We start from the raw sequence: 72089 nt of genomic DNA, 5'->3' as shown, positions 1-72089 counted from the left end.
ATAATGTTGTAAAAAAATTACACAGGCATAGGTTCTGTCAATAAAAAGTTATAATTAAAAAAAAATCTGGCCTCAGACACTTAACATTTCTTATCTGTGTGACCCTGGCAAGTCACTTAACCCCAATTGCCTCATAAAAAAGAATTAATAAAAAAAAAATAAGGTGCTTAATACAGTGCCTAGTACATGGTAAGTCTTACATAAATATTCCTTATTGTTATTATTAAGAAGACACTAATCTTGTTTATAATGATCTTATAATCTAGTCGTGGAAACAAGACATGTATACATAGAAATGATAACTAATGACAGAATTTTGTTGTTGTTGTAATATTTCAGTCATGTTTGACTCCTTATGACCACATTTGGGGTTTTCTTGGCAAGGATACTGGAGTTGTTTGCTTTTTCTTTCTCCAGCCCATTTTATAGATGAGGAACAGGATTAAGTGACTTGCACAGGGTCACACAGCTAGTAAATATTCAGGCCAATCCTGAACTCAGATCAGCTCTATATCTACTATATCACCCAGATGCCCTAATAACATAAAGCCATATAAACTTTTGACTATCTGCTAAATGACTGGTTAGGAAATGCTACTTTTATTTGGAAAAGAGATTGCTCTGGGCTGGAATGGTCAAGAAAGACTTCTCAGAAAATGAAGAACTTGAACATGGTTCTGAGAGATGGTTAGGATTCAGATTCAGAAAGGATAAAGGCATTGTAAAAGAGAAAAGCAACAGAGATGATAGAAAATACAAGACTGGACAAGATATTGACCCTTCCTCGGCCTCAGTTTCCTATCTCTAAAATGATCTTTTTGAACCAGATGAGAACCCTTTTATCCTGAAATTTATACAATGCTATGGTTAAAGGAAGTGAATAAATCATTTTGGTTAGAGAAGCAAGTTTATGTACAGTGATAGAAGAATAACAGTTTGGAAATTGGACATGGATTATGGAGGGCTTTGGATGTCAGGGAGCTTAATAAAAATGTAATCTCTGACATTACCATGTTCTGAAATTTATATAAATTATCAAACTTTAACTAATCATAATCACATCATCACTGAAGATCAAAATTGGAAGAGGTCTCAGAAGTCATGTAGCTCAACCTATCCATGAGCATGAATTCCCTTCACAACATAAAATCATGGGATTATAGATTAAAAGCTAGAAAAGATCTCAGAGGTTATCCATTACTTTTTAGATGAGGAAACTAAAGGAAGCCAGAGAAATTGTGTCTTGACAAGATCACAGTGGTAGCAGAAGCAAAATTTGAATGCAGGTCTGCTGCTTCCTAATCCAGCTCTATTTGTAGAGCTCTCTAAGAGTGACGAAGTTGCACCTTATATTGAGTCTGAATTTGTCTATATGTGGCTTTATCTCATTCTCCAGGTTATGTCCTCTAGGCAAAATAGAAGGAACCTAATCTCTCTTCCATGAGATGACTCTTTACACTCCCTCTAAATAGACTTTTTTTTTCCTGGCTAAACATATTATTTCTTTGATCCTTATATGACATGAACCTGATGATCTTCATGATCCTGATTACTCCACACTAGGCCTTTTTTAGCTTACCTATATCTTCCCTAAAATATGATGCTCCAGAGACAGGCTGTCAAAGTAAATGGATTATCCATCACTTCTTTAGTTTTGGACATCATGCCTCTCTTTTTTCAGTGTAACATCCTATTAACTTTCTCTACCGCCCTGTTACACTAATGATTCATATTAGATGTGTAGTCCACTGAAGTGTCCAGATTTGTTTGTAAAATTGAATTTATAAATCTGTGTTAAGTAAGATTTAATTTTGTAATTTTGTCTCATTCGATTTGGACTCAGGTTCTAATCTGTATCAAAAAGAATCAAAGGTTCTTTTGAATACCAACTCATAATCTAGCAAGTTTACTATACAGTTTTGTGTAGTGGAGAAGAAATAAGAGAAATAAGGTATTTCAATCCATTTTTTCAAGTCACTGATGTTTCAGACCTCACCCAGTAGCAGAGGGTACCCTGGAATAATTCACTAGCATCCCTATGTCCTTTTCAAGCTCTCAGACCATTGGGTTGTCACCCAATTCTTTGGTTTTTCCCTTTTGTTTTCATATTCAATTCAATTATAAAATATCTATCAAGCATATTCAGTATGTGCAAAACATGATGCTAGGTGTTAGGGATGAAAGACAAAAATACAATAAAACAAAAAGTCTCTGTTCTCAAGAAACTTATATTCTACTGAAAGAATAAACAAAAATACATATAAGTAAATACAAAATCTTTTAAAAATATATGCAATATAATGGAGGAAGGTACTAATAACTGAGGGAATCAGGAAAGGGCTTTTTTTAGGAATTGAGATTGAAGATGAGGTTTAAGGGGAATCCTAGAAGGCCCATAAAGTGACTTTCCCCACATAACACTGTCAAGTTAATCCATATCTTTTGACTCTGAGATCCAGTGTATTTTTTCCACTACAGTATTTTTTTCTGACAGTCTAAATCAGGGGTCCTCAAACTACGTACGGCCCATGGGCCAGATGCGGCAGCTGAGGATGTTTATCCCCCTCACCCAGGGCTATGAAGTTTCTTTATTTAAAAACCCACAAAACAAAATTTTTGTTTTTACTATAGTCTTGCCTTCCAACAATCTGAGGGACAGTGAACTGGACCCCTATTTTAAAAAGTTTGAGGACCTCTGGAAATAATGGTTCACTGACATCATTCTAACATGAGCATTAAGTTTTGGTAGTTACTTGACCATCAATATTCCCTTTCTTTAGAGTACAGGTCCATCACCTCTCTTATTGAAAGTGGGTAGTGTGTTTCATCATTGATTTGCTGGAATTGTGGTTTGTCATTGTATTGATCTAACCTGGTGGCATTCTGCAAAAGGAAATTATGTTGTGAGTTCTTGAAAATTAAGCAATGACTCATCATTTCAGAGATATCAAAGAGGGAATTTCTGCATCAACAGAGCCTAGGGTTCTATAAAATATTTTCCATTCAATGGAAAAATTGTTGTAGTAAAAAACATGGCTTTAAAATAACTATATGGACATGTATACATATATTATATTTAACTTATACTTTACATATTTAACATGTATTGGTCAACCTGCCATTTGGGAGAGGGGGTGGGGGAAAGGAGGGAAAAAGTTGGAACAAAAGGTTTTGCAACTGTCAATGCTGAAAAATTACCTATACATATATCTTGTAAATAAAAAGCTATTTTAAAAAAAGTATGGCTTTAATAGTCTTAAAGGGTCAGAAGATGTGGCCAAGAAACTTTAATTATAGAAAAATGCCCATCATTAAAAAAAAAACAACAACAACAATGCTGGTAGAGATATTTTGAAAGAAATCTGTAGACTTCTTCCAAACTCATCAACATACTTAAACTCAGTATTTAGTACCAAGATGACAGCTATTTTCAAGATGGAATTGTAAAAATCTTGCTGCTATAGATGTGCCCTCCCAAACTCTGAAATTTTCAGGCAAAAGTAAGTTGTTTCAGAAGTCATTTTGAAAAACTTTGCATTGATTGGACTTTTAACTACAAAAGCGTTATACAATGCCTTGCTTAAGTTAACCTCCATTTTGTAATATCCTCTGTGATCTTCTGTTTATACATGAGGCTATTTTACTTTGAAAGCTTGTAAAATACTGTATTTTCCTTTGTTTGGGCCAATGCAGGTTGTACCACTTGTGAGTCCGAAGAACGCTTGTTTCATAAGCTGTTTTCTCATTACAACCAGTTTATCAGACCCGTAGAAAATGTGTCAGATCCTGTCACAGTGTATTTTGAAGTGGCAATTACCCAGCTGGCTAATGTGGTAAGTGACATTGAAGGAAATAAGCTTTTACTTAGAGCTTGGATCTGTTCTAGCACTTTATCACTAAAGAGCTTAAAGTATTACCCAGATGTTATCACAATTTATTTAAGAGGTGTAAGTATCAAAACTTGCTTCCATTTCTTTATTACTTGAAAGCTTTATGAAAGCACCTTCCATAACCTTCCTTGAGGTAGAAACTGCAAATATTATTATTTCCATTTTACAGATGAAGAAATGGAATTTCAGAGAGATGGAATGACTTACAGTCACACAGCTTATAAATAGTGGAATTAGGATTTGAATTCAGGTTCTAAAACCCATGCTCATTGCATTATGCTGAACTATAATATGAGACTAATTTTCTATTAGATTATATATATATAAGTTATTGTCCTTCAAAGTTATCTTAGGATTCTGTGTGATGATAATAATAATATAATAAGGCAGCAAGGTGACCTTATACACCTCCCTCACTTAAATCCAATTCACTTGTATATCATGACATCACCTCCCTGATGTCATGGTCCTCTTCCAGAACCAAAGACCACCAACAGCAATTGTACAGTGGAGAGAACACAGGATTTGGAGTCAGGGAGTCTGGGTTCAAATCCAGCCTCAGATATTTGCTAGTGTGTGAACCTGGGTAAGTCACTCAACCTTGTTTGCCTCAGTTTTGCCTCATCTGTAAAATAAGCTAAAAAAGGAAATGGCAAGCCACTCCAGTACCTTTGCCAAGAAAATCCCAAATGGGAATTGGACACGACTGAAATGAATGAACAACAGCAACAAGAAACATGAGTTTGAGTTCCACTTAGGACACTTGTGAGACTGAGTATCTCTCAAGACCTCAGGTCCCTCATCTGTAAGGTAAGAGAGATGGATTGGATCAATGAATAGAAACAGGGCCACTAAATTATACATAAAGCTCCCTAAGTCATGTGGACCTAGAAAACCACATATTAACATCACCTGTGTTCTATTATTTTTACTTATTTTGTTAATTATTTCTCAATTACATTTGAATTTAGTTTATAATATTCAGGAATATTGTGGACTCTGCGTTTGACACCTGAGGACTAGATAAGTTCTGTTGTATCACCCTTCATAAGATTGTGGTAAGACTCAGATACAAGTTTTTTGGAAACTCTATTTTGGCATATCCCCAAAATGTTAGTCAGTTGCAGTAAGTATGGCAAGCCACACTAAGCCTATTGGCTTAGTTTTTGTTATTGTGTTAATTATTGATATAATGGGTAGTAAAGAAAAGATCAGTTAGCTTCAGAGAGATCTCATCCAGTCTAAGAAAGCATACCAGATTCATCCATTCAAAGAAATTCAAACTTTTAAGTATGTAAAGCAGGATAAGTGAGTCATGGGTTTTTATTATTGTTTTTGTTGTTGTGTTTTTTGTTTTCCCTTCTAAAAGCTAATACTTTAGTGAGGAAGACCTTGACACAAATAACTATGACACAAGGCAGGAAGGGATCAGTGTCTTATGAGTGAGCAAGAAATTAAAAAATGAAATCCCTCAATGTCTATAAATTACCTTTATCCCTGGAGACAAGGCATAGTTTCTTTGTTGTTTGATTTTTACTTAGTGGTAGGTAGGATAGTATAAAGGAAAGAGTACAGGATTTAGAGAAACAAAAGAGCATACAAACCCAGGCTCAGCTATACTATAGGTAAGTTACTTTTCTTGAGGTCTTGGTCTCCATCTCTCTAATGAGTAAACTGGACTAAGGAAATTAGGGATATCTACCCCAAGCATGTGAAGATGGGTAGTTGAGAACAATTTATTCCAATGGTCATGAAAGTGATTTAAGCAAATTCTGTGCAGTGCTCAGAGCTTGGTCAAACATTGAAGACTCCAAGATCATCCACTACATCTTGGGTCATTGCCAACTGTTTTGACTTTTGTCATACCACTGGACTTTGATAATTCTGGAAGAGAGAGAGAGGCTTATGACTTTATGCAATCTGCCTCACTTAAATCTAGTTCATGAATGAGTCAAGACATCACCCCTATATTAGGATCTTCTTCTAAAACAAAGGACAAACAAGTTGGAGTAGAGATGCATTAAAGTTCTTTCCAGCCCTAAATCTATGATCTGTGATATCAGTACCAAATGCTTATATCAAATGGTTTTATATATTTCTTGGAGGAATTTAAAATTTTATACTACGTGATACAGGAGAAAGAGACCTGTGTTCAAATCCAGCCTCTGACATTTACTAGATATATGACCCTGGCTATTTGACTATTATCTGTTTTGTCCTTATCTGAAAATGGGAATAATAATATTTCCCAGAATTGTTGTGATGATAAAATGAAAATCTTAAAGCACTATATAAATGCCAGTTATTATTGTTGTTGTTCAGTAGTTTCAATCATGTTTGACTCTTTGTGACCTCATTTGGACTTTTTGGGGGGCAAAGATACTGGCAAGTTTTGCCATTTCCTTCCTCAGATCCTTTTACAGATGAGGAAACTGAGACAAACAGGATTAAGTGACTTGCTCAGGGTCAATTTGAACTCAGGAGGAGTCTTTCTGACTTTAAGTTCAGCACTCTATCTCTTGCACTAGCTAGCTGTCCCCACTTATTATCATTATTATTAGTAGTAGTATTTTGAGTATGGAATTTCTAGTTTTTGTCAGTAAAGTTAGTTGCTTATTTTTAGAAAATTAAAAAAGTTTAGACCCCATTAGGAACAACTTGCTCCTTTTTTTGTTAGGGTAGGGGAGGATGATTACTTTTTCTACTCTGAGTCCAATGCACCAATGGAAAAAAAGAACCTTTTTTACTTTAACTGTTTGGGAGAAATACTCAATAAACTTTTATTATATATTGACTCTGTGCAACCCATTGTACTAAGTACAATTACTTAGGGGACACCAAGAAACATGTGGCAAGGTCTTTATCTTCAAGAAACTTCCTGTCTACTTGGAACTGAGACATAGAATATAAGAAGCAACTATTAATATAAGGCAGTATGTGACAAATAATAATAACAACAGATTTTAAAATACTACTTAAAATTTTTCAAAGAACTTTGAGCACATTATCTCATTTGATCCTCACAACAACTTTGTGAGGTAGGCAGGGCAAGTATTATTATCACCATTTGACAGATGATGAAACTGATATTTAGAAAGGTTAATAATAGTTTCAGATTAAATGTCTTGCCTTGAGATCACATGATTACCAAATGACAGAAATGGAATTAAGACCCATTTTCATCCTAGTCCAACACACTCTCCAGAACACTAATAAGTAGATAGATAGGTGAAACACTTATTAAGTGCTTATTCTGTGTCAGTTACTGTGCAATATAGACACAGTAAATATTAGAGAAATTTGTAGAAGGGAGAAAGCCCTATGGCTGGATTAGGCTGGTCAGGAAAAGCAACATTGAAGATCTGGGTTTAAACCTGCTGTATCATCATATTTCCTCTCAGAACCAGTGGAGCTAGGGTTACTCTTAGAGGGAGGCTAATGGGAAGGAGTCCAAGAAAATTGGACTGTATATGTGTCTTTTTTCTGACTATATGTCTACCAAAATAAAATATAAGTAGGTTTTGTACGATTTTTAATTTTATTCATGACTCTTCATTTTATTTACTATGGATAATCCAATGTTGATTGTTTTGGGGTCCTAATTCTTATGCTTATATGCATCTGTGTTCAATAGCATTTGTGATAACATGAAGGTTATTATCATTTTTCTTGTAGGATGAAGTTAATCAGATCATGGAAACCAATCTGTGGCTGCGCCATGTAGGTATCTAGGTTATTCATCTATCTGTTTCTCTCTGGATTAGTAATGTCTGCTCTCTGAAATCCATTGACCCTCTCTATTCCTGACTTTCTACACCAACAAAATATTTTGCTATCCATAATTTCATCTTAAAAAACCCTAAATGTCATATATATGGTGACATCTGGTTTAATATGAATTTTACACAAGAGGATATATATCAGCTCTAGTTCTAGCGCTTCATCCTACATGAATCCTTTTGTGATTCCCCCCAGTTGTGAGCACTCTCCCTGACCCCTCTGCCCTCTCCAAATTACTTTCTATATATTTTATATTTGAGCAGCTAGGTGACATAGAGGAATGGGTTGATAGTCAAAAAGACTTGAGTTCAAATGTGGCCTCAGATACTTACTGTGTGAGACAAGTCATTTCACCCTGTTAGCCTCAGTTTTCTCATCTGTAAAATGAGCTGGAGAAGGAAATGACACACCATTTTAGTATCTTTGTCAAGAAAATCCCAAATATGGGTCATGAAAAATTAGAAGTGATTGAAATAACTGAATAACAACAAATATTTTGTATTCAGTTATCTATATATTTTTTTTCTATTTTCCTTTCAAAAGGAAAGGAATTTTTTTTTTTTTTTACTTTCCTATTCAAAAGAATGTAAACACTTTGAGGGGAGAAATATTTTTTGTCTTTATAATCCTAGAACCTTGTATGGTTGTCTGCCATGATGGGTGCTTCATAAATGCTGATTAAATTGAATTGAATTAAATAAATAATTTCTCTTATTTATTCCTGATCAGGAGACTTGAGCTTAAATTCCATCTCTGATACTGAATGATATTGGACAGGTAACTTAACCTCTCTGTCCTCACTGGTAAAACTAAAGGGGTTCACCTAGATGACCTCTAAAGTCCCACTCAACTCTAAATCCTTTGGGATTTTTTTTTAATGTGTTCTGATGTTCACCCTTAGCCCGAGTTCCTAAAACTGTCTTTGATCTTTTTGATTATTGAGCTTCTTCCCAGTTTTACCATGTTAGACTTAGTGACAGTCAGCCACTAAAGTTAAAAAGATGCTCTATAAGTGATTCCCTTCCCTTTGGTACTTAACATCCTTCTTGAATAGTTCAAGACAACAACAAGCACATATTACTGACCTTTTTCATTGGTCACTCTCAAATATAGATTGTACCTCGATTTCTTAGAAAGGAAAAATACACACACATATCAAGAATTACTAAAAATGCAATTATAAAATGAATTCAGATTTTTATAAGCTAGATTTGTAGAAAAGGCATAATCTATATTTGGTGCAACATTATTGACTCAACATCAGTAGAATCATATGAATCATAGAACCAAGGAAGGAACTTAAGAGATCACCTAATCTAGCCTCTTTATCTTAAAAATGAGTAAATTGAAACATGAAGGAGAAGAGAGATCAGAGAGATAATAAGTAGCAAAACTGGAACTGTTGCACTATTTTTCAAGTAATAGTGTATATTATATTTATTAGGCATACTTTTTTTTTTAAACCTGATTTTACTTGTAATCTGTAACATGTATTTGTGATGACTATCCAGTTTTCAGTGGTCATGGGGAAAAGGGTAAGAAAAAAGTATAATTCTTGGAAGAGTGATTGGACATAGTCTGTATAACTCCAAAGGTTAGAACAAGAACAAATAAATACATGAAAGAGTTTTCCAACAAGTACAACAGTCTCTGGAAATGGACTGACCTTTGTGGGGAATATTTTTCCAATCACTCCAGTTGTTGTTCAGTTGTATCCAATTCTTTGCGATACTATTTGGAGTTTTCTTGGTAAGGATACTAGAACAGCTTGCCATTTTCTTCTCCAGATCATTTTACAGATGAGGAAACTGAGTCAAACAGGGTTAAATGACTTGCCCAGGATCACACAGCTAGTAAGTGACTGAGGCTGGATTTGAACTCATGGAAATGAGTTCCCCCTGATTCCAGTCTTGGTATTCTATCCATTGTGCTGCCTAGTTCCCCAAAAGTTGAATGATCATCTGTCAGGAATGTCAGGGGAATTCCTACTTATCATATTCCCAGGTAATTCAGACCATGGCATTTTAATAGAGATAAATTTCCTTTACAAGAACTCACTTGAACTTATTAGCATCCAGACACAAATAAATACTATTTGTGTTAATACTTCTGGATCACAGTGGAAATAAAAGTGATTTTGATCCTAGAAGAAAATTTCTGAACACCTAATATGAAAAGTACCACATTCTCTTTTAGATCTGGAATGATTACAAATTACGTTGGGATCCAGCAGAATATGATGGAATTGAATTGCTTCGTGTCCCTGCTGATAAAATTTGGAAGCCTGATATTGTTCTCTATAACAAGTAAGACATGATTCTCTTTTCCTTTCAAAAAAAATAACTCTATATTATTTTCAATTTAGTCCCACATCACCAAAGACCTCATTGTTGATGTTGCCTGGTTTCATTTTCAGTGCTGTTGGAGATTTTCAAGTTGAAGGCAAGACAAAAGCCCTTCTTAAATATGATGGCATGATAAGCTGGACCCCACCAGCTATTTTCAAGAGTTCTTGTCCTATGGATATCACCTTTTTCCCTTTTGATCATCAGAACTGTTCCTTGAAATTTGGCTCCTGGACATACGACAAAGCGAAAATTGACCTTTTAATCATTGGCTCGAAAGTGGATATGAATGATTTTTGGGAAAATAGTGAATGGGAGATAGTTGATGCTTCTGGCTATAAGCATGACATAAAATACAACTGTTGTGAAGAGATCTACACAGATATTACCTATTCCTTTTACATTAGGAGACTACCAATGTTTTATACAATTAACTTGATAATCCCTTGTCTCTTCATTTCATTTCTGACAGTTTTAGTCTTTTACCTGCCCTCTGATTGTGGAGAAAAGGTGACACTTTGTATCTCAGTTCTGCTCTCTCTGACTGTATTTCTGCTTGTAATCACAGAAACTATTCCTTCTACTTCCCTTGTAATTCCTCTGGTTGGTGAATACTTGTTATTCACAATGATTTTTGTGACACTGTCCATTGTAGTGACAGTGTTTGTACTAAACATTCATTATCGGACTCCTACAACACACACAATGCCGAAATGGGTCAAAACGGTTTTCCTCCAGATGTTACCCAAAATCCTAATGATGAGGAGGCCTCTGGAAAAGCAAAGAGAGAAACATTCTGATAAAAATTCAAAAGGGCTTTCCAGAAAGTCTTCCAAGATCAAATTTTCTGAATGTGAAGATCCTAAATTACCTGAGGAACAGGAATGTTGCCGCTGTAACAAGTCCAATGAGCCAGCTACTAACAAGAAGAGATTAAGTTATCAGTCTTTAAAATGGATGACAGAACATTTGGAGTATTCATCTGAAGTCAGAGATGTAATCGATAGTGTTCAATTCATAGCAGAAAACATGAGGAACCAAAATGAAACAAAAGAGGTAAATGCATGAATTTTTTTAAAAATTCAATTTTATTTCATTTTCAGGTCTGCATCCTCTCCCCTTCTCCTTTAAAGAAGCAAGAAAAATAAACTATTATAAATATATATATATATGTGTGTGTGTGTGTGTGTGTATATATAATATATATGTATATATATTTATATACAATATATATATCATATAGATAGATATAGATATAGATATATATCTATATATATAGTTAAGCAAAACAAATTTGGAAATTAGTCATTTATTTCCCCTTGCATCTCGTCCCCAATGCCTCAATCTGTATTTTAAGTCTATCATCATTTCTCTGGAGTTGAGTAGCAAATGCAAGACTTTTTTAGCTGATAAGACTCTCACTTAACACATCACTGTTAGCACTGCAAGAACAGTAGCAAGAAGGAGGCAGTTACAATCAGTAACCTCAGGTGTTCTAATCTCTCCTACACTGGGGCTTCCTGCAACCAACACACACACACACACACACACACACACACACACTCACACACTCACACACGACTTCTACCATTTGTGTTTTGAAATTAACTCTCATTTTATTATGTGCAGAATAGTATTTGGAGGAAGGAAAGAGAAGGGAGCTCATTACAATGAAACAATGAGATTCTTACGTCATTCCCTTTATGTCTGTGGGATTGAAAGTATTGTTCTATGGAAGATTGTGAACTCCTGACAGCAAAGTCAAATCACAGGGCACAGAGAAACTCAAAAGGATTGTCTGTGATGAATCTGCTGATTTAGATTTCCAAAGTCTGACAATATCAAAAACTAACTATGAAGTTGCCATCTTCCCTAAATCATCTTGGTATCAGAGATCAGAGACTCTGATAATCACTATTTATCTTTTTTTTTTTTAATTAGTCAGAAGTATGAGATATTCAACAGGAGTCCTAGACATACAAGGCCACTGAGGAAAGGCAGTAAAAACAGATCATATTCTCTAAGCTGTTTTTATATTTAAAAAAAACAACAACAATAACTCATTTATCTTTGTTTGGATTTCAGGTGGAAGATGACTGGAAATATGTGGCCATGGTAGTAGACCGAGTGTTTCTTTGGGTGTTTATAATTGTCTGTGTATTTGGAACAGCAGGATTATTTCTACAACCACTTACTGGGAACACTGTAAAGTCTTAACTCTATCTGCTCTCCTTTTTTCCCTCCCCTTTGAATGTCAGTATTAACTCCACACAAGGAAAAGGAGATGAAACCATCTCCCAAACCCCAGAACACATATATCCTCTTTCCCTCCACATCCTTCCTGCCCTGGCTCCATTAATTAGGGAAATCTTGAGAGAGGAGACTCTCCTAGCTGGAAGGTCCTTTTATGCCACAGTAGAACTCCTTTGTGGCAGTGGGGCCAAAAGACAGAACTCTGACCTGCTGTGGTCTGGGCTCTCCTGAATTTGTGCTGCTTCTCATTGTTCTATTTCAGGGACCAGATTTGATCCATACTATGTCTGAACCACATCACATCAAGCAGTGCTGTCTGTCAATGTTGTAACACTTTCTGGTGTTGAAATCACCTATTTACCTTTCCTGAAGATTATAAGACTTGTGAAATATTGTCAACTATGTTGCTCTATGCACGTTTCTACAATATGATTCAAATAACATAGTAGTACACAGTAAACTAACAGGCGAAACCTAGGGATGGGTAGATTTCTTCTTTGAGTTTATTATGCATTCATTCAACACCTTTCATTCATTCATTGAATCCCTGGTATAGATGAAACACAATGTTGGGTCCAAAGAGGGACAGCAAGAGGGATAATCAACCTATTATATGCCAAGTACTTTGCTAGGTGCTGAGGATACAAAGACAAAAATAAAATAGTCCTGCCTCTATTAATGGAGACATATGAATAAATGAACATATATATACATATATGCATTCATATGTGTGTATATTTGTATATCATACAGGGTAATTAACAGGAATCACAAATCGCTTGAGTAATAGTTCATATATGGCATCTTACCCTTCAAAAGCCTTTTCATATACATTTTTTCACTTCACAATGACTTTCTGAGGCAGGTGGTACTGATACCGCATTTGTGCAGATGGGAAGAATGAAGATGATGGTAGTTAAGGCTGTTTGCTCAAGGCAGAGAAAGAATTCAATCCCAGCACTTAGAACTCTCAAATCCTTTGTAATTTCCATGCTTGACATAGAGTGGGTGCTTAATAAATATTGATTGGTTGACGATAGCAATGATACCACCGAATCCAAGCAGGCTTTTTCTCTATAGATAGAAGATATTGTTTAATCACTGTCACCACATAGACATTTCCACAAAGCCAATATGAAACTCTGATTCTGGCGTTGGAGGTGATGGTATAGGGAAGCCCCATTGGAACAGTTCCAGGTATGCTACTGAGCTTGTAGAGTGAATAGAACATTCCCTTGTCCTGGCAGTACATAGACATGATTCCATTGGGCCGGATATCCCTGAAGATAACATTTGAATACATCAAGAGAAAAAGATTTTGGAGTATTTTCATCTAGAAATTTCTAATTATTTCCTGTATTTAATCTTTTAAATTAAAGTATTTATGTAGAAGTTATGACTTGGTGTCTATTGGGAGAGAGGCTTCCTGAAGACAATGTGGGGGTGTCCTCCCTCTGATAATTAATGCCTGGAGTTTATGATGCAAAGCACTGCTTTATAAGGTGCTTCCTCTTACTGTCATGGTGAGGACTGAGAGACATACATTTTATAATGTAAAAATTGATGAACAGGACTTTGTATTAACTGAATGAAAAGGACTGAACAGTGGTATAACTAAGTTATAAGGGTCTGAGATTATATATGTATGTATACAATTCAATCCATTCTAGAAGTAGGAGGGGCTTAGAAATCATCTGAGTCAATTCCTTTTATTTTATAGATGCAGGTAAAATGGGGGCACAAAACAGCTTTGTTTAGACAGCGAGGCAATGCAATGGAAAGAGTAGTGGGCTTAGACTTAGTAAGGTCTGAATTTAAAGCTCTCCCCTAGACACTTTGCTATATTGCTCTGCTATGTTAACCCCCTGTCTGCCTCAGTTTCCTCATATGGAAAATGGAGATAATGACAGTATATGTCTCTCCGAACTGTTGTAAGGCTCAAATGAAATTATATTTGCCCTCCTTCTTTCTTTCCCCATATTCCCAGAAAGTTATCTGGGCTTGTTGCCTCCAATTCCACTCATCTCACTTCTCTACCCTCTGTATTTTGGCTTGGGAGAACTGGTTTCTATTCCTGATGATATATTCTCCTTCCCTGATTCTTAGTTACTTCTTTTATAAATATAAAGGAATTGGAGGAGATTGCCTCTAAGATCCTTGCAACTCTAACATTTGAGGATGCTATACTCTTGCTTTTTACCTTTTGGCAATACAAATCAACTCCCCTGGAAGAGAGGGAGAAAATGAAGTCATTTACTTGGCTTCATGGGAAGATCCCTTTCTCAGGGAGGGGAAGGGAGGAAAACCTTAAGGAATGACATCAGAAATAAAGCTCCTACGAACCAGTTTACACACAAAAAAGATGGATGCCAGTGCAAGCAGCCTGAGGTGTCTTGTGGGTCCTTCTCCCCCACTCCTACCCTATGGCAGCGATTTGGTCTAAAGCCTCTATCCACATAATTTGGGGCTAATACTTGCTTTATCCAGCTATGCAAATGCGGGGCAAGGGGAGAGGGCAGGGAGGAGGAGAGTTTTAGACAGCATAGATAAGTTTGGATAAAAAGAGGTTTCTTTTTGGGACCCTGGGAAAGGAGATTGGGAACCTAGCTAGAGTTATTAACTTCCTTGTGAACCTTATTCTGGGTGACCTCTTACATCTTCTCATCTCAAGAAGGTTAAGCACTTCCAGCAGGAGAACATGCCCCAGAGCTGGAAGAAACAAGGATCAAACAGTGAAGAAGAAAGTTGGAAATAAGAAAAAGGTTGAAAGGCAAAAAGTTGAAAAGAGAAAGTCTGTGTGCATGCCTAATTAATAAGGAGATAATTGACTTGAGGAATTCATACAGATAAAACTTTTTTAAAAAATATGCTATAAGGAATAAATATTATTTTATGAAGGAAAGTGAACCATATACCCTAAAGTTTGTACTTTGGGTTAATAATAATTTAAAAAACTAATAATAACAGCTAATTTTTATATAGGGTTTACTATGTGTCAGGCATTTTACTAAATACTTTATATAATTTTTATATTTTTTTCCCTTCACAACAACCCTGGGAGATAGAAATCTTACATATGAGGAAACTGAGACAAGTCATTTAACTAAGTAGTGTTGAAAAATATCTTTACATATAATGAGAAAACTAAAATACTATTAAGAAAAAAAAGAAAAAAAGTTTATTTAATGCTCTGATATAGAGGGAAACATTTATGTATGATATTATCCATCTTCCATACTTATATTATGCCTTTCAATATCATGAAGAAAAGAATTCTGTGGATTTCCCAGGAATTAAGGTGTATTCGTATAAAATTTCAGGAAGATTAAGAAGAAAAATACTTGACTTATTGTACATGTTTAACATATATTGGATTACTTGTTGTCTAGGGGAAGGGGTGAAGGAAGTGAGGAAGAAAAACTTGGAACCCAAGGTTTTGGAAGGGTGAATGTTGAAAACAAAAAACATTTATTTATTTATTTATTTTTTAATGGAAGCTTTTTATCTTCAAAACATTTGCAAGAATAATTTTTCAACACTGACCCTTGCAAAACCTTGTGTTCCAGTTTTCCCTCCCTTTCCCCATCCCCTCACCCAGATGGCAAGTAATCCATATGTTAAACATATTAAAATATATGTAAATTGAATATAAGCATACATATTTATACAATTATCTTGCTGCAAAAGAAAAACTTGATCAAAAAGCAAGAAAAATGAGAAAAAAATAAAATTAATCAAACAACAATGAAAAGAGTGAAAATGCTATGCTGTGATCCACACTCAGTTCCCACAGTCCTCTCTCTGGGTGTAGATGGCTCTCTTCATCACAAGATCATTGGAATTGGCCTGAATGACCTCACTGTAGAGAAGAGCCACGTCCATCAGAATTGATCATTGTATAGTCTTGTTGCTGTGTACAATGATCTCTTGGTTCTGCTCATTTCACTTAGCATCAGCTCCTGTAAGTTTCTTCATGCCTCTCTGAAATCATCTTGCTGGTCGAAAAACCCATTATTATTATTTTTTTTTAAAGAAGAGAAATACAACTTAAAAGAAGATGAATGGAAAGTGGTTAAGAAACCAGGAAAGGTGTGTACCATAACACTGGAAGGGAGAAGTGAAAAAAAAAAAGCTTTTTTTTTTTTTTTTTCCAAATTTTCATTAGCATTTTATTTTCCAAATACATGTAAGGATAGTTTCCAACATTCATTTTTGTAAGGCTTTGTTTATTTTGTATTTGATTCTTGAGGCAAGACTAACTGAAGTTTATAGAGTAAGGGAAGTTGACATGAATGGACCTGTACTTTAAGAAAATCATTTTAGTGACCGAATGGGGGATGGATTGGAGTGGGGAGAGATTTGAGGCAGAAACACCCACCAGTGAGTTATCACAGTAGTCCAAGCATGAAGTGATGAGGACTTGTATTAGAAGGGTATCAGTGCCAGAGGGGAGAAGGGACCATATTTTAGAGATGTAGCAAAAGTGAAATCACATGGTCTTGGCAACAGCTTGGATGTGGAAGGTTAGAGATAGTGAGGAATCCAAGACTATTTGGGAGAATGCTGTTCCTCTAAGGGGAAAGATGGAGGAGAAGGTTTTGGGGAAAGATAATGAATTCCATTTTGAATATATTGAGTTTAAGATACTACTGAAGGTGAATTCAAGATATCTGAAAGGCACTGGGAAATATGAGAATGGAAGTCATCAAAAGGTTAGGACAGATTTGAAGGTCATTGGCATTCAGATCATAATTAAATCCACCAGAGCTGATGAGATCAGCAAGTGAAGGAGTAAAACCACATCATAGATTATGAGATTGGTAACATCACAGAGTTAGGAAATTATGATTGTTACATTAATGAAGGTAGGTATAGGTGTATATTCAATGTCCACCCACTTCATTCTCTAAGGAATATCTTTGTGAATTTGTGGTGTCCAATTGCATCTCAAGATCATACATACCAGACAAGAGTATCAGACTTAGAGACATCTGGCCATAAGGTAAAACGACTTAGAATTTATAAAGATGAGGGCTTAGAATAGGACAAGGTCAATTTAGCCTGCTTCTCAGGATGGCTCACAGATCTTCTCAGAGACTGAAGTTATGTGAAGTAACAAGCCACCTTTGACAGACCTAATTTACAAGTGGTACCAAGATAATAATTTCCACATTCAGAGTTTCTCTTTAATTAGTAGTGTTTATGGGAAAGTTATAGCCTATATAACTGAACCATAAAGAGGAAGAGTAAACTTTGGAACTTAGGCTGCTTTGCTTAAAGATAAAGAATTAGGCCTATTACATAGAATAGAATTATTACAGAGTGGAATATGTATTCCATGTATATGAATATACAATACCAAATATCTACTTCTTTCTCTGTTAGCTGAATCTCTGACTTAAGTTCAGAGACAAAGGACTATTACTGATATATTTACAAGAGAAAATCAATTTTGTGTATAGAATCAATAAGAAAATGATATAGGATTGATTTTTAAAAATTAATTAATTTATTTTTTAATAACAGTATTATCCCTTGCATTCACTTCTGTTCCGATTTTTCCCCTCCCTCCCTCTACCTCCTCCCCCAGATGGCAAGCAGTCCTTTACATGTTGAATAGATTACAGTATATCCTAGATACAGTATATATGTGCAGAACCGAACAGTTCTCTTGTTGCACAGGGAGAATTGGATTCAGAAGGTATAAATAACCCGGGAAGAAAAACAAAAATGCAAGCAGTTTATATTCATTTCCCAGTGTCCTTTCTTTGGGTGTAGCTGCTTCTGTCCATCCTTGATCAATTGAAACTGAATTAGCTATAGGATTGATTTTTAATCTTCTCTGGAAGGAGAGAAAAATTATGAATCAGTTATTGAATTCATCGAGGAAGGAAAGGGAATGATCTGGAGGTTTATAGACAACTTCAGTAGCAGGAATTTGATTGGGTGGTGGATGAAAACAGCATGAACCTCAAAGGAAGAAAGATTACTGAGGAATGATAGAAAAGGGAAAACCTGAAGGTATTGATAGAGAGCAAGGATTATTCCACCTCCCCTGCTTTGAACAGTGAGCTGAGAAGAACAAATAAAGATGCAGCCAGTATTAAAAAGGGTGGCTAGGGAGACTGTGTCATTGGTGGGCAGCCAGGTTTCAGTAAAAACTAGGAGTAGGAAAGGAACAGATTTAAGATGAAATAGTTTGTTACTTATGGAGCAAGCATTTTAGAAGGCACAGTGTAAGGACTGGGCAGCATTAGGGTGAAACAGAGGTGGGAGGGTTAAAGAGGAGAGGAATGAGAAATCAGGTTATGGATGCGGTGAGGGGGGGGTTAGATTAGGAATTGGGAGTCACTGGCATGGGGAGGTTATAATCAGGGTGCCACTCCTTTTCATTTCAGATAGGAGGCTGAACTTGAAGGGAGGGTTGTTCTTTTCACATGGTTCAGAAGATACCACACCTATGTAGGAGACAGTAGTCAGGTAATCAGAGAAATGTAGTTTGAGGAAAAGAGTAAAGACAAACATTTCTTAAATGACACAGACACAGAAAGGCATCATTCAGGGCAGGAAATAGCTCTGATGAGTGAGACTTCTGTCAGTGGAAAAGAGAAGTTACTAAAGATAAATTCTTAAAAGAACCAATTTTGGTGACAGAAAGTCAAAATAGTCAAGGAAAAAGGGTCTGTTAAATAGCTGCTATGTGCTAGATCCTGAAGATACAAATATAATGAATGAAACAATCCTTACTCTCAAGGCATTTAGATTTCTTCCCAAGATATGAGAGCTCTATGTTCTAAGATGAGAAAAGTATGGCATTAGAGGCAGAAGAAATATTAACAATCACTTAGTACAACTCCTGCATTTTATAGAAACCCAGTGAAGTTAAGTGACTTGATGTAAAGATCCCAGGAGGCTCCCCACCCTGCTAAATGAAGATGCTTCCAAGGAAGCTCAGAACTCTTGGATTACTCTGTCACAGTAAGACCTGTAGTCAAGGGCAAAGTCTTCTTTCTCTAAGGATGGTGGAGGGAGAGAGACAAAGTTTGAATATCAACTGGTCATGACTTGCCAATCAGGCTTCCGTCTCCACATCTACTCACCTACAAAAAAGTCAGCCCCAGTCTCTCTCTTTTCTCCCACTTCCCCGTTTTACTCATATCTGACTCTTTGTGATCCCTTTTGGGGGTTTTCTTGGCAAAGATACAGGAATTGATTTTTTATTTCTTTCTCCAGCTCATTTTATAGATGAAGAAAAGAGGAATCTTTCTGACCCCAGACCTGGTACTCTATCCATTGTGACCTAAGCATTCTATAAAAATCCAACAGATTTTGTTGGTTTGGGGGAAAAGGGTACCCCATTTCCTCTCGTGCTCCAATAGAGTGTGCCTAATTCCATTCAGGTCTCAGAAGGCCTGACCTGGTTCCCATATCTTACCTGATTATTCTTCACTTAACAATGCTGTCTTGTTACCTGCCTTATTGTGTATTCCATATTTCTTTCCCCTATTCTAGACTACTTTAACTCTGTATTTTCCTAGGTCTACATCAAAGCACTTTGCAAGGTCACACAAATAATTAGTGTTCAAACCAAGATTAGAACCCAGTTTTCTATATTCTTATCCATATAAAAGAGATATAAAAATGATTCTACAAGGGTCCATAACACACTTTTTAATGTAAATACAACTCTTTCACATAATTATGTACAGTTTGCCTAAAATTATTAATTATAATAGATCTCAAGAAAGCATTTAATTAGCATTAGTTTTATGAGATTTTTTTCTTTTTAAAGAACTTACAAGGTATTTGGAGATTTTTTTTCTTTTTAAAGAATTTACAAGGTATTTGGAAGTGTGTCTTTAATTTTAGAAAGTTTGAATACACACTTTTTCCCATGATAAATTTCACTGTAATAAAAGATATCCAAAATAATTTGACTCATTTTTCTTTTCAAAAGCAGCCATTGGGAATTACTGTCAAGATATTAGGAGATATCTTGTTTTCTAGGGTTAAGGCCCAGCAAGCTGGCTGTTCTCTGAGCTTAGCACAACAACAGTCCTTTGCATTCATCCTCTGGATGATCTCAGCTATAGCAAAACCCCAGAACTAGAATTTATGATTTCTCTTTTCCCCAGAGAATCCTGACCTGAGAGCTGAACTACAGCCAACTGCTGTAGCAGAAACTAATCAACAGTCTTGTAACTTGTAATGCTTGTAACAGCCAAGTGAACTGAACCAAATACTGCATTTCTATTCCCACCATGCTAACTCTGATTCTGTACCCTGCTGAATGATCACAAGACTCAATGGTCCAAATAATCACAAGGCTCAAAAATTCTAAACTTAAGAGAGTGGTTCTGAGAATACCCGTGTTGTCCCCAAAATGCCAACTGTGGAACTTGTTTACTCAAGACTTAAGAATAATTGTTTTGGTTCTACCTTTTTATGGTTTTCATGCTTAAAAATTCTATCATAAGCCATAAGCCATAAGTCCTCCTTTAAGGAGGTAGACTTCTGCTTGCAAGTATTTTCCTCACTTTGAGATTAAACTTCTCTTTGATTACTGACTCTCCTGTCTCTAGCCTGCTTTGTTTGGCTCTAGTCCCCACAGGTTGGAGACCAGTTCTGGTTCAGTCAATTCTACTTATTTAAAAGCTTTAGTGAGGAATTTTAGTTGTGAAGGTTTAGAAAAGGAAAATCACTATTCTGTTTATTTTTTCTTTTCTGATTCTTCCTTCTTTACAACCCTCTTTCCCACTCTGGACATTAATGTCAGCCTAAAATTTAAAAAAAGAATCCTTAATGGGAGAGCTTGAAGTGTATATGCTTATATGGTAGAAGTTCTTCTAGGGAAGTTGTACTTTGTTTTGGTGTTTGGTTGACTGGATAACTTCCTCCTGTCTCCTCTAAGTCTTTGTCCTATCAGAGCCCAGAAGCAGAAGTAAAGAATGGATGTTAATTAGATAGCCCAAAGATAAAAGGAATATATCCTTTTTTTTTTTTTTTTTTTTCAGGAGGAGGCAACCAGAGTTAAGGGTCACACAGTAGTAAGAGTGAGAGCTGGATTTGAACTCAGGTCCTCCTGACTCCACTGCACTACTTAGCTGCCCCTTATTTATGTCTTCCTTGAATGAATCAAGTAAAAGAAATTCTTTTGACAAACTAACAAGATTCAGAAAAAAAAAATCTAAGGCAGTTCATTTTATTTTAATGTCTAATAATAAACATAATTTTGTTTTTGTAAATGAATCAAATTTACATGTTTATTAAATACATTAAATTCACAGTACACTCGAATGTACACATAGTCAAACATGGAAGCTTACATTATGTGTGGGAGCTAACATGTACAGGTACATGCTAGCACAGATATTTAAACACATATATGGGAGCTAACATAAGTTGTTAGGTACAGTATATGACTTTTATCACTGCTGTTCAATGACAAGAGATCTATTAGTTCTGTCTTGTTGACACGAGAATCAAGTTTTCTAAAGTCTCAGTATTATGAATATATCTGAAAAAATTACCTTGCAATCTTTTTATAGTTTCAGACTCACCCTTTGGCACCCCTTATTATACTATTTATCAGTCCCTTCCCTTAAGTCTTCCTGAGGGTTTGTAGATGACCTTAGACTCTCAAAGGAGAATGCCAATTTTGGCAGATGTTATCAAGCTGGAAAGGTTTCCAAGATAGGCCCAGAGGAATGTAGGTCTGTCTTGCCAAAGACCAGTTTAGTTCAATTCAGATTGGCTGTGGATGATAATTTTTTTGGTAATCCCAGCAACTCTCCAAGATTGTTTACTAAATCATGTAGGCATTGTAGTTTTGCTCAAAATTGAAAATTTTATAAAAAAAATTTTTTTTAATTAAAGTAACTGAAAATTCCTTGGATTCCTTGGATACTCAGGATAGTTTGTAGACTTGTTTCATAGATCCAAATCTCCATATTGAACCTATCTTTTTTGTGTGTGTGTGATTAAGTCAGCATCTTCTTCACCAGGTTTTGTTTGATGGGGGAGAGGGGGAAGTGTGTGTTTCAAATCAATGCCATAGGTAATGGTAATCAAGCCTCTTTGAGGAATCAATATTAACTTGAAAAAAATATGTTTATAGACAAATTAAAACAGAAAAAATTTCCAGAACCACAGATTCATGATCATATTAAAATTTATTACACAATTAATAAATGAAGTTAATTCTTTTTTTTTAAGGATACTAGAATTTAGATGCATTTAAGTAAACCTCACTACCTTCCCTTTGGAAGCTATGTGCATGTTCCAACAGTTGTCAATCACTTTCAAAGCATTTTTTGTTGTTGAGGCAATTGTGGCTAAGTAACTTGCTCAAGGTCACACAGCTAGGAAGTGTTAAATGTCTGAAGTCAGATTTGAATACAGGTCCTCCTGATTTCAGGGCTGGTGCTCTAACCATTGTACCAACTAGCTGCCTCTCTCAAAGCATTTTAAAAACTTCTATTGGAATTTCTTTGAGAGCTTTTCATGGCACAATGCATAGAGCACTAGATTTAAAGCCTAAGTTCAAATCTCATCTCTGTCCTTTTCTACTTGTATGTTCTTGAGGAAATGGATAAAATTTATGTGCTGTGAGTTTGGGAGGAACATCTCCCCAGTAAATGTAACAAGAAGCTAAAGGAAGAGAGCTATAAGGTAATGCAAATAGACATACCCTCATTCTCTATATTTTTTTTTCAGCAGAATAAACTGGAATGAGAGATGACATCTTGAAGGGGATTTCCAGTAAGTTGGAGACTTCTGGTCTTACCTAGACATTCTGATTGGTTTTAACAAAAGACCTTCAGTCCCCACCGAGGTGGTCAGAAAAGATCAATTATAAACATCTCCACCAAAATGTACCTGATCTTTAGAAGGTTACTAAGTTACAAAAACAACATTAATATAGTCTCTTCCAACCCCAATAACCTAACATTTTGTCCTTATCACTCACCCTACCAAATAAAGAAAGTGACTTAGTAGCCTCATCTGGCAGACTTCTTTTGTGGTCTGTAATGTTGCCTCAAGGCTGTTTAAAACCCAGAAAGACCAAGGTGGACTTAGGATGTCTGGGTTGAATAATTCCCGAACAGTGAGACCTGGGACCTCAATTTCCTCCTCTATAAAATGTGGGAGTTGGAGTAGATGGCCTTTATGAATATTTCTAGGTCTAAATCTATGATCCTTTAGCAAATTCAAGTTTTTTGGCATTTTCTCAGCAGGGCCAATTAGTTCTTCATCATTAGAGGGTAGATTTGATTTTGGAAAACAATCAAAACTCAGGGAAGGCCAAGTTTAATGAAAGGAAGTGGGAGCAGGAAGAGGTAGAAAGAACACCCTCGAGACTACCACATTGGATCCCGGGTGAACTTTTTCTAATTTCCAAAGGTGAGGTATAAGAACATTTTGGGGAGTGATGATATTATTGGAATAGATTTACCAAGGTATTTGATTTGAAGGGCATCGTTTGTCAGCATGTATATGTTCTAGTTTGTATTTAGAATGGGAAGACCTATGGTCAAGTTTAGTTCCAACACTTAGAATTTTGTATGACTTCTAGAAAATCTCAATTTCTCTGAGTTGCATTTTCCTGATTGGAAGGCTAGAGAGTGGAGCACTAAACCTTTCCTTTAGAGATGACAGAAATGGGACTTTCAGTCCGTCCCTTTCCATCTGCAGCTCAGTCTGGTTTTAGCTCCACTGAAGAAGATGCCCTTTGCTAGTACTTCCTAGTGTCTCTCTTCCCTTCCAGCTTCCTTTGATATGTTGTCTTCCCCTATTAAACTGTAAGTTCTGACATCTTTTTCTTATTTGTATCTCAAGTACTTAACACAGTGCCTGGCACATAGCAGGCACTTGATAACATTTTTATTGAATTGAATTCTTTATTGGTAAACTATATTGGTATAAGGAAAGATCTCTGCAAAGTATAGATAAGAATTTGTGTATACATAATACATACACATATATATGTATGTATGGGTGTATATAAATACATGTCTATATATATGTGTATATGAGAGAAAAAGTGAGAGACAGAGAGAGAAAGAGAGAAAAAGTGAGAGAAAGAGACAGACAGAAAGAGAGAAAAAGCAAGAGAAAAACAGAGAGAGAGAAAGAGAGAGAGAGACAAAGAGAGAGAGAGACAGATAAAGAGAGAGAGAGAGAAAGAGAGAGAGAGAGAGAGAGAGAGAGAGAGAGAGAGAGAGAGAGAGAGAGAGAAGAAGAGAGAGAGAGAGATCATTCCTCAGGTTCTTGGTTCTTTATCAGATGACTACTCTTTGGACATCTATATTCCCAACCTGTTTCCAATACCAAACTGTCTCTGGATAAGAGAAAAGAACTTAGAAGTGGAAGCAGAAAGATGACTGGCAATTTTTGTGTCTGGGGTAAGCAGAACAAAATATACTCTGAAAATGCCTTCAATTCATTTGGGAGGAGATAGAAGAAAACACTAAGGCTACTGCTGGGGAAGGAGAATTCTTTCTGATTGAGAAAAAGTGAGCAAATAAGGTAAGAAGGAACTGAAGAAGAGTTCATCTTAACCACAGTCCCCATGGGGAGGTATCTGGTCATTTGGTAGTTTATTGTTTTAATTAATTCTTCCTACTAGCTAGATGTTCAGCTCAGTTGTTTTTATGCTACTGAAAAACTAAAAGTATTATTAGTGCTCTTTCTAAGTCTTGCTATTCTTGACCAAAGTTCTGGTCACTCAATCTTAGTTTTAGCTTTGCCTGGGTGCCTGAGGAAGTTTCCTCCTTTTTGTGCCTACTTCAGTCTAATGGGGACCCAAGAATATGAAATCATTTATTGGTAAACCCAAATTTGGGAAGCTTCTCTTCTGGGCAGGAATTTATTCTTAGCTTAGGATCAGGGCCATTTTTATAAGTATGCTCATTATGCTGCTGAATATATGCTAATTAAATATTGATTCTAAGAGATAGCTCCATCCTTATAGCATTATTGAAACTATCACAAAAAATGATTTCTAATGATAACTGTTTAGCCACATCTGCAGAGCTGGAGTAAATATCAGAACAGAACCTGTTATTGATACTAGCAGAAATAGCCAAAGGAAGATACGATCAAGGACTTGAGCCACAAACTTCCAGTCTTGGACAACCTGTAAAAGAGAAAAATGACATTTTAACAGAGTGAATGAAGTAACTTACCTGACTTCATTTGCAGAATATGTGACTGTAAGTTTCAGATTTAAAATGCATCTGTTTGCAATGAGCAGCAGAGTGACATGGTAGAAAGCATGTTGGACTTGAAAGTAGTCAATAAATATTTGTTAAGCACATACTGTGTGCCAGACACTGTGGTTGTATGCTGGGATTAGAAGGAGGAAGATAAGCAAACTATGTACTAGCAAACTATGTATGCAGGATAAATTGGTGATAGTTAATAGAGCATTAACAGGATTAAATCAGAAAGGTTTCTTGTAGAAGGTTGGGATTTTATTTGAGATATGAAGGAAGTGAGTGAGATAGAACCTCTATGAGTTTCAGGTTGCTCTCTCAAACCTCAGGTTTTAGATGGATAGTGGGTGAGTTATAAATGGGTCTGTTTTGATGGAGGGGTTTCCCATTATGGTTTGTAATTTATTTTCTCATATTCAGTATGCCATATTGTAAGGCAGTTAAATGGTGCAGCGCTGGAGCACCAGGTCTAGAGTCGGGACTATCTGAGTTCAAATTTTGTCTCAGATGCTTATCTCTATTTATCTTGGCTCTTTATCTATAACTCTGGAAAAAGAAATGACAGACCACTCCAGTATCTTTGCCAAGAAAACCCTAAGGACAACATCCATGGGGTCACATTGAGTTGGACACAATTAAATGACTGAACAACACACCATATTGTATTGGCTTAATCTAATATTGCATATTCAGAGTTTATGACATTGGATTCATCAGAGAAAAAAAATCTCTGCATAAAACATCTATGACCAATGAAATTCAGTCAATTTAGGTCAGAACTTTTTTCCTGTTTTAATGAGTTTTTCTAAATATGTTAACAAAATAGTGTTGATGGAATGAAAAAATTCAGAACCTGGATTCCTTTTGAGTTTTTATTTTTAAATCCTGTTGATGAAATAACTTGTTATTCTGTGAAAAATGAGAAATCACTAAGGATTTGGATAATCAACTTAACATGTAAAATTAGATTATTTAAAATTAGAATAGGGGTTGATCAAAATTCTTATCCTTAACCTTTTCACTTTTCCTCACAGTATTTTTGGAATTTTAACCTTAAAATTCTTGCGTCCATCCTATATTTTTTCAGGTTTTACTTTTATTTATTTATTTTTTAAAGTACTATTTCAGGCAAATAGAAAAGTAGAATTATAATAATTGGCACTGCTATGATCCTTTAAGGTTTGCTGAGTGCTTTTCATATGTTGCCTCATTTGAGGCTCAGAACAACCCTGTGAAATGGTACAATGAACAGTCTGGAGTCAGGCAGATTCACGTTCCTGAGTTCAAAACTCCTAGGCAAGTCACTTAACCTTGTTGAACTTAACTTCCTCATCTGTAAAATGAACTGGACTACTACAGTATTTTGCAATAAAACTCCAGATAGGATCACAAAGAATTGGATATGATTGGTCAACAGGAGCCAGGGAGATGTCTTCAAGTCCTACTCTCAGAAATTAGCTACATGAGCAAGTCATTTAGGAAGTGCTTTGATGCACTTGTGGAAGGAGTTTCTATACAAAGAGTATATATACAAGAGAGAGAGAAGAGAGAGACAGAGACAGAGAGACAGAGACAAAGAGACAGACACAGAGACAGAGATACATACACACAAAGAGACAGACAGAGAGGGAGAGATATACATACACACACAGAGAGACAGATAGAGGCAGAGAGAGTTTGAGACAGAAACAGAGATAGAGACACACAGAGACAGAGAGAGACTGAGACAGACAGACACAGAGAGACAGAGACTGAGACAAATACAGAGACTGAGACAGAGAGATGGAGACAGAGACAGAAAGAGAGAGAGACAGAAAAAGAAAGGCAAAAGAGACAGAGAAAGTGGGACACATACACACACAGAGACAGACAGACAGACAGACACAGATAGAGATAGAGACAGAGACAGAAACAGAAACACAGAGACAGAGAGATAGAGAGAGACACACAGACAGAGAGACACAGACATATAGAGACAGACAGAAGCAGAGAGTCTGAGACAGAGACAGACAGAGATAGAGACACAGAGAGACAGAGAAACTGAGACAACAGACATAAAGAGAGAGAGAGAGAGAGAGAGAGAGAGAGAGAGAAGTAAAGGGAGAGGGAGGAAGAGGAAAATGGAGAGAGAGAAGAAGAGGGTGAGGGATAGAAACAGGGAGAGGGAGAAGGAGAAGGAGAGAGATACAGTGAGTAGAGTGCCAGGTGGAGTCAAGAAGATCTGAATTTGAATCTGGCCTTGGACACTTACTAGCTTTGTGACTCTGGGCAAGTCACTTTACTTCTCTATGCCTTAGTTTCTTCAACTATAAAATGGGAATAATAATAGCACCCGCCTCCTAAGGTTGTTGTGAGACTCAAATGAAAAGATAAGCTTAAGCACTTAGCACAATGTCCAGTACATAGGTATGCTATATAAATGCTGGGTTTCATGACTAATTATTGTTATTATTATTAATATCACAATCTTAGATATCAGTGACTTCTATATTTTCAGAGTTCACTTACCTCATTGATGAAATGCTCTTTTTTCACATGCCTAGAGATGTACCTAATGGACTCAGCAGCTTTTTCCAAAAAGGCAACCAGTACTTTTTCTCCATCTTTCATTTGCTTCTGCTTCTGCTTTGTGGGCATTTTTGCTTTAGCTTCTGGCTGGCTTTCTACCACATCTGGGAATGGGTAGCGATCAATAGGGCCCTTCATGCAGAGAAGTTTTGGTAGTTTTTGGAGAAACAATCTTTTTACCCACGGGGCCATAGGATGGTAAGTGGAAGAAGAGCGGTGATGAACATTGATAACAAAGACTGTGACAATGATGGACAGCGTGACAAAAATCATGATGAATAGTAGATATTCGCCAATCAGAGGGATGACCTTTGAAGATGATGGAATGATTTCTTCAATCACTAGGAGAAAAACAGTCAGAGAAACTAGAACCGATGTGGAGAGTGAGAGTTTTTCTCCTTCATCAGAAGGCAAATAAAAGACAAGGACAGTCAGAAAAGACAATCCAAGACAGGGGATGATGAGGAAAAGGGTATAAAATAGAGGCAGGCGCCTCAGAACAAAAGAATATGTAATGTACGGGTAAGAATACAAACCCTCCCTTCTGTTTCCTTTCATGCCTTTGGCATAGAGTATTTCCCATTCTCCATTATCAAAAAAGTCATTCCTATCAACGTTTTCATCGATTAAAACAAGGTCAACCATAGTACCATCATAAGTCCAGGAACCAAACTTCATTGAACAGTTCTGTCGGTCAAATGGGAAAAACGTCACATCCATTGTGCATGAGCTTTTGTAACTGGATGGAGGAGTCCAAACAATGGTTCCATTATGTCTTATTATAACCTTGGTCATTAGAGAACCTTCAAAGCGTCCATCAGCACTGAAAGAGAGACAGTTGCTTTTAATTTGAAGATTTGTCATGTGTGGAATGATTGGTTTTTTTCTTTCAACATCATCTGAGTTATGAAATTACTCTTTTCCAACTATGAGGATAACTGAGAACCTGGCTCTACTACTTGCTGTGTGATCTTATACAGGTCGTTTTATTTCTTTGGATTTCAGCTCTCTTCCTTATAAAATAAAGGGGTTAGAATAGATCAAAAAATCATGGAATCTTTAGGAACACCTCCATTTCTAAATCCTCCCATTTTCTTCACAGAAGCCTTCTCTTCTTTTTAAAATAATGAAATTATTTTTTTTTACAATTATTTTAATAATCAGAATAATTTTCTCTTTTATTTTCTCATTTCAGATTCAGCTCCTGTAAAAAATCAGTACCTGAAGAAGATGATTGATGAGATTGTCCTAGCCCTCAAGGATTATGTTTGAGTTGGAAAGCTTACTTCTGTTTAGAGTGTCAACAGAATCCAGTATGGCTGACTTCTTATCCTCAGGAGAAGAAACCCTGAACTTGTACCTCTCCATTAGAGTTTAGGATGACCCCCTTCATGAAGGAAGAAACCAACCAGAGTGCTCTGGATGAAGATATATATTCCTCTTTCCAGATTGTTGGAGACTGCTGAGTCTCATGATCAAGCCATGTTCTCAGCAGGAAGAGCTAAAGACTTCTAGCGCACCTCTTCATTAAATGTTCATCAAACAGGGTTGATTTTCAGTTGTCAAGGGAATTCTTTCAAATATTATTTAAAGTTTTCAGACTCTTCATTTCTTTTATCTTTGATTACTCAGAGAAAGCCCTAACCAACAATTTATTGATTGCTGGTTAGCCTAATTAATAAATTGATTATTAATTACCCATAGATTCTATCTCTTGGGGTTTTTCATTTGTCACAATAAAGCTCAAGCATCATTTCCTGCAGGAAACCCTGATCCCTTCAAATGCTAGTGCCTTTCCTCTCAAACTACCTTGTGTTTAGCCATTTTGTATTTATTTCAATTTATTCTATATATACTTATACAGGGTATCTCAAAAAGTCTTAGTATAGTTTTAATCTATTAAATCTTATGAAAACTATGAAAAATGTATATGGACATATTCATATTTGTCTTTCTTTTGAAAAAAAGGGTTGTGCATTTTGCATTTTATATTAGTAGAAAAGCAAACTTGCCCTTTAAGTATTGGAAATTAATCTCTTTAATCCATTTCCTTGTAAGATACTTACTTTTCAAAAAGAACTATATCAGGAAGCCAAAGAGATTCAGATGGAACTTTAATGGAGCTAATTCCACCATATTCATCAGGGTTCCAACGTAACTTATGATCTATCCATTCCTGTAGAGAATTAATGAAAAGTTAATTAGAATTTTGTCCTTATTGATTATCCATCCTTCCCCAAAACACCCTACTGGGGACTCCCATGGTGTGGAGGAGAGCAACTTCATGATGAGAAGCCTGTCTGAGCTCTAGGGAAACTGAGAAGCCCCTCTCTTTGTCCTGAACTTCTAAAGTTTTTAGAATTGTCATTTTTAGCTATGAATGTATTTAATTGTCATATTTAACTAAGTAATGTGACATAGGGAATAGGCTACCAGTATGGGATTCAAATCTTGATTCTGGTACTTACTATGATTATTGACAAGTAAGCACTTACTATGTGTACCAAGGACTATGAACCTCATGGAGCCCGAAGTGATTTTTCTAAGACAATAAGTCACAGATTTCTGAGAATGTAAGCAACTTGAGGCCAGAGACTGTTTTTGCCCTTCTTGTTATCTGTAGTACTTAGCATAGTACTCATGTTTAGTAAGCACATGATAAATACTTATTGATATACAGACCAATTGATCTATATCAGGGAAAAGATTTTTCGTAACAGGATTTCCAAACACTGATCCAAATTTAAAAAAAAAAAGTAGTTGTAGTTTAAAGTGATTTTTATATGGTCAGCTTTCCAATAGCTTGCTCTACAGGATTGCAAAGCATAAGTAGATGATGGATGGATATCACAATTATAGTGCATGTAGATTTTTATAATATTTTAGATACAAAATCTCATGGAATCTGACCTGAAAAGTAAATTCTTCTGCATTTCTGCCTATTGTCTGGAGAGTGAGCAATTATATAGTCTTTGTAGAATGACATTACACCGAGTTAAAGAGAGCTGCTCCATGTGATTCCATCAGAGTCACTGTGACATAAGCCTTTATAATTGAGTCCAGAGTAAACAAATGGATGATAGAACTGTGATAGTGAAATATTCATGAAATCTGAAGTCTAACTGAGTAGAGCAATACAGCTAAGTCATCATCATGATTAATATACACTATGTCTTGAAATTTTCATGGCACTCTGTTCCATCTTGGAAAAAGAAAGTAGAGTAGATGCAGTCCCTTAAAGAACTGATAATTGCAGACATAAAATGCGCATGACTATGGGAAAGGCCTTCTCTGGGACTGGCAGTTCTTTGGCCCCATCTCAGATGGCAGAGTTTTCTGTGCTTCTTTGAGATGACAGGACACATGGCATATTTTTTTGTAATTTTTACTGAAAGGATTTTCTCCCCTTTTTCTGTAGAAGTGAAAATACTCTGGTAAAAATAACTCCTTGATGTGTATATTCTCTCTAGTGATGGAGATTACAAGCTATCCATACCTACTTGTCTTGTAACACTTCTCCACATCCATCCATAAATTTATACAAGTAGTCCCCTCAATGTGCATATACTCAACATCTCCCTCTTCCATGTTAATGTATCATAAAGATAAATTATTCTTCATTGTCTCTGTGTGATCATCCCATCCTTTTTAATGGCCATATGAAAGAAAATTCTCTCTAAAAATTTAATCTGTTGGAGCTTGATATGGACTAGTTCTTATGGGGCAAAAAGCTCAAATATTTCTCTCATAATAATTTAAGGTGTTATGAGCTAAGTATAATGATGCATAGAATCCTGATGGGCCTGGAGTCGGAAAACTAGACTTCCTAAGTTCACATCTGGCCTCAGTCCCTTTACAAGCTGTTTAACCCCACGCAAGTCACTTTTACCTGGTAGCCTTAATTTTCTTATCTGTAAAGTGGGCAGGAAAAGGAAATGGCAAATCATTCCAGTATTGTTGCAAAACAAAAACAAAAACAAAAAACCAAATGGGATGGCACACAGTTGGACATGACTGAAAAATGACTCAACAACAACAACAGATTTACAGTGAAGCTACTTCTGTTTGGGGATCATATGTGGGTAGTTCTTAGGGCCCTTTGAAATTCTCACTCTGCTAGTCAATTATGGACTCTTTTGGTACTTAGTTGCTAAGTATCCAAATCTAATTCATAATCAGGAATGTTGATTCAACAATTTTTATTCTCGGTAAAAATCTTTGTGTTTATGTTGTTTTGCTTTTGGAGTTGAGTCTTCAGGGAAATAATATCTATCAGAGGAATGAAACTCAGAAAATTTTAAAAATATAACCTTTACTCACACCTCCTTGATCATGATAACATAGACAATTTTCAGAGTTTACCAAAGTTAGGATAACATCTCCTCTTCTCTTACTTTTGATTTAATAAAGAAAATGTCTATCTCAGTCCAAAATGGAGACACATGACATATAATATCTAGTTGTATAACTATACAGTTGGAAGATTGGAAGACAGATGCTTGGAATGTAATCTAGTCTTCATTTAATTTCCACTTAAGTAGTTCCTTAAAGCAAGTGGTATTTCAGAAAATATTTGGTAGAATGTACATTTATAGGATAGTTTGATTCAATTCAACAAATATTTTTTGAGTACCAACTAGATGTAGAACATGATCTAGTAATAATGTTTAGCCACATTACTCAAAGAAGCCAACCTCAAAGAATCTATAGTCTAATGAAAGACATAAGACATAGTCATAAATAATTGTGTAGAATGAGGGAAAGAAGTTCTCTTTAACCCATTAATGAAATCATAGAATAGGCAATAGAAAGATGAGTTATTAATGGGCTAAACAAAATATTCAGATATGTCTATCCTTGTTACTTTTTACAAAGTGTGAAGGAGCTCTTCCTAATGGCACCAGAGGGGTACCTTATGACTATTAAGCTTTAGTATTTAACTAAAGATTGGACATAATTTTAATGCTTTGTCAGTTCTGAAAGTTGAGTTGAGAGACAACCAAAGCAGGAAATAGTTTTATGGAGTATAACTTCTGCACTTTTATCTGAGGAAAATGGAGGGAGAAAGAATATCTACTTCTCTTTCTCCATTGACCATGGCATCAAGTAGCAAAGCTATGTATCCAGTAGAAGGTGAAGGGGGGTAAGTTTTGATTCAATAAAATTGTCTCCAAGGATGTGACCCTTAGTTACAGACAAAAGGACCAATTATGGATTCAAGACAGAATTAACTCTTCCAGTTATGATGAAGAGAGCAGTAGAACCACATAACAACTGAGCAAACTACTCTTTCTTTATGCTCCATCTAGGGGGAAATGAAATGAAAATACCAAAAGGGAATAGAAATGGAAGTCCTGTGGCACCAGAGACCTTAGCCATATGTATTCCCTATTTGTGTGCTTTACAACCAGTGTAGTCTAACACTGTGCCCATTCTTCCCACTGACAACATATGTTTTTGAGGGAAAGTGTGTCAAAAGATTATGGAGGAACATCTTATAGGTACCATCTTTTAAATGCTTTTGCTTTAAGCTAATTATGTCTATTGACTGACTACTAAAGGTAAATGCTCCAACAGCGGTCTTGTAAAGACAATTGACCCCAAACACTTATTGCCTCCTTTGAGGGGCATATCTGAGTCACAGGTCAGTAGAAAATAGTAGAGAAGAAGAAAATAGTATATAATAATGAGTTCCAAATATTTTCAAGAAGTGTTGTCATGTGGATGGGATTTCAACTTTTTCTGCTTTGTGTCAGAAGGCAGAACAAGCAACAATGGATAGAAGTTAGAGAATAGTAGATTTAGATTTGATGTAAGGAAATATTCCTTACAATCATTCAAGAATGGAAATGTTTGTCTTAGGAGGTAGTTGGTTCCATTTCAAGCAGAGACCAATTGAGGACATAGTAGATGAGTTTCCTAAACAAGTATGAGTTGGACCAGGTGGCCTCTAAGTTCCCTTCCAGCTAAGATTCAATGATTTGGGGGACTTTGACTCAAAAAATACTTTGGCTCATAAATTTTAGCAAGATGGAACATCCTGTATTCTGATGGAAGTGGATCTCTTCGATAAAGAGAGCTTTAATTGATCAAAGATGGACAGAAGCAGCTACACCCAGAGAAAGAACACTGGGAAATGAATATAAACTGCTTGCATTTTTGTTTTTCTTCCCGGGTTATTTATACCTTCTGAATTCAATTCTCCCTGTGCAACAAGAAAACTGTTCGGTTCTGCACACATATATTGTATCCAGGATATACTGTAACCCATTCAACATGTAAAGGACTGCTTGCCATCTGGGGGAAGGGGTGGAGGGAGGGAGGGGAAAAATCGGGACAGAAGTGAATGCAAGGGATAATGCTGTAAAAAATTACCCTGGCATGCGTTCTATCAATAAAAAGTTATTAAAAAAAAAAGATGGAACATCCTTGTGTCATATTCCATGATGGATTTTCTTCCTGTCAGATTCTGTGTTCCACTGTCTAAATGTCTAAGTTGAACCTTGGGTAAATCTAGTCATGCTAAGTCCCTATATACATTTAAATTTAATTTTCATAATTAACATTTTTTCCATGTTCTTCTAAGTCTAGACAATCAACAAAACAATACATCAAGACCCATTTGTACCTTCGCTGATTTTGTTGTAATACTCATAATGAAAATAGAACAATTGGATCTTAGGAGCCAAAAGCCTTTGTGGAAGATTAGAGGTCAAAGCAGAATGATCAGTGTTACAGCAGAATTCTTGGCACCTTCTAGGGCTTTTCTGTTGGGGTCTACATGTGGTTAGAATGTAGTAGCTGGCATTCACCACAGAAGGAACAATGAACTCTATTTACTTTCTTATTTACTTACAGGGACATGAGCATTTTGTTTGTCTTATTTTAAATTGTGTTAATAATCGTTTCCTGTACAATTCATCAGATCAACCTTGCTATTGATTTAATTGAGCAATTATGGTGGCTGAAAACTCTGGACTGACTCCTTTTTTGATTCAGAAATTTTTATTGCATAGACTCAACCACTAAGCTTCTATAGTTTATTGATGTGATTGATGCTCAACTAAGCACCTTGAAACACATGTAGAATTCTATGATTTCATGTTAAGCTGAAAAATCTTAGAGATTGATCTTAGAGATTGGCAGTGTCCATATATCTGGATTTCAGAAAATTATCCTGGAAAAGCTATTTTTTAAGAGGAGGGAGTTTCATAGTCTGCCATCTTGAATTCAGAATCATGATCTCTTAATCATTTGAGAGTTTGAGGTCATCTAGTACAATCTATACCTGAAAGAAATTCAGAATAATTTCAGAAAGATTCCTTTTCTGACTAATTTACCATTCCCATCCCCAATCAAAATGTCAAAATATTTACTTAAGAGGGGACTAAAATTTATGAGAAGAGACACCATGAAGACAAGTGTAGACAGTGAAACTTTGAGGTTTCCACCCATTTAAATTCTTGAAGAAAACATAGTAATATGGGTTTGGGCCAGCACAGTGCAATTGATTGAGAGATGAATTTGCAAATCCTGCCTCAGACACTTACTGGCTATGTGACCCTGAGCAAACCACCTGTGTTTGCCTCAATTTTTCTTCTGTAAAATGAGGGGGTTGGCTTAAATAGTCTCTAAGGTTCCCTTCCACCTCTAAGCTATAATGCCATGATGATAATCCACTTGGTAATACTGTGCAAAGGACTGATGCTAACAGCACTGTCATTCCCTCTACCAACCTATCCACAATGGTGGTGAAGCGGCGTCAAAGTCACAACTCCCCAGGACCCATTCTCTTAAAAGCCCCAGGAAATTGTTGGCTATATCCCTGCTCCTGACCCTTGATCTCCTGCAACCCTGGAACCTCAGGAGGGCTCCCCTCCTTGGTCTTCTTTCTTGCCAGTGACACCTTAAAAATCACATTCCATGTTTATGCAGCCTGTTCCAGTCAAGACTCTCAAAACCCTTTTCAAATATGAACTCAGGGCTATTTATCACCAGCTAAAATAGGAAATGGAATAAGGGAAAAGGTGGCTAGACAGTAGAACCAAATATTAAAGTTAATCCACAGGAAAAAAAAATCTTTGATTCTAAATATGTACTATAACATTTCCACCTTCATTTTCTTTCCTTGAACATTTACATAAAATAACCTTTGCCTGGTGAGGTTATGATGATCTGAAACAATATTCCACTTAAACCCTACTAAATTGGATTTTTCTCACTGTAAATAACCCAACCTTTAAAATTATTCAGTCTAAAAGTTAAATCAAATATGGGTGAGGATCAAATATATAATTCAGAGTCACAAGATCAACACTTTAGAGATAGATGAGACTTTAGATATCAACTGGTCCAACACTCTTATTTTTCAAATGGCAAAAAAGAGCACTAAAGATAGGCCCAAAGACTAGAAATGATTCATCTAAGGTCATATAATAAGTGATGGAGCTGGGATACAAATAGTGATGCCAGAACTAATGATTCTGCCTTCCTTCTCTCTACAATGAATTCTCTCATTAATTCCCAAACTTTGTTATCTAATAAGGTGACTTAGTTTATTTGAGGGAAAGTGCATTGTCAAATTCTCAAAATAAAATTAATTTTGCTTCACTTTAGTTTTAAGGGAAATATCTGCCAAACAGTCTTTGGGCCTATCTGGGAAGTCCATCCTAGATGAGATAGTTGAGCTGTCAGCTTTAGTGGAAATAAGAATCACAAATAATCTTTGTTTGTGATAAGGAGAAGGGGCAGAACCAAAGGAACCATGTCAAGAACCAAGGAAACATGTCAAGATGGTAAAAACTGAAAATTCAAATGATTTCAATCCATTCCATTAGATAAAAGTAGGAAACTCTGGATATATTCTCAAAACTCTTTATTTCTAAAAGTCAAAAGGCTTGGTTTTAAATCCCCCTCAGTTACTTCTTTTGAATTTCCTCATCTGTAACAGGAGGAGGTTGGACAAGATGAATTTCTGAAAGGTCCCTTCTCATTCTAGAGCTGTGGGGATCCAATGATTTTAGAGGTGGATGACTTGGCTACTTAGTTCTATCTTGCTTTGTTTCTCCTTACTAATAACAGTTGTTATTTATGTAACATTTCATATAACTTGAGGTAGCCATATTGATATTATTGCATATTATTTGGATGTTATTACCACCATGTTACAGATGAGGAAACTAAGTCTCAGAGAGGTCTCACTTATTGCATTGTGTGACTTTGTCCAAGATTACATAGCCAGGAAACATCAGGGGTAGCATAACTTCAAATCTTGTATTTTTTCCATGATGGAATTTCCTCCATTATATATTTTTATAGCCTATCACATTGTAGTACATGTGTTTTCAGTTTTTTCAGTCATGTCTAACTCTTCCTGATCCCATTTGGAGTTTTCTTGGCAAAGATTTTAGAATGATTTGCCATTTCCTTCTGCAGCTCATTTTACAGATGAGGAAACTGAGGCAGACAGGATTAAGTGACTTGCCCAAGTCACACAGCTTGTAAGTGTCTGAAGCCAGATTTGAACTCAGGAAGATGAATCTTTCTGACTACAAGCTCAGAGCTCTATCTATTGTGCCACCTAGCTGCCCACATATTATACTATCCTATTCTATATTAGTTACATATTACAATTATCTAATATATGCATTTTATTTTCCAACTAGATTATAAACTCTATGAGAGCAGGGACTATGCCTTATAAACTTGTATCAATCCCAGCTTTGGCATACAATAAATTTGGTAAGATCAGGGTTTCTTATTTTCTGCATTTTTTTCTCTAAAAACAACAGAGCTATTCCTAGAATTTGATTCATCCCTGTCTCCTTTGACACAGCTTCCAGGTCACCTAAATGCATAAAAACTCTCATTCATGCAGTCAGGGTGACTCTGATTTGTTGGATTTCTGAAGACCACATGAATCATCACATCCTTTATCATAGACTACCCTGATGACTAAATGCATTTCCATATGTTGAAAAGGTATATGTGTTCTGGTGCACTCAGAAAAACTAAATATCTTACTGCATTTACTTGTGCTTGAGCAAAGAAATCTATCTTTTTGTTAACTGCTCAGTGATACTTAAGTATCTGATTTCATCCTAATGTCAAATTTGAACTTGAAAGTACTCATATTAGAGTCACCTTCAACAAGAAACTCTAATAAATGTTTTATTGAATTAAATGTTCTTTGTACTCTCAGTTGATTTTTTAAAAAAAGACCAGTTATTGGAGAAACAACCCTGACTTGAAGTACCAAGCTTGACAAATAGCTAACCAACTTTATTTTCTTTAGATGGATGGAGATGATAAATGACCAAAGCAAGTGTCAGTTACAATGGTACCAAGCTTGCACAGAATTCCCAGAGGTAGTTTGAAAATTCCAGTAGAGAGACCCTAGGGCACCTAAGCTTTGCCATAATATACAAGGTCCTTAGTTGGGACTAGAAGGATGGATGATGTACCCAAGTGTCCATGATGGCAAGTGACCCAGCTTCCCAGTTTTAATGGGATTAGATCTGAGGAAATAAAATGATTTCCAAGTTTTCTGTGACTTCTGACACAAATACTCTGAAAGAATAAGGAAAAACTCCAAAGTTGAAGGCAAACTTGTGACAAAATCTTAATTTCTTAATTGCCAATCCAATAGTGTGCCAAAGTCCTCTAAGCAGTTTACTTTATCATAGGATACACTAAAACTTATTCCAGAGACACATTACACACATCACAAAGCAACACAAACACAGGGAAACACAGATAGTAAGATTCCATAAAGTTGTGCTTGTTTATATGCCAAGATAAGGCTTGAACCATCTTTTTTGCTTCCCCGAATCAATCAATCAATCAACATTTATTAAGCACATACTATGTGCTTCCCATTAATCTACTCAAGTTTATGTTATAAAGGCTACTTTAGGAACAGCAGCCCAAAGATCCTAGAACCTTCTTGCTATTATTTGCTACTAACAGATGGCCTTAGAATGAGAATAAGTCTGATTCTCTTCTTAAAATATATGTTAATAAAAATAATCATAATAATAGCTGACATTTATATATTGTGCTTACTGTGTACTAGGCATAGTGTTAAGCACTTAATTGCTATCTCATTTAATACTCACAACAACCTTGGGAGGTAGGTGCTATAATAATCACTATTTTACATATGAGGAAATTAAGGCAAATGGGGATTAAGTAACTTGTCCAGGATCACAAGGCTAGTGTCTGAGTCAAATCTTCCTGACTTATGGCCCCGAGCTCTATTCTCTGTACTATCCAGCTGCCCCCTTTTTAAAGGCATGACTCTGAAATGAATATAGGAATACACACACACTGAATCTGTCTTTAAACCCACAAACCACTTGGTCCTATTAGCAACAATTGCTGCTTTCCTGTCTCCTCTAGCTCTGCTTCTATAACTTATTATATAATATATATAATATTATATATTATATGTATAATATATACATAGAATATAAGTTTAATAATATAATAATAATAATCCTTGACCCACTTAACTCAATTTCTCTTAGACTAAAACAAAATGTTACATATAGAAGTGATATACTCTACAATCATAGACTATTATCATTAATCATCATCACCACGATCATAGCTTGTGGTAGCAATGTTATGCACATTGTAGGCATCTGAGAAATTACTGGCATAGTGCTTAAAGAGCATCCATTTACCTTGGAGGACCCTTCTCCAGTCTGCATTTTTAACTCTTGACTGCTAACACATCTGTGAAAATTTTCACAGGGACAGAGGAGTCATATATCTACAATAACTCTTACCTACTGAACTGTAAAACTTGGTGACTCAGAAGATGAATTTTTTATTCTTGCTGACCCTTGTCCCCTTAGGAAAACTGCCTTACAAAGTCTTTCTTTCAAGTTTATTCTTACTCAATGCTTATTTAACTCCTTTGGGCCTTAGTTTCCTCATCTCTATATCAATCAATAACTATTAAGCACCTACTATGTGCTAAGTGCTGGTAAAATAAAATAAGCTTTGAGTTTGGGAAACTTGGATTAGATGACTTTTGGGGTGATTTCTGGCTCTAAATCAATGACAAGTACTAGTATTTCTTCCATTTATAAAAGGAGGAGCTTGACCTCTGTGATCTCTAAGGCTCTTTAATATAATCTATAATTCTTTCATGTGTTCCATAGTTCCTGGCAAAAAGAGCCAGATTTATGTCACTGAAGGAAAATTGGGTTCAATTTCTCATTTGCTTCTAATAGTTTCTCTGAACTAAGGTCTTTTTAACCTTGGAGTGGAAGGAGCAGAAGTCAGGGGCTCAAGGCATTAAGTAGTTTCTTGTGCTGACTCAGTGAGTCACTATTAATAATATATTTATCGTTTATGGGTTTTGATTACTTCGTAGAGTGCAAAGGAAAGAGGAAAAAGTATATGCAAAGTAAAATCAATACAAATAAAAATAGCTCCCCATTGAAGTCTGCTTTGAACATTTATCTACGCCTTGATGAAGGTCTTTGGTGGGATGAGGGAAGAATATCTAAATATACACCAGAACAACAGCAGAAAGGAGAATAAAATATGGAAGGAACTGGTGAGAAGAGCAAACCTTTGGGATTGTAGAAAGAGCCATGTACCTTGCCTCTATCTCCAATAGGTTGAATGTTTGCTTCATATGACAGTTTATTGGAATGAAGGAAGTCATGCGTTTCAGTAAGAAAATCTAATATAGTGCAGCATTTTATTTTAATTTTTAATAAGATGCATTTACAGAATTTCACCTGGAGGTTGTATTCTGGGTCTTGGTGTAGCATTTTGTTTTTAGTTTTAATAATGATACAATCACAAAATCAAGGGCAGCCAGATGGTGCAGAAGATAGTGCACTGGGTTTGGAGTCAGGAAGACTCATTTTTATGATTTCAAATATGGACCCAGACACTTACCAGCTCTGTGACTCTGGACAAATCATTTAACCTTGTTTACCTTAGTTTCCTCATCCATAAAATAAGCTAGAAAAGGAATCAATAAACTACTCCAGTATCTCTACCAAGAAAACTGCAATTGGGATTACAAAGTGTTAGACATGACTGAAATGACTGAACAAAAATAAAAGTCACAGAATTACAGATTCTCACCTGAAATCTGTATTCTGGGTCTTGGGTCTCTAGAGAAAATTCCTATTTATAGAATGTTAGCACTTGGACAAGACCTTAGAAATAATTTACTGCAAATCCTTTATTTTGGACATGAGGGAATGGAGGTCCAGAAACTCCAAATAACTCACTTTCTTTCAGATGTGTACATTTTGATGTGATTTGTGAAAACTGGAGGAGTTAAATAATGCAGCCAAAGTTACATAGCTATTTTCACTGGGATTTGAAATAAGGAAAGGCTGATGAGCATTATGATTATTATTATCTCCTTTGATCCTCACAACAACCATGGAGGTAGGTGTTATTATTCTCATTTTACATATGGGAAAACTGAGGCAAACAGGTTAAGTGACTTGCCAAGGGTCACACAGCTAGTGTCTAAGGCTGGATTTGAATTCAGATCTTCCTGACTCTATGTACCACGCCACCATCTATCTCTTACATTAGTCAAATCTCTATATAATGACTCCTATGTCCAGTATTTTCTGAACTCTTTTTTATTGCTGCTGTCATAGGAAAATACATTTAGAATGAGCATAGAAATATTATCAGTGGTGATTGGCTGTAGATGAAATGATATAATTAGTTCTCTACTTAAGCAAAGTAGGAAAATGAAGGTAGGATGTGATCATTATCCTAGACATTTAAATGGTTGTAAGAAGGATTAGACTTGTACTGCTTGGCCCTGGAGGAACAAGGGAGATATATACTTCCTACAATTTGGTTATATTTATTTTATATATATTTTACACTTAATAATACATATGTACATGTTGTTTACCCTGATAGAATGGAAGCTCCATTAAGGCATTTTTTTTCTTTTTTTTTTTTTTTTAACAGGCATTGTAAATAGTGACTGGAACATAATTAATAAATGCTTCTTGATTGGCTGGATATGCTATGGCCTACTTATGCCCACCATCTGTTTTTTCAGTGCCCTTTGGGTGAACTGCCATTTTAATTCGCATGATGGGGTATTTCATGATTTGTAGTCAACATCATCATTGGATGAATACCAATATTAAAAAGATGCATCTCTGTTTCAGGGAGAAGTCAGGAGTCATTAAAAGCACAGGACAATTTCCCAAAAGCAATCCAGTTTGCTAGCTTTCTCCTATTTAATTGTGAACCTAGTTCACTTTCTATTTCCAGGGTATGTACCAGATTTTAGTGCATGATAGACTTACTCTTTGAATTGCACATCAGTTGTACAGCTGAGACAATAAACATCCTTCATTTAATTATTTCTTCTATTGAATCTCAAATATGCTACCCAGGGACATAATACATGATAGTTGAAGACTAGGATAAGCTCTGTGAAAGATAAGATATGGTCATTTAAATCAGTGGTGTCAAATTTAAATAGAAACAGGGGTCACTAATTTGTACATAAAAATCTCTTAGATTTTAAAATGTAATGTTATCTTTGTTTTATTTTGTTAAATGCTTCTCAATTACATTATAATCTGGACCTGTGCCTTTGGGAATTTTGTAGCTGAGGGCCTGTGTTTTAACACCTCTAGTTTAGATCCTATTCAGATGGGCACATATTAACTCTTTCTGTTAAAACTATGGTTGTGAGTAAACTAATAATCAGTTTTGACTTGCTAGGGACTTACATATAGCTATATCTCCTCTGTTATGTACTAGCAAAAATGGTGATTTTTTTTTGGGGGGGGTTCAAGTTTAAGACTTCATTTACTACCACTGCCTTTAATCTTATTAGATTTTGTTTGGCATTCTAGCCAACCATGATTTTTCTAAAATCCTGATATCTGATTGTGTGATTTTTTTTAGTTAGTCCTCTAAGCTTTGTGTTATCTGCAAATTTGACAAACATTCCATAATTTTATCCAAGTCACTAATAAAAATGTTAAACAGCATGGTATGCCCAGCACATGGAGTCAAGCACAGATTCCTCTACTGGAGATTTCTTTCCAAGTTGTCACAGTTCTATTAATAACAACTCTTCTCTTTCCAGCCATTGAACCAATTCCAAAGACCTCTAATTATACTATTTTTTTAACCTACATCTCTCCATCTTGTTCATAAGAAAAGCATGAGAGAGACTCTGACAAATTCTTTGTAAAACCCAATTAAAATATATTTACAATATTCCCCTGATCTTCCAGTTTAGTAGTCCTGTCAAATAAGAAATAAGGTTAGTTTGGAATAACCTGTTCTTAGTAAAGTCATATTGGCTCTTTGTAATCATTGTTTCCTTTCTAGTGATTCACTAACTCTCCCTTTAATAATATGTTCTAGAATTTTCCCACGAGTCAAAGTCAAACTCACTTGGCCTAGAATTTCAGACTCTGTTCTCTTCCATTTTTGGAAATTGAAGATATATATATATATATATATATATATATATATATATATATATATATTATCTATTGCACTATCTGGCTAATATATATTTATATAAATCTCAGATTAAAAAAATTATATCCCAGGATGTTTCATCTAGGTTAGGAATCCTAGAAAGAAGATAACATGAAAAAAAAGGAAGGTGAGAACAATAGTCCTTTCTCTCTCCAGCTATGTCATTGACTGACAGAGGTATCAGTCAATAACAAGTCAATCAGATGATTGATTATAGGATTCAGAGCTAAAAGTGATCTTGTAGATCAACTAGTTAACCTACTTTTTTTTTTTTTTCATATGAGAACAATGCTGGCTCAGGGAGATGAAGAGATTTGTTCAATATTACACAGCTAGGGAGTGGCAGATTTGAGATCCAAATCCACATCTTTTATCAATCCTGCCTACCACAGTGTACATGCAACTTTATAGCTTGTCAGCAGAAATAATTGAGCATTTTGACACCAGAATATCATTTATTTCATTAGACTTAAGTGATAGAAAAAATTAATGTACTACCTTAGTATTTTTCCTAAATATTTGTTTGCAGATGATCTGAAGAAGTGAGAGAGAAAGAGAGAGGGGGGAAGAGAGAGAAGAAAAAAGAGGAAGGGAGGGAGGGAGGGAGAAAAAAAGGAGGGAGGAAGAAAAACGGGAGGAAGGAAAGGAAGGAGAAATAGGAAGGAAGGGAGAGAGAAAGAGAGACACACAAACTGAGACAAAGACATAGTGAGAGTGAAGAGAAAGGGAGGGAAGGAGAAAGTGGGAGTGAGTAAAAGAGAGAGGGAGAAACAGAGAGAGAGAGAAAGAGAGAGAGAGAGAGAGAGAAAAAACAGAGAGAGAGAGAGAGAAAGAGAGAGAGATGGCAGAAGTTGGAAGGAGTGAGACTAAGCAGTCTCATTTTATTTTAAAGTAATCTATGTTCATTTCAAATATTTGAATTTTATTTGAATTTTTAACATGTTATTTTATGGTTTGTTAAGATACTCCATGGTATAATGGATAGAAAGTCAATGTGGAAGCCAGCTAGCTTGAGTACAATTCTGCTTCTGACACATCCACATTGTGTGATCCTGGGCAAGCCATTTAACTTCACAATGATCTGGGTAACTCTCTAAGACTATATTTTTAGTTCTAAATTCTCTCTTTCCCTCCACCCCCTTCCCCACCCATTGAGAAAGCCAGAAATATGATACCTATTATACATATGACATCTAAGATGATTTATTACTTGCAGAGAAGCTGCCACCTTGTATTGGAAGAACGAGTTTCCACTTTTGTCAGTTCCCTAAATGAATGAAATCACAGGTTTGGACCCATTCTCTAGCTATACATTCATTATTGGGTAAAGCATAAAATCTAATTGAATTTCAAATGTAAGAGCATAATCCTATTCAGGGATTTTCAACTCTATTTAAATCCTGACTATTCCCCATCCTGGTATGAGATGCTATATCATCTCTTCTCTAGTTGAATTGCTACTTAGTCCTTTAAAAACCAATTCCAATGCTACCTCCTACAGGAAGTTTTCCTGATTCCCTTCTTACTCAGGAATAACCATGGTTTTGCACGGGCATGACGCATTTATTATGTAATGTTTGCATTATTATCTCTGCTGTGTTTATATCTGTAAATTCCAAAAAGGTAGGACTGCATCCTATCTAAATGTTGAATATCTCCCTTCTCCCTCCAGCACCTAGCATAGTGCTCTACACAGAGTTAGAACTTAATAAATGCTTATTGAGTTTTATTGAAATGAATTGGGAGAGTGTTCAGATTTAAGAATTGGGGCAAATACTTAGGCCAAATGGTCTCAAGGCTCCCTGTTAGCATTTTTTCTTTCCTTTATCCTAAAAAAAATCTAATTATAAATTCTTCCATAGACTAATTGACTTTCTTTATTTGTTACCTTTTTATTTTTAGGTTACCTGTTTAAGCCATACATTTGTTGTCATCAGCTGATTCTTTTCATCCTGGAAAAGACAAGAAAAAGAATATGTCAATTGAAACAAAGAACATTATATGAGGTCATCATTTGTCTAAGATCACTTTCTATTTAAATGGCATCTTTGGAAGGGTCTAGAGAACTCCACAGAAATAACTATTTCCATTCATTCTCAGTAATTTGCCAATTGCTAAGATGCTTGAGTTTGAAATGGTGAAAAGCAGCCATCGCAAGCATATATTTCATACCTAGCACCCATTTCAAGGAAAGAAAATGTGAACAAGGTTTTGCCAAAGGAATATCCTTTGTTACACCTCGTATGCCAATTTATAGGCCAATTTGGAGCTCAGAAAATATATTCCTTGTAGTTACAGGGAAAAGCAAAGATATAGGTTAGTGTATTCTTTGAGTAAAAGGAATGTCTTAATTAAGAGTCTCTAGAAGATGAGCTTATAGGGCTGAGGGTCTATTAATAAGTCTTACTTTCTAGGGGACCCTCACAATAGATAGTGCTCTGTATATTATCAACCCTAAAACAGGAAAAATAAAAATGTCTCTTTCCCTATTTTGCTCTGCTCTTTATTTTGGACTAATTCCTAGCAAAACCAACAAAAGAAAAAAAAAGAAGCTGTGTTGTGATGGAATTAGAACTGAACATAGCAGAATTAAGACACACTGGGAAGAATGGCAATTATGCTAGGGCAGATCAATTCTAGTATTCTCTGCTTCCTTCAATTCCTTCATGAAATAGCTTCGTTAGCCCTAAGTCATATATTTAGAGCTGGAAGAGACCTTGTGGATTATGTTTTGAATAAACCTCACTTTTTATAGCCAAAGAGGCCAAGAGAATTTACATGACTTGGCCACAGTCACATAAGTGTAAGAGACAGATTCTAAATTGAATCTGGGTCATCATAATGCAAATATAGGGTTCTTTTCATTATATCCTCTTTGGATCATTTTCAATGTCATCTCTCAACCTCAAGCAACAGCTCTTAACCATGATCACCCATCTCAATTTTCTTTCCACAAGACTATTCCCTTTTACCTTCAAGAATTTCAATGAACCTTTTTTTTTTCATGATTTATTTTTAGATCTTAGTCAAACTACCAGGTTAATGAATCTATTTTTAGAGGGGAGTGGAGGTAAGATTTCCAGTGATAGTTACTTACCACATCTACAAGCTGAGATATTTTTAACCCAAAATACACTTTTATGGTATCATTGGCATTCAATACAGGGCGAACCCATTTCTGGTACCCTTGGAATAAGTTCCTCAGTAGGGCATCTTCAGTTTCTGCTATTGAACTGAACCCCAGAGAAGCTATAAGGACAAAAGAAAATTCAGAATTAATTAATACTAAGTTTAGCTTTTATAAAGAAAAGCAGGATGATGGGTAAGAGTTAAGTTAATAATATATTAATAAGTACATAGTGAACCAAACTTCCCTTAATGCCACCTTGCCATATGGAGGTGACTGGTGTCTCAAAGGCTCTCAAAGATGACTGGCTTACCAAGCTTTGGTAGCTGCTACTCAGCTAAAGTAAAGGCCCATTAGAGATTGGTATATCTGTCAACTGAAGACCATACCCAAGAAGCTTGTCAGCAAAAGGATGACTTCTACTCACTCACAATTACAATCAATTTAGGCAGGATTCTGTTCTCAAAATTCTTTTTCAATGTCACAGATCCCTTCAACAATCTACTGAGATCCATAGACCTCCTCAGAATAAAATGTTGAATTTTGGTTAGAAATTTGTGAAAATAAAGATATAATCCCTTTCCAGTGGATCCCCCCCATCCTCATCTATTTGATAATTTGAAATTTATACATGTACCATGCATAAAACGTTAAGAATTTTTGTTCTAAGGTATAATGATCTCACAAATCAAAACAGCTACATTTAAATTTTGGAAATACGAGTCAGTCAGTTAATAAGCATTTATTAAGTACCTACTGTGTGTCAGCCACTGTGCTAATCTCTGGGGATACAAAGAAAGACAAAAAATAGTACCTGTTCTCAAGGAACTCACAGTCTAATAGCCAATTCCACCTTAATCCCCTAGTACTATCAAATAATTATATAGCTAATTTTCACATTGTACTTTAAAGTTTGCAAAGTTTGTATTATGTATGCATGTTTTTGTACTTGAATTGTTCCAGTTGTGGTCAACTCTTCACAAATCTCTTTTTTGGTTTTCTTGGCAAAGATACTAGAGTGGTTTGTTATTTTCTTCTTCAGTTCATTTTACAGATGAGAAAACTGAGGCAAACTTAATTATGGTTAAACGATTTACTCAAACAGCTAGTAAGTGTTTGTCTGAGGTTAGATTTGAATTCATGAAGATGAATCTTCCTGACTCCTGGTCCTTCACTCTATCCACTGGACCACTGGCCTCAGTGGTAAAACATGCTCTTTAAGGAAATTCTTTTGGCAACAGAATGGAGAATGGAGTGGAATGAAAGTCATATTTGAGCTCACTCTATGCAATCTGCCATCCAGCTATCTACACATACACATATACAGATACATAAGTATATGATGTGTATATGTATTTTATGTGATTCTCACAACCTTGTGAGGTAGGTGAGAAACAGATTCGAAAGGACTATGAAATAGTACTCAAAAATTTTAAATACTTTAAATTTTACTAGATAATATTTTAAAGTATTTTGCAAACCTTAAAGTACGATGTAAATATCATTATTATTATTCAGAGAGAAATGATTTGCTCTGAGTCAGTTAATGTGTCAAACTCTGTCCTTCCTGCCTCCAACTCAAGTATTCTGTCCATAATACCTTTTAGTTGCCTCCCCAAAGACAATAAGAATATCTTAAGATCACTCCACACTATAGGATTTTAGAATTATAATAGATTAATGATATAAAGGACTTCTAGACTTTTTTTTTTTTTTTTTTTTTTTGCTGAGGCAATTGGGGTTAAGTGACTTGCCCAGGGTCACACAGCAAGGAAGTGTTAAGTGGTCTGAGGTCATATTTGAACTCAAGAACTCCTGACTTCAGGGCTGGTGTCCTATTCAAAGCTCTAGCTGCCCTGCCCTAGACTTTTTTTTTTTTTTTTTTTTTTTTTTTTAATATAAAGAGATACAGTGGGATTTTTTTTCCTTGAGAATTTCCATGTATACAAAACATAAACTGCTGATTACTAACCCTCTCAGTGACTCACCAAGGTTTGGGCTCCCTTTATAAGTGGGGCAGCCTAATTGTACAAGTGTGAATGTATATGTGTGTACAGAGATCTCTGTGTGCATGTATTATGCGATGCCTGATGAAGCTTCTTAATAAACAGATTCCTGATTAATAAAATTTTAAAAACTGGAATTCCATATTAATTGATTTGTCCAAATCTCTTTCTTTCTGATTCTGAATATATAGTAAAGACTTCAATTTTTTCCTTCCTGTCATATGATAATGCTGGGGGAGAATCTGGGCTTTCTTTTCTCATTTAATCTAGATTTTGTGAGAAATCATGCTGGATAATTTGAATAATTTCATTGTTAGAGAAATAATTAGGGAAAACTTATTTTGTTAAACTTTTAGAAATATCCTTCCTCAGAGTTAAGGGAAAAAAAGAATAACAGAGTCATACCAAGTTGTATTCCATTTGTATTATGGTTTCTGTTGATTTCATGTCTTCTACAAAAGTTCTCCAGGAGGAGGAATTAAGAGTCCACACTATATCTCTCATCTCTGAGCCGAGGACACGAGACTGAACTTGAGAGCAAGAACTACCTTTTCCTTTTCTTTTTATTTTCAGCACTTAGAAGAATGCCTGGCTCATAATAGACACTTTTGAAATGTATATGTAAATGATACATTTCTCAGTACTCCTTAAAGTGCCTTGACTCTTTTCATTTATTTAGGTTTTGCTTTTTTTCAGTGGGATTTACCAGTTGATGACATACAGATTTAACTTTCCATAAAAATCCTTGAAATATTTGCAAACACCAAATAGTGCAAAATAAAAATCAACTAAAGAGCAAAAAAATAAGAAAAATAAAAAGAAAGAAAAGAAAGAAACAAAGAAAATAGAAAGAAAATCTTGTTTGTTGTAAACAATGAAAACAAATCTAAATTCCTAGAACAAAGCTGTTCACTAATTGCTTTGAGAATTTTGTCTCCTTTAACTAATGTGTGTAGTTTCCTAATTAATAGCACTACTGTCTGTCAAGTGAGTTCTCATGGAAGTTTTTGGTCTTCCCTAAATGCTGGAAGAGCATCCTGAAGGCAACTGGACCAAGAAGCTAAATAGTTCCTGTAGAACTCCCTTTGCATAAGTCTCATGGATATATATATATATTCTCAGAACCAAAGCCTTCCTTCTAGTAGGGAGATTTCATAGAAATAATAAATAATTCTCTAGAGTTATATCTGAATAATTTATTCAGAAGATGAGATAAAGCAATTTCTAAATAATTTATTCACCAATCAGTCATTGATGGAGTCTCTTTTGGCCAGAAAAGACTACTTGCCTCTTCCTAAAAAGATTTTACCTCTTTTGTTCAGATAAGTGCCAGGTCAGTAACAATTAAATGAAAGGACCACAATCTACTATATTCTATTATTTCTTTCCTCTCTTAATAGCTGTTTTAAAATTTTTTCTCTATTTTTAAAAAAGAGTTACAATACTTTGCTTCTGTCTAAGCCAGTAAAAACCCATCCATTTATTTTTCTTTGATCTTTTGTGCTCTTTGAATTAGCAGTTTTGGGTCAACAGGGCTTCCACTAAAGCTTAACTCCTTTCTCATCCTTTCTGTGTTTTTTTTGTGGGCTTTTTCTTGAACCCTTGCATTCATCTCTGCCTTCTGCTTTGATTCTTTGAAATAAGCTTTAGAAGAGAAATTTTTAACGTGGGCCCATGAATTTTTTCAATTTATTTGTGTTTTATTATTATTATATTATTATACATTATTCTTAATTTCCCTTCCTGGAGAACTTTTGTGGGAGACCTGAAACCAACAGAAATATACATATATATTATTATACATGATCTCATGTGTTTGATTTTATGCATTTAAAAACAAAATTCAGAGAAGGGGTCCATAGGCTTCATCAGATTGCCAAAGGGGTCCATGACATACACACAAAATGCTAACAACTTCTTCTTTGTAGGATAGAATTTTCCCAGATTTTGATGGTCTGTTGGATGGTGTTCATTATTCTTTTTTTAAATATAAAGAGATCCAGTGGGATTTTTTCCCCACATACATCTATTCCACATACAAAGCAGACTCCTCGATTTGATATGTATTTCTCTTGAAATTCATATAAGCGTGTTTAATATCAATCAATTTTTTTTTTTTTTTTTAAGAATCCATGTACTTCTCTGGTTACCTTTTGAAAGAATAGCCTCTGAAAGGACAACCAGTCTTTCTCCTGGTTGAGCATATTGGACTTTTTATCTACAATTCCTTCCATGATGATACATAACCTATTTCTCCTAGTCACTCAGAGCATAATAGACTTTTCCTAAGACTTAGAACTGTCCCAGAAATAGCCTGGGTAGACTGTAAGACCATCTCTGGTACAGTTTGGCAGCGCCAAATTCCTGCTCATAGGGCTCTAGGAAGCCCATCTCAGTGCCAAGAAACAGGAAGGAAGCAGTCTTGACTTAGCTTTGGCAGGCAAGCAGAGGGAGGGAGATCTATAAGACTACCACCTCCAGACACCTAGTGCTTCCAGCACATCAAGGGCTCATCTCTTTTCATTTTATATGCTCCAAAGTCTTCAGTAGCATCCTAATCAAATAAAATTTCCATTTCTTTTTTCTAGCATTCAAGGCCTTTCTTACCCTTTGAGTTTCATCTCATACTACTCTCCCATTTACTCCCTGTTCCAGACAAACTACCTAATTCTGTTCCTGAATACTTAATTCACAATGATGCAACAGTTTAAAAATATCTGTGGATATAGAATAAAAAAAGAATAATCTCTGGCCTCAAGGGGTTTGCATTCTACTTAAGGGCAGGAATGTTGATATACATATATATATATATATGCAGATAACTATGAGAAGATTCAAGGAAAAGGTGAAAATTAACAATTGGAGGATCAAGAAAGTGCTTGTAAGGAGGAAGTCCCTAAGCTATGCTTTGAATGAAGCTAATTAGGGACTCAAAAAGTAGAAGTGAAGATGGAAACAATCTATGTAAAGGAGTAGAGATGGGAGATGGAGAGTTATATATAAGCAACAATGGGCAGAACAATTTGACTGAAATGGAAAGTATGTGAAGGAAGAAAATAGGAAATAGGTAAGTAGAAGCCAGATTGTGAAGGTGTTTAAATGCCAATGTGAAGTTCATTCTAGTGACATTAGGGAACCACTGCAGGTATTTGAATAAAGGAATGACAAGTCCAGGCTTGATCCTTAAAAAAATTTTGATAGGCTGGAATGGAGAGAAAACAGGCTAGAAGAAGGGAGGTTGCTTAGGAAGCTATTGTGATAATCTAAATGAGAAAAACCTGAGCTGCAAAAAAGACTATGTGAAGAGAAAGAAGTAAATGTAAGGGATAGTTATGATTTATCACATTAAATATTTTATTGTTATTAGAATGTGATTATTGTTTATAATAATAACTTGATTTATATTGCACTTCAATGAAATGTTATGAAGGTAGAATCTATAAGACATAACCACTGATTCCATAAGTTAGAAGGAAGGATCAAGGATCATTTCAAAGATACAAAGCTGGTGCTGCCATCAACAGAAGAACGGTGGGTTTATGGGAGAAAAATGGCATTTTAGACACATTAATCTGAGATGCCTAGGAGACAGCCAAGTTGAGTAATCCAAAAAGTGATATGGAACTAGAATTTCAGAGAGATTAAGCTGAATATAGAGGTGGGCCTGGTATTAGGAAGACCTAAGTTCAAATCTAGGCTCAGAAACTTTGCCAACTGTGTGATCTTGGGCAAGACACAATGTCAGGCTGCCTCAGTTTCCTCATCTGTAAAATGGGAATAATAATAGTACTTACCTCCCAGGGTTGTAGTGCAGATCCAATGAGATTACAATTAGAAAGCATTTAGCACAGTCCCTGATACATAGTAAGTGCTATATAAATGTTAACTATTAGTATTTTAAAATTATATTTATTGTTGCTTAGAAATGATCATTAAACCTGTGGAATTGATTAGGTCATCAAGAGAGATTGCAGAGAAAAAGAGAAGCAGGTTTAGGAGGAGCTTGAGGGACACCCAGCCCACCCTTAATGAGAGGAAGAAGAAGGGTGATCTGACAATGTATTCTGAGAAGGAGCAGTCAAACAAGTAGAACAGGAACTAGGCTAGAAAAGTGTCATGGAGACTCAGAGGTGTATGAAGAATAAAGATAGTTTTCAACAGTATCAAACTAGAAGAATGAGGACTGAGAAAAAGACCATTGAATTTGGCAGAAGAGATGTCTGTGACTCTTGAAGAAAAGAGTTTCATTGAGTGGTGGGACTAGAAGCCAGACTGGAAGAGGTGAGAAATGAGTGGGAGGAAAGGAAATTGGAAGCAATGATGTAAGTGGGTTTTTCCCAGAAGTTTGGCTACAGAAAGGAAAAAAGATATAGAACAGCATGAAGGGGGATGGAACTTATGCCAAGATTTTTTTCTTTCTTTCCTTTTTTTTGTCATTTAATAGTATTTTGTTTTTTTACCAAGTGCATGTAAATATGGTTTTCAATATTCATTTTTATAAGATTTTGAGTTTCAAATTTTTCTTCCTCTTCCATTTCCTTCCCCCCTCCCCAAGACCACAAACAATCTGATATAGGTTAGACATGTACAAGCGTGTTGAACATATTTCTCCCTTAACCATGTTGTGAAAGAAAAATCAAAATAAAAGAGAAAAACCATAAGAAAAAAAAAACCAAAACATTTTTAGAATGCAAAAATAGTATGCTTCAATCTGCATTGAGACGCCATAATTCTTTCTCTGGATGTAGATAGCATTTTCCATCATTACTCTTTTGGAATTGTCTCGGTTCATTGTATTGTAAAGAAGCTCTAAGTCTATCATGATTGAACATCCATATAATGCTTTTGTTACTGTGTACAATGTTTTCCTAGTTCTGCTCACTTCGCTTAGCATCAATTTATATAAGACTTCAGATTTTTCTGAAATCCACCTGTTCATCATTTCTTATAGCAAAATAGTATTCCATTACATTCACATGTAACAACTTGTTTATTCCCCAATTAATGGATATCCCCTCAATTTCTAATTCTTTGCCATCACAAAGAGAGCTATTATAAATATTTTTGTACATGAAGGTCCTTTTCCCTTTTTTAGGATCTCTTTGGGATATAGATCTAGTAGTAGTATTACTGGATTAAAAGGTATGCACAATTTTATAGCTCTTTGGGCATAATTCCAAATTGCTCTCCAGAATGGTTGGATTGTTGTGCCATAGTTCCTTTTTATTGTCCTGCCTCAGTTTCCCTAATTGTCCTATCTCAGTTTCCCTAAATTGTTCTGCCTCAGTTTCCCTGAATTATTCCGTCTCGATCCCCCTGGTTGCAACCCCCACCCTTTTCTGACCATTAGGGTTGAGATATTCAGGGCTGTGGAAATCTGACAATCCAAAAGAGTCATAAAACTCCAGATGTCCTATCTCAAATGAACTAATTGGCATCCTCTATTTCTAAGTCCCAGAATTCCTGGCTCTAGCTGGACATCTCCTAATTCCTCCCAATTTGTAAGAATTTATGGTCCTACCCCCAACCTGTCAGAACCAGATTGATGGTTCCTTCTTGCAGATTCCCAGTCACCAGAGTTTGGATTCCACTCCACCCTGCTTTTTTCTACCTGAGCATAGAGCCACATGTATATATATTTTACGGGAACCTGACATTGGCTGCTGGACTTTTTGACACGAAAGTCTGATTCAGCCCTGAAACCAAAAATGAATCCTTTTGGTCCCAGAAAAATCTCTCCCTCTCCAAAATCCAAATACTCTCTAATCTCTATCTTGTCTCAGTTTCTCTGGCATTAGAGGATCAGTTCACAACTCTACCAACAATGTATTAGCATCCCAGTTTTCCCCCATCCTCGAAGAGTACCAGTGACATCAGAAAGGTGATGTTTTGAGCTTATGGAGGATCTTTCTGTTTCAGGTGATGGTGATTCCTAGGGCATAGTCTACTGTCTCTTGGGTTGAATAGAAGATATAGATTTAGGAAGGTTTAGTGATTTACCCAAATTCATATAGTAGTAAGCATCAAAAGTGGAATTTGTATTTAGCTCTTCTGACTTCAGTGCTACTACCCCTAGTAAATCACATAAAGGTTACCAGACTATCAGTTCCATGTGGACAACAGGAGACCAGGAACTAAATATGAACCAACTTCATGTAACAATACACCAGTTCTGGGCTCAGTGGGCTACCTTCTCCTACTAAGGAATCCCTATCTCAAGTTCTAGCTCATGCAAACTCTGTTCAATCCTCTTTTGCTTCACTGTCTCTCTCTTTCTCTCCTTACTTTGACTCCCCTCCCCCGCAAAAAAATCACTTAAACCTTATGTTTGCTTCCTATCTATGGTTTTCCCAAAAGGAAATAGAAAAGGAAATATTTAAAACACAAAAGATTAAAAAGTACACACTAACAAAAACTTGAAGCATCATATAATAACCCTCAAATCTATTATACTGTCTCAAAATATCAGTATTTAAAATATCAAAATATGAAATACATTATGGGACTGCTATACAATCATTTCATCTTCAACTCAGTTCTGTACTATTTGAATATCTACCTCAAGATCTATGTCTTCTGGCAGGCCAGGGCTTAGCTTGGGGTCATACTCCTTACATTAGGAGTTTTCCCCTAGAATAGTCAAAAAAATTCCCTATACTAGTCAGAATTTGGGAGCTGAAGGACTCAGGACTCACATTTATGGGGCTACCTTCATAGAAATCCATCTCAGGAACAATGTTTGCTCACCTGTGCTTGGAGAAAGAAATATAAAACAGAAGGGGCAACTAGGGGTCCAAAGTCCCTCAGATTCAAGCTTAACTAGCTAGCACCTGTGGTTATTGCCATATCTGAGTATCTACCAGCTATCAGGAATGAAAAAGGAGAACAAAATCCTGTCTCCACTATGAAGAGTGGAGGGAATTTTCAGAATTCCCATACACTCAGAAAAGAAGAAGAAGAAATCAAAAGCAGAATTGATCTTTCCCTTTGAGGAAAATGGTGACTCAGTGATCAATCCTTTTTGACTTACTCTCAAGCCCTAAATTCATTCTACTGTGTGAATATCTAAGGTTAGGTATTTCAAGGTCAGATACTAATAATAGTTAATATTCACATAGTGCTTACTATGTGCAGGTACAGTGCTAAATGCTTTATAATGATTATTTCATTTGATCCTCATAACAACTCTCAGAGCTAGATGCTATTATTATTCTAATTTTAAAGATGAAGAAACTGAGGCAAACTGAGATGAAATGGTTTTCCCAGAGTAACATAACTAGTAAATTTCTGAGGCCAAATTTGAAGTGAGGTTTTCCTGACTTCAAGTTTGGCACTCTATTCACTGTGCCACTTAGCTGCCTTTAATTGACAATTGCCTCTTCCCTCATGAAAATCAACTGTAAGTTTGCTGGTGAGAATATCTTTTTTACCACTAGGGAAAATGCCCTGCATATAGACATCAACCTTTTTCAATTAAAAAAAAAAGTTTTAATCAAGCCAACAAAATTGAGTCTTTATTTTTTCCTGAGGCAATTGGGGTTAAGTGACTTGCCCAGGATCATACAGCTAGTAAGTATTAAAAATTGGTCTATTATACAGAATTATTTACAATACAAAGCAGTGATTATTCAATATCTCTGTTCACTTAGGTTGGGTGGTGCACTGTGTATATGTAAGGAGACATAACTCTTGAATGGCTGAGAGAATGCTGAACCACAATGCTATGTGTACCTGAATGAAGGAGACATCTTTTTTTTCATAAGTCTCTCAAATCATGCAATTTTCAACTAAGACAGTGATCTTTTCAGATTGAGGGAAGTGGTTGTGAGAGAGAAATGCTAACTTTTGAATAGCTAGCAGAAGTATATACATATAAGAGCATCAGCCCCACCAAATGTCCTCTGATTGTGCTTAAACCCCTGAAACTGATACAAAAATATATTTCCCAAGGATAAAACTTAAGTTTGTTCCTTTTCCTGGTTTGAGCTGAGATTTTATTTTGCTTCCAAAGAACCTCTTTACTCTAATGAGTTCTGGAGTTATTTGAATCTGTATAACCTTAATTTTTCTATATACTGCTTTGTTTATAAACATTTTTTACCAGCTATTTGTGAGTCCTTTGTGTAACACCATAGGAGGATTAGTGGTAATAGCAAGCTAGATAATACTTTTGTCCTTGGGGATGATCAGGGAAAGTAGAGTTTATCCTGTGCCCTAAAGAATTGTACCCCTAGACTATTAATATTCAAGGTATGGTAGATAGGTATAATTCTAATCCAACATACATTTTTGAAGACAAATGAGTAAAGAAGCAAGTGCATAGCTCTAGCTTTCCTCCTATTTCCCACAAAATGGCAATCATAGCATTTCTTGGAGAAAGATGAGTAGGACCCCAGATTAGATATCTATCCATCCCACCGATGAGCTAATCCATGGGGTTTTTTGAGACAGTAATCATACATATCTATTATACATTTAGTAAGGTACGTGCAAACATGGTCAACATATGCCAGTTCTCACATGCTGAATCTCAACTCAAAAATGATCTGCCACTGTTGTTGTCAGTAGGTGTTGGCAAGCTGTGTCATGCTGATTGCTATATTTGAATATGTAGTATGTAAACTTGAGATCAACCAGTCAGTCTGTGGAAATTAAAAATACCATAATTTGTATTATATTTCTCAATGTTCTTCATTTTGATAAGAATGCCGCAATAATGTTTTTAAAATTCTATGACTTTTTGAAAAAATTGAAACAAAGTATGATTATGGTAATCATTTAAATTTTTAATGATTTAAATTATAAATTTTTATTTTTCTAAAAGTTTTTTGAGGGGATAATAATTTTCTTTTGTTAAGAAAATGTTTTCTTTGATCTCACAATGTCTCTACTGAGTCTGTATCCCAAAAAGATCATAAAAAAGGAAAAGAACTCACATTTGCAAAAATGTTTGTTGCAGTCCTTTTTGCAGTAGCAAAGAAGTGGAAACTAAGTGGACACCCATCAGTTGGGGAATGGTTGAATAACTTATTGTATATGAATGTGATGGAATATTATTGTTCTATAACAGGATGATTTCAAAAAGGCCTGGTAAGACTTACATGAATTGATGCTAAGTGAAGTGAATAGAACCAAGAGAACATTGTATATAGCAATCACAAGATTATGTGATAATCAACTGTGATGGACATGGCTCTTTTCAACAATGAGGTGATTCAGGCCAATTCCAATAGACTTGTGATGGAGAGAGCCAGCTGCATCCAGAAACAGCACCATGTGAATTGAATGTGGATTGCAACATAGTATTTTCACTTTTTGTGTTGTTGTTTGCTTGTTTGCTTTTTTTCTTCTTTCTCATTTTTTCCTGTTTTGATTTTATTTTTCTTGTGTAGCATGATAAATGTGGAAATATGTTTAGAAGAATTGCACATGTTTAACCTATATTGGAGTGCTTGTTGTCTAGGCTCCCCTAGAAAGGGAGTGGGGGGAAGGGAGAGAGAAAATTTGGAGCACAAGGTTTTAGATGGGTGAATATGAAAACTATCTTTGCATGTATTTTGATAATAAAAAGCTATTATCAAAAAAGAGAAGATACTGCTATTTAGTTTGGATACCACTGTCTTAGTTAAGAGTTGTATGATTTGAGAAACTCATGAAAAAAGACATCAGCTGCTAGCTAATCTTCTGAAAATGAACTTCTTTCAACTTAGGTAGACTAGTCCTAGATGATAGATATACAATCTGTGTCTGGGGATATACTTGGATCCTTTCTAGTTGGGTAAAATCTGCCAGAGCTTTTGCTCTGCTGGCATAGCCTTTGAGAACCAGTGCCTGCTCTAAACAATGAAAAAAGCACTTGAGATTCCCAGTGCCTGATACATAGTAAATGCTTAATAAAATGCTTGATTGATTGAAAGAAACTTTAGAAGAAGTCGTCAAGCACTTTTCTGTTATTGGCCAGAACTCTGAATTTGAAACAAAGGATTCTTACAAGGTACTAAGTCAGTGGAATTGATAGAGACAATAGTTATCTAATTTAGCATGGTTCAGTATGATTGTTTTAATCCTACAAGGAGATGTTATGGGTCAGAACTTGAAACAAGGTATTACATGGAATTGAGGAGACAGTGGTTAAATCTAGTTTAGCATTGATTTAATTCTACAACAAATCATAGTTGCCTAGTGATATAATGATTAGTTTATACTCAGTGTGGAGCATATAAGCAAGAAGCTCTCAGAGCCAGAATCAGAACTAAGGAAGACAAAGAAGTGGTGGCAGGCTGTCCTGTGGAGAACACTGAAACCAAGATCCGGAAGGCCTCTAGAAAACTAGCCAAGCCCCAAGTGAAGGAGATAAGACTTTGAAGGAGACAATAAAAAATTTGGACTTCAATCCCTGGCTGCACTTGTGATTACTGAGCTGAAAGGAAGGCTGCCCCCAGAAGCCTCCCAAGAAACCTGCTCCCAGAGAACATTACATTTTAGAGAAGAATATTACACTTTTCCTTCATTTTTGGTTCAGAGAATATGATCACCATGAACCATGGAAATCCCTTTGCCTAATTTTTTCCTTATAATCTCCCTGTTCTGCTCCCCCATGCCAAAATCATAACTAGGTATTCTTTTATCTGAGGCAAAATCTATTGAATGTAGTGGGGATCCAAGGAGAGCAGAAATGACAATTCAGGTAAGGGGATGATGAGGGGATGAACATTCCCTTAGAGAACCTGGATGTCATCCCTATGGGGCTTAGAAGGAAGACAAGGCACCATGGCAATGGTCTCCTATGGATGGCAGCCAAGGAATAATTATGGTATCCAGGGACATTGGACAGTGAGGGACCTAAGAGTATAATTGCAGATACAGTAGTCACTACTAAAGAAAACAGTTCTAAGTCTGCTTTACTCCAAATAGTCCAACATAGCTTAAGAAAACAAAAATGTTTAGCTATGAATTAAAACAATGAACCATCTCTTTATGAGCGTGTTTCTATTCCCTATATACTCCACTTTTCCTTCTCTTCCCTTGTCTCTTATCTGAGCTGCGTTTTTGCCTATTGGTGGATTCCTTTAGGACCCAGCCTGGAAAACTCACAAGCTTTCCCAGGAAACAGAGCTCTCTTCTCCTTCTAGGGAGGTCACAGGCTTAAAAAACCCTCTGCCTGGAGCACCTGCTTCCTCCAACAGGACCCACCAGGGCTCAGAAGGCTTGGCTGGACTGCCAAGCTTTTCTCTCTGCAGAATCAGAATCATGGAATTATTTAGTACATATCCTCAAGAGGCAGGATGCTGAAAGGCAGAGTGGGTCCTGAGAGGTGTGCCAGAGCTAATTTTATGGTTGCTATCCAGCAGGAGTTCAGCAAGCTTAGCTTCTGGAAACTTTCTCCTGGAAACCAGCTGCTTTTGACTGAAGTAATAACTATGGCTGGTTTTTCTTTTAGTTTTGATTTTGGTAACCCTAGCTACTTTAAGCAATGTGGTATGGTAGAAGATAGAAACCAGGCCTTAGGGTGATTCTAAATCTGCCTCAGAAACTACCAATGACATGGGGTAAATCACTATATCTTATTGTGTTTTAATTTCTTTAATAAAGTGAAAGACCTATTCTTGAACTCCAAAGTCTCTTCTGGTTGTAAATCTATGCTTTCACTACTGGACTACCACTTCCACCTTTTCCTGATCTTCTTTCATTTTGGACTCCACTCTAGGATCCCTTCACTTCTTATAGGTGAGTTTTCACCTTATTTTGCTGGGATCTAGCTATTTTTCACCCTTTCTCCTACCTCTTTATCTGCTGTCCTCCCTTATTAGAATAATAATTTGAACAGCTTGACTGATTTACATGTTCATATTTGTGTCCCCAAAGCTTACTACTGTAACTGATACACAGTAAATGCTTAATAAATAGGAGAGTACTGGTTGAGCTAGATCATTTCTAAGTTACTACACAGGAGTGTGTGTCTGGGTGTGTGTCTGTGTAGCGTTTAGCTGGGTGCCAGGTTGGAAGGGCATTGGCCCATCATGAGCTCTATCCTACTATTGCTCAGCGTGGAAGCTTTGATCTGTTTCATTTTTCTGGCTTGATCAATTCTTCCCTTCTTAGTCAGAGGGACCTTCCATTCCTGGGAGCTCACTATTTTGGCAACAGACTTCAGTGAGAACACCCGATTGGATATAGCCCTACTGAGATTCTGAACTGAGCTTAATTGATTTATCAGAGCAAGTCTCCCCAATAGCTAGATCTCCAAGCTTGTATTACCATGCTTACAATTCTATATAGTTCTGAAATTTTTATTACTACATGTACACAATGATGGCAGACACTACCTCTGATAACATCTCTGAAGGTTTTAGTTCTCCCATCTAGAGGAGATCATTACTTCTCCAGCTCTCTCCTGCCTTTCTGGTCTTACCACTGGATTTTTCTCATTCTAATTCATATAATAGATAATGTTTACATGTCTCAACCCTCTTATTAAATTGTAAGCACCTGAGGGCAAGAACTGTGCCATTTCTCATCTTTGTACTCCTAACATCCCCCCCCACCTCCGCAAACATCCATATTTTGTTGATTTGAATGAATACAAGGATTAATTCCAGAAGGCAGTCCCTTCCCCCATCATAATGGATTACATTTTATATAGAGCCTTAGGGTTTACAAAATTCATGCCGGAAAGGAATAATCAAGATATTTCCCTAGCCTGCTGAGGTCAGTAACAATGGACAACCCAACTCTTAGATCAAGTGCCTATGAACCATTTCTAATGTTCTTATGTAATACCTATTATAGAAGGCATCAAAATCCAAAGGTTTGTATTTTCTGTTATTTCTAGCCACAATACAATTTTTTCCCTAAAGAAAAAAAAAAGCTAAGAATCTAGTTGTTTTATAAAATAAACACCTAGGAATTTAAGTGAATTTTTATCAGAAATGCAAATAGCACATTTACCTTAAAATCCACTTTTGATTTGGAAGGCTATAATACAGCAAGTGAATACAGAAATTGGCCAAATTTGATGATGTTTGAAATAACAGAAAAAGTGATTTAGTTTTAAAAGCCATGACATTGGAAAATTAATAATGGCCTCTCCTCTTTTTCTCTTCCCCTTTTCCTTCTTGCTTTTCTGTTATTTTGCCTTATAATCCTCACCCTTTGCTTCAGTGTTCTTCTGCTTTCAATAAATACGTTATGCACATGTATGTAATAAATTACAATAATAGGAGAGGGGATTTAAATCTAGATCTTTCTTACTCGAGGTCCATCACTTCATCTTCATTTATAGATACATGCATAACTATGTTCATGTGTAACATGATACCCAACACACTTCAGATGTTTACATAGGTCTAAAAATGGATACAAGAAACCTACTTCTATGTCCTCACATAAATGGAAACAGTTATAGCCAGTAGATAGGTTACTGTATCAAACATAACATTCCAGCTTTTGAATGTCATCAGCTCTTTTAACAACTTTTGAAAAACTTTTTTTTTTTGAAAAAGCATTATTGATTTTTAACATTATTTAAAAGATTTTTAAAAATTCCTTTTTGGCAACTTTTTTTTTTTGCCAGTACAACCTCTCCCATTAAATTACCAACCCTGATTTAAAAGAAATATCATGAACCCAGGTTTCCCCAGGGCACCACAGAAGTTCTCAGAATTCTGGAGTGACTGATGATATCTTAGAAACATTTGGGTTCCATGATACTGGCAATAAGCTCCACACTTAACAGCTGCCACTCAAACTTCCTGGTAAACACATTCTAAGTCCCAAACAGCATACATGCCAAAATGCTGCCTGCTTCCTTCTTAAACCATTCTACCATCCCACCCTCCTTTAAATGATCATGTTACCCTTACCTGAGGGGTTCACAGCCAGGATGAGGAGTACCGTAAAAAAATCTGGTAACACCATGATATCTTCCAGTTTTTGGAAGGTAATCTTTTTCCTTTTCCCAAATCATAAATTCCCTTCCTAGAAAAGATTTTGAATAGAGAGTACAATCATTCCCAGTCAAAAGAGGAAGACTTGTACCTGAACAGATGGATAAGAGGAATTCATACTGTATCTCCCATCAGTCTGATGCATCTTAAAGCACATTTCATTGATTTCCAGGCAGCTGTCACGTCCTGTAAGTATCCCTGGGTCCTAACTCCTGACTTATTTATTTATTCCCTCACAAGGCTGTACTGGGCAGGAGAGACCTTGTGAAGTTGGGAAAACCAGCTGTATCATGAAAGCTGGAAGGGGCATCATGAATCATCTCAGACTGTGGGATTTCTTCTTTTGGTTACAGATGTCTGAAGAGAGAAACAGAGTCTGTTCATCCTTTAGGAGTCCTGGAAGAAGTGTCTAGGTTGTAGTGTTCTTATATTAGCTTTTCTATTTGAGCTGGATTTTTAAAATAACTACTAAGTGTATGAGAATATGTTTAATACTGCTTCACAGTTCAGTGGTTCTTAAGGATTTTTATCCTATAGCCCTGCCCTGAGGTTCCCTGTGATTCTACCATGATCCCTTGCATTCCTTTTTTCCCAAAAGAAAAGTGGGTGATATTTCCACACTTTTGAGAAAGGAGAGTGATAATGAAGTTTTTCTACTTCGTTTATTTCCAATTCTCACCTACTGCATGCCAGAACTGCAAGCACTCAAGGAATGAATGTTGAATGAATAAATGGGGTCTCTAAGTTGTACTGACTGGTCCTGAAGGCCATACCCAACATGGGGGCTGGGAGAGGACCTACCATTTCACTACTAATCCTCTCTGGTTTCCCAACAATGACCTCTCTAAGCATGTCTAGAGGGGTTCCATAATGCATAGAGTGCTGGGCCTGGAATAAGGAAGGCCCATCTTTCTTGGGTTCAAATCTGCTTTGAGACATTTATTAGCTGTGTGACCCTAGGCAAGTCACTTACTGATGCTTGCCTTTATTTCCTAATCTAGAATAAAGAAATGGCAAACCAGTCCAGTATCTGCCAAGAAAACCCTAAATGAGGTCATGAAGAATTAGAAATAACTGAATATGCATTGGTAAAGGGAGGAGCCATTATGCATTTAGTGGATTTTAACACTGCAAGGATAGCTTGGACTGTAACTATATATCCCCAAAAAAGTGTGTATGGGGAGAACCTTGAATAGTATGAATTGAAGGTTTCCATGGTAGGAGTGAAAGAAAGACAGTGACTGTTTGGAAAATAACAACATAGGGAAAGGATAGAAAGTAGCGGCTGGTCATACAGAACTAAAGTGAGTTAAAGAAGACATTGACTCTTCATCTGGGGTCTAAAGAAAAGGTAAGTGCCAGGATTGAACTGAATCTGAGGAAGTAGCTAAAAGACATGGCCTGAGAATAAGAATAGTTAGCATTTGTTTCTTTCATTAAGGTTTGCAAAATATTGTACATGTTGTCTCATGTTTTTTCTCACAACAACTTTAGAAGGGGGGCATTATTATTATCCCCCTTCTATAGATGAAGAAACTGAGTCTGTTACCCACAGTCACACAGCTGATAAGTTTTTGAGGCAGAATTCGAACTCAGCCCTTCCTGACTCCAGGGCTCTATCCACTGCACTACTTAACTGCTTGAAGAGTTCTCTCCTTGGTTGGATAAATAGTTTCATAAATAACAGAGAATATCTCACAAAGTTTACAGTTTTCAGTATTCAGTTTCTTACTTCTTTTTTTCCTTTTTTTAAAAAAGCTTTTTATTTTCAAAATTTATGCATACTTTTCAACATTCACCCTTGCAAAACCTTGTATTCCAATTTTTTTCTCTCTCCCTTCCCCCCACCCTCTCTCCTAGACAGCAAGCAATCCAATATATGTTAAACATGTGCATTTCCTCTCTATATATTTCCACAATTATCATGTTGCACAAGAAAGATCAGATCAAAAAAAAATGAGAAAGAAAACAAAATGCAAGCAAACAAACAACAAAAAGAGTGAAAATACAAAAATATTTGTGTGGTTGTGGTCCACATTCAGTTCCCACAGTCCTCTCTCTATGTATAGATGGCTCTCTCCATCACAAGTCTATTGGAACTGATCTGAATCACCTCACTTACTATTGAAAAGAGCCACATCCATCAAAATTGATCATCATATAATATTGATGTTGCCGTGTACAGTGATCTTCTGATTCTGCTCATTTCACTCAGCATCAGCTCATGTAAGTCTCTCCAGGCTTCTCTGAAATCATTCTGCTGATTGTTTCTTATAGAATAATAATATTCCATAATATTCATACATCATAACTTATTCAGACATTCTTCAACTGATGGTCATCCACTCAGTTTCCAGTTCTTTGCTGCTACAAATCTTTTTGCACATGTGGGTCCTTTTCTTTTTTTATGATTTCTTTGGGATACAGGCCCCATAGAGACTGGATCAAAGGATATGCACACTTTGATAATCCTTTGGATATAGTTTCATATTGCTCTCCAGAATGGTTGGATCAGTTCATAACTCCACCAACAATGTATTACAGTTTCTACTTCTGTATGCAAGTCCATATTCATAATGTTTGATACAAGACCTATCTTCTAAATTGGTCATCCTCAACTCAAAGGAACCTCCCAAGAACCCAAGATGCACAATGTCAGTTTGAAGAGTGGACACTCATAGGGAACACATGTATAAAGACACAGCAAAGGAAACCTTGAGACCGGACAAATAATATGTTGGGGTGTTGGTGATCAGGAAAAAATGTGGAAAGAGCACATACCTGGGAGGCAATTCACTTCTCCACAGGGATACAGACATCTGCTGTCTTGTCCTTCAAGATTCATAGTCTCCACTTGATAAGGCTCGATCAAGCACATTATCCATCTTAATTGCTACTACAGTGCCAAAACTCATCAGCTGGACCCACACTCTCCACTGGGCACTGCTCAGTTGGATGCAGAGTAGGATTTCTGGTTCAGTTGAAATTTTTGGTTCTTTCTTTAAAAGAAGGGCAAGTGTAGCCAGTTCTTTCAGGTTCTATAAAGCTCGTAAGGCTTTGTCTAGCTCTTTTAGAAAGTGAAGAAAACTTCTGCCTCAGGGCCCTAACAGTCTTGGCTCTTGAGACTTCTCACACCTCCCCAGCAGGAGATTGTCTTTTTTTTTTTTTTTTATTTTTATTTAATAATTACTTTATATTGACAGAATCCATGCCAGGGTAATTTTTTTTTTTTTTACAACATTATCCTTTGCACTCGTTTCTGTTCCAATTTTTTTCCCCTCCCTCCCTCCACCCCCTCCCCTAGATGGCAAGCAGTCCTGCAGCAGGAGATTGTCAATCCCAGGTGCCAAATTCTTTAGAACAAAGAACAGAGAACTCCTCATTTCCAGCTCTCTAATAACCTCAGGCTTAATTTTTCCTTTGTTTACTCCCTATTCTAGGGCCTGGATCCCTCTGCCCAAAACCTCAGACTAATTTATGACAAGAATTTAATATACTTCCTAGTTTTTAATCCAACATAGGGAGGAAACACAAGCCACTTGAAGGCTATGTTGTAATCCATATAATAGTTATTTGCCTAACAATTTCCAAATATTTCTGAGGTTCAGTAACTTCTAACTTTCAAATTTTTACTTCTCTTCCATTTTCCCATGTGGGTGAATAGACAAAGGGACAAACTAGGTCAGGGGCAAGGTCACTGTGTCTGCTACCAACCAAACCAAATTTTTGGCCTGTCTGGTATATACAAATTTAAAAGGCCAGCTCCAAGCTGCTCAGATATTCTATATCTATGATATCTTTATCAAGTGAGAATGCCTCTTTATAGAATCATTCCATCATCCAATGACCAGACACCTCTCTACTGATTTATTCAATCAAAATTATAAATTAGATCTAAATTAAATGAAAGCTGAAGAAACCACTTGGGAAATATCTAATGATTAATTGTAGAGAATCAATCACACTTGGTGGGATTTTGAAAAAAATAGCAAGCCATTTGGGAATAAGAAATTTCAATAACAAGCCCATCTAAAGGTGGAGCAGCCCTAGCCAAGCCCCTGAGAGGGAATTGGTTGGTGATGGCGGTAAGGGAAGGAGGGGTGGGGAATCTTTCTTTTCCTCTTGATGGTTGTGTGAAACTGTGTTTCCTTTAATCTGTAAAATTATCACTCTGAAACTGTGTCCCCTTAAAGAGAGATCAGGGTTTCCCAGGTTCTAAAGAGTCTAGAAAGAAGGCACATCCTCCCAGATTGAGATAAGCAGTAAGGACAAGTAAGGACAAATAACTCCCATTGATCTTTTGGGGAATCGCATCCTCATTCTGTTTTCATTCAATTGGGTGATCCTGGTCTGACAATCAGTTCAAACTGCCCCCAGATCTGCTCATAAAATAGGTTTCTGTTCACTCATTCTTTGCAGAATGTCCAAAGTAGTATGCTTTGTCTCTTTGGCAAAGTTGCCAGGATTTCTGCCCACTGTGAAAATATTCTCTTCTCAGTGCCAGCCTCCATTTCCCCAATAGGACTTTGCCACTTGGAAGTCAGTCTTCCTAGCAAAGCTGACTTCTCATCCAACATAAACTTCCCTTTTTGCCACTTAATATTTTGGGCTCATGAATTCTTTCACGAAGGATCTGGGCCGACCAGAAGGGGATTCCCACAATTCTCTGCACTGCCATTAACCTCATCATTCTCTCTCCTTTGGCCAGAGGAAAACCTTGTAACCTTCAAAAGATCAGAATATTCAGACTTCTCATGGCACCCAAGAATACTGGTAGTTGCTAGCAACATTTGCACTGGTATCCGAGGACAAACTAAGTACACCAAATATAGGCAGCCTCAGAACTCTATAAGGATGCAGAAAGTTAGGGACACATCAGGGGTATTTCATGAAAGCTACCCAAAGGAAGTACTTCTATCCCCTTAGGAGCTGGGGGTTACTCCTTTTCCAAATAAGCTCTTAGCTTGGATCCACTTTCTCTGGACTCTATATATTTTGTTTTATTTTGTTTTTTTTTTTTTTTGAGAAGCATTTGGGTTTGAGTGACTTGCCCAGGGTGACACAGCTAGTAAATATTAAGTGTGTGAGACCGGATTTGAACTCAGCCCTGACCAGTTCTGGTGCTCTATCCACTGTGCCATCTAGCTGCCCCAATTCTATATACTTGTGAGAGAGTATGCCCTAGAGTTTTGGGGAAATGATTTTGTGCCAACTGTTCTTTCTATACTATTTTAGTAAATACCCATCTCTAAAAGTTAGTTAATTGGCTGACTAATTGATAATTTATGAGGATCTCACAAATTTATGGGGAACTTGTGAGTGATAATATTACTTCCCTCACCCTTCAGAGTTATTCCTAATTTCCTGAGAGGAGACCTAAGATTGGCCCAATTTACTCATTCAAATAGGAGTTGGAGAACCAAGCTCAGAGTTGTTGCAGTAGGAAACTGAGGATTCAAAGAGTAGGAAGAATTGCATTCTGGACATGGAGATGTAGTGTAGGGAACCACCTGTGAAATGATGGAATGTTGGATATTGGGAACATCTAGTAGATCATCTGAAAATGGAGACATCTTAAAGAAGGACTGTATGAAATTAAGACTCTAGTAGAAAGGTCAATTGGGAGTCATATTGTGAAGGATTTTAAATGTCATACTGAGGACTTTGTATTTTATCCTAGAGACAACATAGAGACTGAGTAAAGATTTTTGAATAGGAGAGTGATATGGTTATATTTGTGTTTTAGAAAAATCCAACCGGCAACTTTGAAAAGATGGATTGAAGAATGGAATGACCAGAAACAGGGATACTCACTAAGAGATTAATTAATATTATGTAAATCACAAGAATTAGCTGGCCTTTGCATTAAAAAAAACCCCACAACACAGAAAACATAAAATTCAGAATTGGAAGGAATTTTAAGAGAAAAACCTGGGACTTAGAATGATCATGAACCTGATAATGCACCTTTTCTGCTACATATCGCTTTGTGTAATGAATCATTTTTCTGAACTTCTCATGGTTAGGTTCCTGTACTCTATTCCCAAAATCTGAGGACAAATAGATAGACTTGTAACCATGGTTTTTAAGCAAGCCCAACAATTAGCTCTCCAGAACAGATAAATAAATAAATGTTTTTTATTGTGTTGCTCCAGGTTTAACAACCACCTCCCTGATATGCTAACTTTCCCTAATGAAACATGTAATTATTGGCTAATTATACACAATCCTGGGCTCAGAACAGAAACATTAATATAGACAATCCCTATATTATAGTTTATAGCAGTGTACAACCTGCCCATTATGAACTGTTTAATAACAAGTCAGTGTCCAGACAAGGCTGCCACTTTTAGCCTATATTTTCTTCAATACTTCAAAGTTTTAAAATTTAATCTGTGTGGTTATTTCCTTCACAATCACAGATCACAATATCCCTCCATTTTTGTAGAAGGTGTCTGAGAGCTGCTTTGGCAGAAGAACTCATCACAGTATGTGTAGGCTGTGACATGAACACTTAGCTAAGGTTGTCTCCTTGGACAGTACAAATGTATGTGGTCATCAGTGTCCATATTTTTTATGATAACTTTTTATTTTTCCAAAGATATGCAAAGATAGCATTCAACATTCACCTTTGCTAAACCTTGTGTTCCAAATTTTTCTCCTTTTCTCCCTACCCCCTCCCATAGACAGCAAGCAATCCAATATAGGTTAAACATGTCTAATTCTTCCAAACATTTCTATATTCGTCATAGTGTGCAAGAAAAATCAGCTCAAAAGGGAAAATCGAGAAAGGAAAAGAAAACAAGCAAACAAACAATACCACTACCAAGAAAAGGTAAAAATACTATCCTTTGATCCACATTCAGTCTTCATACTTCTCTCTTTGCATGTGGATGGCTCTTTTTATTGCAAGTCTGTTGGAATTGCCTTGAATCATCTCATTGTTGAAAAGAACCAAGTCCATCAGAGTTGATCATCACATAATCTTGTTGCTGAGTATAATGTTCTGTTGGTTCTACTTACTTTACTTCGCATCAATTCATGTAAGTCTTTCCAGATTTTTCTGAAATCAGTCTGCTTATCATTTCTTATAGAATGGTGATATTCCATTACATTAATACACATTAATTCAGCCATTCTCCAACTGCTGGGCATCCATTCAGTTTTTAGATCCTTGCTACTACAAAAAAGGCTACTACAAATATGTGGGTCCTTTCCCTCTTTTATGATCTCTTTGGGATATAGACAGCAATAGAGACACTGTGGAATCAAAGGGTATATACAAACTTTGGGCATAGTTCCAAATTGCTCTCCAGAATGGTGAGATCAGTTCACAATTCCACCAAGAATGTATTAGTGTCTGCATTTTTCCATGTCCCCTCCAACATTTATCATTATTTTTACTGTTACCTTAGCCAATCTGAGAGATATAAAGTGTTACCTTCACTCTACCTCAGAGTTGTCTTAATTTGCATTACTCTAATCAATAGTGATTTAGAGCATTTTTCATATGACTAAAAAATGGCTTTAATTTCTTTGTCTGAAAATTGTTTTAATGGGAAATGAACATGCAAAAAATGTACTAACAGGTTTTATGCAGTATTAATAGAAAATAATTTCAGAGGGAAAGCATTGGGGACAAATAGGCAAGGAAAGGATTCTTAAGAAGGTTGGATTTAAGCTGAGAATAGAAGGAAACCAGAAGACAGAGGTGAGGAAGGGGACAACTCCAGGCATGCAGAGCAACCAGAGAAAATGATTAGAACTGGGAGAAGGTATCTTTGGTTAAATATTTGTATTTGTCTGTCATGCACAGAGCTAGCTTTCTTTTTCTTTGACAGTTAATAAAATCAGGAAAACCTAAAGTTAAAGGGAGCTTAAAGGTTATCTAATCAAAACAAACCCTGATTTGAATCATAAATTCTCCCTTAAAAACAAACACACAGAGATTCATCAGCTTAGAAGATTCACCAGGCTCAGAAGTATATTACATTGCTGCCAATATAAACTAAGTAGATGAAAATGAAGATTTAGAAGCTGTAGCTATGTTAAGAGTATACACACATTTTTATGGAAAATAGAATGTTACAGGTGAAGGGGCTTCAGAGCCCATTTAGTTCTAACTACTCATTTCTTAAAGGGGGAATAAGTACCAAATTTAGAGACAAAAAGACATGGATTCAAAATATTGGTTATCTCAGGAGAATCCTGTTAACAGTAACATTGTGCAATGATCAACGATGATAGACTTAGCTTTTCTCAGCAATCCAAGACAATTCCAAAAGACTCATGATGGAAAATGTTATCCACATCCAGAGAAAGAACTATGGAGTCTGAATGAAGATCAAAGCACATTATTTTCATCTTTTTGTTTTGTTTTTTTCTCATGGTTTTTCCCTTTTGTTCTGATTTTTCATTCACAATCAGACTAGCATGATAATATGTTTATTGTGATTGTATGTGTATAACCTATGTCAGATTGCTTTGCCATAGGGGGGATGGAAGGGAGGGAAGAAAGAAGAAAAATTTAGAATTCAAAATCTTACAAAAATGAATGTTGGAAACTATCTTTTAAAAAAATTAATTAATTAATTAATTTGCTGAGGCAGTTGGGGTTAAGTGACTTGGCCAGAGTCACACAGCTAGGAAGTGTTAAGTGTCTGAGATCAAATTTGAACTCAGGTCCTCCTGATTTCAGGGCTGGTGCTCTATCCACTGCTCCACTTAAGAAGGAGCTGCTAGGTAGTGCTATAGTACACAGAATGCTGTAGGTGGAATCAGGAAGACTCATTTTCCTATTTCAAATCTGACTTCAGATTTTTCTTTCTTCCTTTCTTCCTCTCTCTCTTCTTTTCTCCCTCCCTCCGTCCTTCTCTCCTTCCCTCCCTCTTTTCCTCCCTCCTTTTTTCTCTCTTTCTCCTTCTCTCTCTCTTTCTTTCTTTCTAAAGATACTGAAGTATCTTTGCTGTTTATTTCAGTGGCTAATTTTGCAGATGAGAAAACTGAGATAAATAGAATTAAATGACTTGCCCAGGGTCACACAACTAATAAGTGTCTGACATTTGAACCCAGATCCTCTGAGTTCAGATCTGGCAGCATTCCCAACCCATCAACTCACTTCCTGATAGGGTCTCTGATTGGCTGGTAAAATAAAGATGTTAATGGGAGCTTGTGAGCTGTGGTTTTGAGTGGCTACTGACTCTTATCTGCAAAATATCTCAGACCTGTTTTATTTATTTACTTATTTATTTTGCTGAGGCAATTGGGGTTAAGTGACTTGCCCAGGGTCACACAGCTAGGAAGTGTTAAGTGTCTGAGGTCAAATTTGAACTCAGGTCCTCCTGGCTTCGGGGCTGGTGCTCTATGCACTACACTGCCTAGCTGCCCCAAGCTACCTGTTTTATTGAAAGGAAGCTGGGGGACAGAGTGGACAGAACACTG

At 36.1% G+C, this 72089-nt stretch overlaps 2 protein-coding genes across 2 annotated transcripts in view; one reads left to right on the top strand and one right to left on the bottom strand.

Annotated features, from left to right (window-relative positions):
• Nucleotides 1-13593, top strand: part of CHRNA6 (cholinergic receptor nicotinic alpha 6 subunit) — a 20099-nt gene extending 6506 nt beyond the window's left edge. Inside the window, exons 2-6 of the mRNA XM_051973571.1 lie at nt 3694-3833; nt 7566-7610; nt 9867-9976; nt 10087-11071; nt 12101-13593. Coding sequence (XP_051829531.1) covers nt 3694-3833; nt 7566-7610; nt 9867-9976; nt 10087-11071; nt 12101-12232 — 1412 coding nt within the window. The 3' untranslated portion in view covers nt 12233-13593. The remainder of the gene's footprint in view (nt 1-3693; nt 3834-7565; nt 7611-9866; nt 9977-10086; nt 11072-12100) is intronic.
• A 10922-nt stretch (nt 13594-24515) lies between these two features.
• On the bottom strand, nt 24516-62619 carry CHRNB3 (cholinergic receptor nicotinic beta 3 subunit). Its single transcript, XM_051973570.1, has 8 exons — nt 62565-62619; nt 52872-52930; nt 48430-48445; nt 46667-46818; nt 45477-45521; nt 30120-30229; nt 27994-28876; nt 24516-25406 (listed from the first exon to the last, which is right to left on the bottom strand). Exons 1-8 carry the CDS (start codon nt 62617-62619, stop codon nt 25272-25274), a joined length of 1455 nt encoding a protein of 484 aa, XP_051829530.1. The 3' UTR covers nt 24516-25271.
• Between the last annotated feature and the right edge of the window lie 9470 nt (nt 62620-72089).

The sequence above is a fragment of the Antechinus flavipes genome, chromosome 2 (assembly GCF_016432865.1).
Source record: "Antechinus flavipes isolate AdamAnt ecotype Samford, QLD, Australia chromosome 2, AdamAnt_v2, whole genome shotgun sequence".
Taxonomy (NCBI): Eukaryota; Metazoa; Chordata; class Mammalia; order Dasyuromorphia; family Dasyuridae; genus Antechinus; species Antechinus flavipes.
This window is presented reverse-complemented; position numbering and strand designations above follow the sequence as displayed.

Excerpts from the sequence above, each read along its gene's own strand:
- CHRNB3 (XM_051973570.1), bottom strand. The coding sequence starts at position 62,619 with ATGGTGTTACCAGATTTTTTTACGGTACTCCTCATCCTGGCTGTGAAC. Across the intron at positions 30,230-45,476 it reads CAAATGTATGGCTTAAACAG|GAATGGATAGATCATAAGTT; the intron begins GTAACCTAAAAA and ends AATTCTCTACAG. Across the intron at positions 25,407-27,993 it reads AAGAGCATTTCATCAATGAG|GTTGTCCAAGACTGGAAGTT; the intron begins GTAAGTGAACTC and ends TCTCTTTTACAG.